The 57,404-nt window shown below is 35.9% G+C and overlaps 3 protein-coding genes across 4 annotated transcripts; 2 read left to right on the top strand and 1 right to left on the bottom strand.

Annotated features, from left to right (window-relative positions):
• The first annotated feature begins 542 nt into the window (after nucleotides 1-542).
• Nucleotides 543-6,774, top strand: ASB14 (ankyrin repeat and SOCS box containing 14). Of its 2 annotated transcripts, XM_081936984.1 has the most exons (5): nucleotides 543-742; nucleotides 911-1,082; nucleotides 1,884-2,427; nucleotides 2,748-2,901; nucleotides 5,406-6,774. In XM_081936984.1, exons 1-5 carry the CDS (start codon nucleotides 619-621, stop codon nucleotides 5,582-5,584), a joined length of 1,173 nt encoding a protein of 390 aa, XP_081793110.1. In that variant the 5' UTR covers nucleotides 543-618; the 3' UTR covers nucleotides 5,585-6,774. The 2 variants fall into 2 exon arrangements, with proteins under 2 accessions (XP_081793110.1, XP_081793111.1); XM_081936985.1 differs by lacking the exons at nucleotides 543-742; nucleotides 911-1,082 and adding an exon at nucleotides 1,283-1,439.
• A 2,537-nt stretch (nucleotides 6,775-9,311) lies between these two features.
• Nucleotides 9,312-40,886, bottom strand: APPL1 (adaptor protein, phosphotyrosine interacting with PH domain and leucine zipper 1). Its single transcript, XM_081936983.1, has 22 exons — nucleotides 40,737-40,886; nucleotides 36,963-37,061; nucleotides 35,507-35,566; nucleotides 34,625-34,696; nucleotides 33,246-33,333; nucleotides 31,294-31,335; nucleotides 30,778-30,836; nucleotides 30,104-30,250; nucleotides 29,675-29,757; nucleotides 29,415-29,573; nucleotides 27,688-27,876; nucleotides 26,877-26,919; nucleotides 25,168-25,224; nucleotides 24,236-24,327; nucleotides 19,954-20,136; nucleotides 16,992-17,041; nucleotides 15,496-15,670; nucleotides 15,363-15,399; nucleotides 14,774-14,920; nucleotides 12,398-12,448; nucleotides 10,644-10,733; nucleotides 9,312-9,869 (listed from the first exon to the last, which is right to left on the bottom strand). The coding sequence occupies exons 1-22, from the start codon at nucleotides 40,788-40,790 to the stop codon at nucleotides 9,720-9,722; spliced, it is 2,127 nt and encodes a 708-aa protein (XP_081793109.1). The 5' UTR covers nucleotides 40,791-40,886; the 3' UTR covers nucleotides 9,312-9,719.
• Nucleotides 40,887-49,894: 9,008 nt separating this feature from the next.
• HESX1 (HESX homeobox 1) lies at nucleotides 49,895-53,033 on the top strand (the record flags this gene model as incomplete). The annotated part of the gene is made up of 4 exons (XM_081951946.1): nucleotides 49,895-50,087; nucleotides 50,277-50,476; nucleotides 50,810-50,911; nucleotides 52,903-53,033. The coding sequence occupies 4 exons, from the start codon at nucleotides 49,895-49,897 to the stop codon at nucleotides 52,999-53,001; spliced, it is 594 nt and encodes a 197-aa protein (XP_081808072.1). The 3' UTR covers nucleotides 53,002-53,033.
• Nucleotides 53,034-57,404: the final 4,371 nt, after the last annotated feature.

Here is a 57,404-nt window from a genome sequence, read left to right as displayed (position 1 = left end):
AAAATGTCAATGTTCTGCTAATCAATGGGTTTGATCCTGATACTAAGAATGAAGAAGAAGATTCTGCTTTAATTATTGGTAAACCAAATTGTATTGTTTGTCTGACAATAATTAAACATCCCTAGTTATAAAATAATGATAGCTTGCATTGATTGAAAGTGGTTTTTCATGCCAAATTTAAGGATATAGTTGCCTACATGAGAAGGTATTTTCTGCCTAGTGATTCATAATCCCAAAAAACAATTTTTCTAAATGTGAATGAAGAACAGCACTATAAAATGTTTATCTCTTCTTTTTTTAAACACTGAAGAACAGATTTATTTTAAAGTTTAGCACTTCATTTTGCTATGTGATTCTTTTAATCATGCACAAGCGACATGTGAGACTGCTGAACGAAGGTTCAGTCTGAAATGCTCAGTGAAGATTGAATAGTTTAATAGCTGAGAGTTAAATGATGTTTTCAAATGCTGCTCTTTTGCATTTTAATATTTTACAGCAATTAAACATGAATCATATGAAATCGCTTCCTTATTGATACAATTTGGTGCCAATACCAATCTACAGTGCGTCAACAAAAGGACAGCTTTACATGAGGCAGCCAGATTAGGCTTGAAAGATATGGTGGAATTATTGCTTTGGTCCAAAGCAGATCCAGATCCACGAAGTGCATATGGGCTCACTCCTCTAGCATTGGCAGCACAGAATGGGCATACAGAAATTCTGGAGCTCCTACTGCGCAAAGGTGAAATGTTCTGTATAAATCCTTCAGCCTTAAATGTACTGATCTACAGAACAATTCTATGTCCTTGATATCAACAATGTAGTAATTTTATGTTGATATAAACTAAACACACAAACACCGTATTATTTTTGATTTATTATTAAACACTTATTACTGTTTTCACAATAGGTGCCAACATCCTTTCCCAAGCATCAGATTCTGCATCTGTATTATTTGAGGCTGCTGGAGGAGGAAACCCGGATTCCATCTCTCTCCTACTAGAATATGGAGCTGATGCCAATGTACCAAAGCAATCCGGTCATCTTCCCATCCATAGAGCTGCTTATAGAGGTCATTTCTTGTGAGTTAGAATATACTGACTCCATTTATGAAACTAGGGGGAGGGAGGGAAAGTAATCTATTCTACTTTGTGGTTTATCATATCTCTGATGAGAGAAAGGTTTCTTTACTGTTTGTCAAATCCTGAGTTACAAGGTTGAAAAGTCGTCTTCATCTTCAAAAACTAGGTAGAAAAAGCTTGTAGCTTTCTATGCACCGTTCAGCTGCTGACATTGTCCTTTCTACACATCTGTGAAAGGAAGTCCATTTTCTTCTGCATTTCACTGTCCTAGTCCTTTGACCCAAAAACATTGGTAGAAGTTAGACCAATTGATAGGGTTGACATCTTTACAAGTAACATATGTTCTTCATGTTTTATGTGAGTATGAATATTCTGTTGGTATTAGAACAGTCTTCCATAGCTAAGCTTGTGAATATAGAAGAATATAGACCCGAATAAACTGGGTCAACACCATTTTGTTTCTTTTGGACTGCCGTTACTGTCGCACCTTAAGGAATTTATTCTTCTTTATAAAATTACTTGAAATAATCAGTTTGCATTTGTCTTTCTCCCTTGCTTCTCCCATTTTATCATTTGCTGAGATTTTAAAAGATTTTTTTCCCCACTGAAAAAAAAATCTTGTCTTTTTATATGCATTTTACTAAATGTCCAAAATGTTGATAGTTGATGGAAACTCTTCTCTTATAGAAGCTTACAACTCTTGCCTCTTTATGGTGATCTCATTGCCTTTTCTGGTAGGAAGCTCTGAGCTATGTCTAAATGGTTTGTTTGAAAGAATGTTTATCTTTATCTTATTGCTAGGGCTTTACAGATTTTGATTCCAGTCACAGATATCAGTGCCATAAAGGAGAGTGGAATCAGCCCACTTCACTCGGCGGCAGCAGGAGGACATTCTCAGTGTCTTGAATTTCTACTCAAATCTGGGTTTGAGGCTAATTTTATGTTGCATCGAAGAATTCAGAAAAACTACGATGATGAGAGACGGTCAGCCCTGTATTTTGCAGTCTCTAATGGGAATATTGAGTCCGCTCAATTGCTCCTGGATGCCGGAGCCCTACCAAATCAAGACCCTGTTAATTGCCTCCAAGTGGCCTTGAGAATGGGTAACTATGAACTCATCAGTCTCCTGCTTCGCCATGGAGCCAATGTGAATTACTTTTGTAGAGTCAATACAACCCATTTTCCATCAGCCTTACAGTACACACTGAAAGATGAAGTCCTGTTAAGGATGTTGCTGAATTATGGATACAATGTTTCCTGCTGTTTTGATTGTCCTCATGGAGACAGCAAGCATTCCAAGTACTTATTTGAAGGGTGGACCTCAACTGTTATCAAAGACACAATGGTAAGTACTTCCTGGGGGAGATGAATCCTTCCCTGATATGTTGATTGGTACTTATAAATTGCTCAGTATTTAAGGGACGGTGGGATTTGTTTGGTTTTCAAAACGGAAAAGGATCATAACCTTTAAACATGCATCGAGCAGAGACATTCTATAGAATAAATGGCAAGTATTCAATTATTTCGTCTGCTTGGTATTTTTGTGAAATTGTATTAGATGTATGGTTATTCGTTTTGCTGCTGATTTAGCCTGGGATGCATCGGGCACTTTATAATATAAGGCATTAAATGCTGTGTTCTCTTGTTCTTGTTTCTTTTTCTTAGTTCTGTGAAGTGATTACACTGTCATGGTTAAAGCATCTGTCCGGGAAGGTAGTGCGAGTGATGCTAGACTATGTAGATCATATTAGAATATGCTCTAAACTTCAAGATACTCTTCGAGAACAAAAACTGTGGCCAGAAATCAATGCAATTTTATGTAAGTGTCAAAGTTATCAGCAGATATTATAAAATGTAAAGATAATTGACACAATGCACTCTAGTTTTCAAATTGATGGATCCATTCTTTATGTGCCATCAAGTCAATCGCATATATATTTTTTCCATGACAATAGGTTCCTGACATCTTTCAGGTCTTCCAACATTGCATTCCCTGCCAGTATAACTGTGTATCTAACTTGCATAATTTTCAAATTAGTAGCTGTATTATTTTGAAAACTATTTTTACTACTCTATGGTTAGAATAAACCAAAAGGTCTCAATTTGGTAAATATACAATACAATAGCAGAGTTGGAAGGGACCTTGGAAGTCTTTTAGTCCAACCCCCTGCCTAGGCAGGAAACCCTATACCAGTGATGGCGAACCTATGGCACGCGTGCCACAGGTGGCACAGGGAGCCATTTGTCACGGCACGCGAGGCACTGCCCTGTCAGCTGGCCAACTCGCATGTGCACGCTGGCCAGCTGAGTTAACGCTTTTTAAAAGCCATTTTTCGCCCTCCCCAGGCTCCAGAACTTTATAGGAGCCCGAGGAGGGTGAAATGAGCCTCCCCTGCCCCCCACTGAGGCCCTCTGGAGGCTTCATGAACTTCCGTGAAGCCTCCTGAGCGCAAAAAACCAGCCCTACGGGCAAACCGGAAGTTTGGGAACAGACTTTTGGTTTGCTCGGAGGGTCGTTTTGAGCACTCCGGAGGCTTCAGGGAAGCCTCCTGACGGTCCCTGAAGCCTTCAGAGCGCTTAAAACGACCCTCTGAGCAAACCGGAAGTCACTTCCAGTTTGCTCGGAGGGTCGTTTTGAGTGCTCCGAAGGCATCAGGGAAGCCTCCTGATGGTCGTTGAAGCCTCCCGAGGGCGTCCAGGGGGGCGGGGGAGGCTGTTTTTGCCCTCCCCAGGCTCCTATAAAGCCTCTGGAACCTGGGGAGGGCGAAAAAAGCATGTAAAAATGGGGGGGTCGCACCTGTGATGTGCGCATGTGCATTGTGGGGTCACGCATTGCATTATGGGTGCGGCACGCTCGCACACGACCCCCCTGTGCTCCCCCCACTTATGGCACCCGAGCCAAAAAAGGTTTGCCATCGCTGCCCTATACCATTTCAGACAAATGGTTATCTGACATCTTCTTAAAGACTTCCAGTGTATATACTAATAATTAATATAATATAATATAATATAATATAATATAATATAATATAATATAGTATAGTATAGTATAATAATATAATATAATATAATATAATATAATATAATATAATAAATATAACATAATATAATATAATAAATATAACATAACATAATATAATATAATATAATATAATAAATATAATATAATATAATATAATATAATATAATATAATATAATATAATATAATATAATATAATATAATATAATATAATATAATATAATATAATATAATATAATAATATAATATAATATAATAATATAATAATATAATATAATATAATATAATAATAATATAATATAATATAATATAATATAATATAATATAATATAATATAATATAATATAATAATATATATATAGTTTAAAACAATGGTTTAAGAAATACTTTCAACATTGTATTGTTGGAAGAAATATTATTTTGGGTTCAGTTCCAAATGGGGAAAAAGATACTGGAAACATGGAGGCTGCTTGGAAAGATGATTTAATGGGGAACAGGATCACATAGCTTGAGCTCCTGAACAGAAAAGGGGGATCACATGCTTCAAGATGTTGGGTGAAGAAGAAAAGAGGGCCAAGATGCTGAAAGCCCCTGGTTTTATGCCCTCTCTGGTCTTAGATATTGAGCTTGTATTTTGATTGGTTGTCAGACTCCCATGGGGCCATGCAAGGGCAACTCTATAGGCTGTGTTTTGAGTCCAGGTTTGGTTGACTTGCTGGCTGATATAATTTTCCCAGGTGCCTTGTGGTGAGTTTCTGTAGAAGGCTAATCCTACCTTTGTTATGTAGAATAGACTGGCCCAGGCCTTTAATGGCCCATTGACAAAGGTAGAGGCTATTAAGAGTGAGTCTGTTTTCTGCCTACTCCCCTGTGCTCACAACAATCAATCAAAGAAATTATAATAAAATCAATAAAAGATAATCACCAAAGCTTAGCAGTGCAATGAAGTAAGGAGTCTCATTCTCCCTTGCCAAAAGCCTATGTGAAGACCAGACCTTCACAGCTCTGCTAAGCAACAGTAGAGTTTGGGGGGGAAGGGCGCGTCAGAGTCCGGGTCAGAGCACAACTGAGCAACTTTATCCATCAGATTGTCTCAATAATCCTCAATGAACCAAGATATATTCTGAGGGCCCCTCCCTACCCAATAGGGACCAGGTTAATAATCCAAACAGGAAGATAATGTGATTATTCCCTTTCCATGGTTCCCATCACTTTTATCTCTTCATCAAGCTCGCTCTTATGAGTTAGAAACAGATGTAGGAGTGGAGAATTCATATTACAAAACCTATTGTTTTATTTTTAGCAAACACTCGTTCTTTACAACATCTTTGCCGTCTGAGAATCCGAAAATGCTTAGGACGTTTACGTCTGCGCTGTCCTGTCTTCCTGACATTTCTGCCATTACCAAACCGCTTGAAAGAATATATCCTCTATAAGGAGTATGACCTCTATGGACAAGGACATCTAAAAGGAATCTACTAAGTCAAATGCATAAAAGGGCAGTTGGAAGATATCCTATATATAAATGAACAAAGATATTAAAGCATGTTTAAAATAGAATTCTAGTTGGTACTAATGTCTGCCTGCTTTATACTACAGTACAAAAAGTACATTGATGAAAAAGTTAATGCAACAAAACACTATCAAATCTCAACAGTTTTGCAGATCTGATTTATGGCATTTTTATTTGCATAGATATATGAATTAACCATGTTAATTTGAAATATCTAACACCAAACAGGTGTAACATGTGACACTCAAATGATGTACTCTGGTAGCTGTCCCCAACCTTGTGATACCCTATCTTCTGATTTAAATGGAGACCTCAATTGGTCTGGGAAAAAGGGGTTCCCTATAATATATATTCTATCAGTAGAGGGGGTTCTCCTTGCAATCCTTCATATGCTCAGAAAATCCACTGCAAATATTTTTCCATCTTAGCTGTAAATATTGAAAGCAGTTTCTTAAAGATTATAAAGAGTGAAATACAACAGTGTGCCGTTTGGTCATAGGTGCCCACATTGGACTGAAATAATTGCATGCTGGTTTAGCACATAACATTTTCAAGAAGTACAAGCAGGGCATAATTAAACTGCCTAATCTTGACTTTTTCTTTAAAAATGCTGTTGAATATTCCCTTTAGAAGGAAGACAATTTGCATGTGTGTTAATTGGCACAAAAAAGTAGGTCATGTTTATACTAATGGAGGATCTTTTGGTTTGGTACTTGTATTTTAAAGCAAGACTTCTTGTGTATCTCTTAAGAATTACATTTAACTTTTAAAAATTGGCTTTCCAAGTGAAGTTTAGTCTTAGAATTTGTATGTGTGCTATTCAGAGATCCCTTAACAGCCTAGGTTTCAACTGTCCATATCCTTGATGCAATTTAAAATCCTATACTACGCCTTTTTTAATTGCAAGTGTATTTATTGCAACTTTAAAAACATTATCTTTTACAACCCCAAAAGATTTTCTTTGAAAAGCAGTATTGTAAATGAAATATGTATTTCCAAAATAACTGAGGTCTTGCCATGTACCTTTTACATTACAGGTGTAATGAAAATTGTATATCCTTGTCTTGTGCATTGCCTACACCTATTGTATATATATTTAATTTATTTGAAATAGAAAATACAAAATATTTGAAATATTGTATTATGTATTATGTTACAAGTATCACTTCATCTTGCCTAAGAAACTGCAACCACTAGTCAAAAATACATTTACAGATCTAATTTTCACAGAACATACATTCTTCTTCTATATTCTAATCAAATAAAAATAGGACACCAGCTGTTAGTTTTGCTTTATTAAGTACAATAAATGAATCTCTATTATATGGATATTCTTCCATTACTGACGGATTTAAAATGCATTTCACAAAGGTATTTTGAAATATATGTTTCTTTTAAGAACAAATGCTAAATATTTACATAAATATTGTAGAAAAGCATCCCCTAAAATTGACTGGATTTCACTGAAATTTTTCCCAAATTGTTTTATTAGTATCAAGATTTTACTTTACAATTGACAATATCAAGCAGACAATCACTAAATATTAATACAAATATTAAGAGAAATTAAGAGTTTTAATTAACTTTCAATTTAAAAATCAGTCACTGAAGCAAGACTTAATCTTTACTTTCTGATTAATTCACTGTATTTTAAAAGTCATCCCAATTTCTGGTTCAAACCTCTTGGTTCGTTTACAGATTTCATTATGGAACATTCTCAGTTACATGATAGATGATTAGTCCTACACCATGTCATGATCACTGACTGCCTGACAATATCCATGCATGAATTAGAAAAATATGTCCCTGTGTGCAATTCATTTTCTCCAGGAGTGTGAAGGACATTATGCTACAGGGGAGGAAAAAAATTTGTTCAAGCAGAAACAGAAATTTCAGTGATTTGTTTCATGAAAATAAAAGAAAAATAAATAGGGTAATAATTTTGTTGAGGTATCACAAATGGCAATCCTGATGTTTAAAATCAATCCTATAAAATTAGTTGAATGTCTCTGGCTTACAATACATGCAAAATATGTTTCTATAGTTCATCAGAGATTAATTATCTGATTCAAAGAAATAAAGCAATTTTGACTTGAATGTTGTCCTTAGAAATATGATTCAGTACAGAAGGCAACTTAGAAAATACACTTGTCCAGCAACAGAATACAACTGCCAAGTTCATTTGTGCCTTGACTGCATAACCGTATACTTCTGTATGCAAAAGCAAATTTCACTCAGTTCAGTGGAGTTTACCTTCAGAAGAACGAGAACAGAACTGCTGACTCCAAGGTCTATCTGCTGGCTCCAAGCAATAAACCAATCAGACAGCCAAATCATACTTTTTTTTCCTACCTAGAGAACTTTCCTGCTAGAAAATATGACATGGGAATTAGAGCCACTGAATACAATCCATACAAGTTGGATTTTGTAAGTAACTGCAAACGGGTACATTCGAACTCCAGAGCAGTAGCCTGTGAACTGTTTTATAATAAAGATCATTTGGTATTATTCACATTATAATACATCTTTACAGAGAATATACACACTATTGGTTTAAAATGAACTAGTGATTGATTTTATGATTTCATAGTATTATGTGGCTTAACATAGCTGTAAACTGTGGCTAAACAATTGCAACAGATATTGCCAAGTTTGAGTGAGGTTGCATAAAATAGAACTGAACATATGATTTCTATATCTGCGATTTTATAGTCAAGTTGAAACATGAAAGCTTTCAAAAACTGGCAGGAGACTTCTCAGTGAGCAATCACAGCTCCTCTTTTATTTCTTGGGTCTCCAAGCATCTTTTACTCCCTTGCAATTAGAACAAAGAACAAACATCCCTACTTGATCCCTACTTGATTTTCCAGTCCAGGTTAATTGGCCGTCAACAGTTTTTTCTTCAAAGTCTGGGATCTGCCTCCAATTTCCATACAATTTCTTCTTGCACATTTCAATATAAAAGAGGATAAACTTACAGTATCTATGGTATACTCGTACTGGAATGAAAAATCACTCCATGCTACATTTTTCACGAATCAATAAGCTGATATAGAATTATAAGTACCTGCCTGATTTTTCTCAGATTTAGCAAATATGTGCAATGTGTATGTATTTCTATCACATGTGGATTTAGGTAAATATGACAACAGGTGTTAGAAAAATTATCTGACAGATTTTCCATGCAACTGTTTCTATCACCAACATAATCTCAAACATTTGCTAATGAGAAGACACTTACAAAACTTGATTCCAATAATCATGGCAATTCTGTTAGAAGTGTATGCACTTTATTCTCATCTAGACATTTAAAAATCAATTTGTATAATGTTACAAATATACACAGTGCATTGACACTCCAAAGTACTTTCCAGTGTTTGGTTGAATGTCTTTGCCACCCTCCATAAAAGTGCTCTATGGATAAAGATGAGAAGCCAAGATCACTACCAGCCAGTAAAATTTCAAGTAAAAATGATATTCTCATATTTCACCTTAAAACAATATTGGAGTGACACTGATTTCCTTGAACTCATACACTCTAGACGCAAGCACATGCCTATCGAAAGCATTAATTAAAAGTTATCAGGCTGCTTCCATTATTGACCCAGCCATTTTTAGGAATCAAAATTGGCTTTTTGTTCAGAGGCTTAGGACTCTTTGAAGACTAATATGACTCAATTGTTATGAGATCAAATGTTAGTATTTAAAAGTAGAACAAGACTCTTTTATTTTACTGCAGGAGACTAAAACAATTAACCTCTCTGAAAACAAAGAAAAGAAACCGAAGACAAAGATTTTCTATCTACTTCTTAAGTTACACAAATTACTTTCTAAGTCACCAGAACAGCTAGGTAATTGAAACGGAATAAGTTTTGTAATATCCAAATCTGCTACAGCCATGAACATTTCACTACGTTTCTTTATGGTATGAGAACAAAAATCCATATTTACGCTGAGCCATTAAAGAAAGATCAACCTTAACGAGTGAGAATACAGATTTGGATCATGTAAAATAAATTTACATGATTTGTTTTGTAAATTGTAAGTTTACATTTCAATTTATCATTTCAGATAAGAGGTTCAAAGGCTTCTACTGAAGGTGTTTCACGCATCAGATTCTTGCTTCTTCTTTCCATCTTCACCCAAATCACTGTCTTCTGATGGGCTATTGCTAAGAACTACAAACTGTCCTTCACCAACGCTCTGGTTGGATCGACTAGAAGCAGCAATTAATCGACTTTGCTCTTCTAAATCCTGGAAAAAAATACATTTACTGATTTGTGTATAAAACTATGTGAATATTGCTTTAAATAGTAAATAATAAAGATATAATTATTGGCAACTATTTACTGTAGCCAGTAAGTCACACGCTACAAGTAGCCTTGTTTAGAGACCACAATTGGCTAGGAAAGGATTGCAAGAGAATAAATAGACACGAATTGGAAATACACATTGACAGTGATGTGTTTGTGCTGGCAGCTATGAGAGTATTATGCAAACAGCCCAATGTATTCCCCATTGTAATCCTGCTTACTCTCTTGTAATCCTTTCTTCTCCAACCTGTCCACTTTGCAAGCAGAGGAAAAAAAGAAAATCAACATGTCAGGCACAGGACAATGTATACTGTAATGGTGACTGAGGGACAGCACTGATGTTAACTTTGAACAAACATGGTAAGCAATGACTACCTGCATTAAAAATGAATTACCAAGATTCATCCACCTGAACATAAAGCTTTATATATACTTCAATCATTCGACATTGTTCAAGAATAAAATCCCGTGAAGAATATGATTCATGCTAAGTGATACAGTATTCAGTATTCTGTTTCCAACTTGTGAGTCACAAGTCTCCTGGCCACCCAAAGTAGGCTTGTCAGGTTCTAGCAACTAGTTCTAGTAATATACTATCTCCAATGTTATCCATGTAAAAATATCTGCTTTAATCTAAAACCAATCAATATGTATTGTGAGGAAAAGTAATATGTTTATTAAATAAAATGGCTATTTTGAAAGCTCAAATGCATACCTTTTCAATTTGTTTCTGTTTATTGAGCTCTTTTTGCTGTTTTTCCTTTTCTCTTTCTATTTCTTTCTGCTTTTCTGATGATTTTCGGTCCTGAAATTTTTTTTTAAAAGAACATGCCAAATACCAAAAAGTAACATTATTTTCACAGAATGGATTACTACTTTGTTTTGCCTGAAAAATTACCTGAATATAGATTTCCAAGCATTTTAAATAAAATACTTACTGCTTTTCTAAGAAAGTGTTAGAAATCTTGGCTTTCACATCATATCAGTATATCATATCAATAATACAATAGGAAAATGAACTACACAGTAATTTAATTAAAAATTAAAAGACCAGGTTGCTTACATAATTGTTTCTCCAAATAGTAATTTGTGTATTCACAAAATACTCAGTCACTGTATGATTCTGCTTCTCAATTATATCTGATTAGAACTAACCTGTATCTGCTAAAGAAATGAAGAAATGCAGAGGCACCTTCTTAAAAATATACTAGGATAGGAAAAAGACCCTTCTTCTCAAATCCAGCTAAAGAATGTTGAAGGGTAGTTAACATGGGCCCAGACCTTCCTCACAGGAATGCATAATGATCACTTCAAGAATCAGAATTACAGCTACCTATCTTCCTGCTTTAAGGTTGCACTTTATTTATACATATTTTGCAAGCTTTGGAAAACAACTCCTAGAAAACAACTCCTCCCTACCCCCCACCCACATTTGGCACATACAGACTTGTCAAGCCTCATACAAAAAAGAAGCAATATTTCCAAGAGATTTTATTTCCTGATTTGGACAATAAAGCAACATTTAAGGATTAAGAAGGATGTAGGTTGTGTGTATAATACAGATAGTCCTTGACTTACACAACTGAGCCCAAAATTTCTACTGCTATGCGAGACAGCTGTTAAATAAGTTTTGCCTCATTTTACAACCTTTCCTTGTCACAATTGTCAAGTGAATGACTGCAGCTTTTAAGTTAGTAACAAGATTGTTAAGTGAAACTGGCTTTTCCATTGATTTTGCTTGTCAGAAGGTTATCAATGGTGAGCATGTGACTGAGACACTGCGACCGTCATTAATACGAACCAGTTGCCAAGCATCTGAATTTTGATCAGGTGACCTGCGATGCTGCAACAGTTGTGAAATATGGCCATAAGTCACTTTTTTCAGTGCGACTGCAACTTCAAACAGTCACTAAATGCCTGTATATTTTTAAGATCAAGACAGATAAATATTTAAGAATAAAAAAGATATTTTTAGTGATTTTGTTTTAAGAATTAAGGCAGATGTGCCTACTCTTTGTTTTGCCTTCATTTGCAAAAAGCTTAGCCAAATTATTTGCTTGCCAATATCTATTTGGCACTCCTGGATTGGAACTGCTTGTGACTTGCAAGGCACTGGTTGATAGTTTATTTGTGAGAATAGCTATTGGTTGAGAGGGTTCTGAAGTGGAGTGTTTAGTTGTTGTTTTTCATTTCACTGATTGTCAACAAAGAGATTAGCAACATATTCAAGTAATTAATATAATCACACCATTTTTAAGAGATGGTGATGCATCAACAATAATTAAATAATTACTCTAAAAACCGATTTTTTTTTGTTTTTTTGTTATTTCAAAGTTGAACAGGACTTGAGGTTGGACACTGAAATTTCACCAATTTGGGCAGATGTCAGGAGATATTGCAAGTGATACTGAACTATATCTTCATTTGATATAAACTACCTCTACATTTTATTCCACGTTAAAGTCTTACCAATTCAGCATGCAATGCAATCTGTTTTGCAAGTCCCACAGAATCACAAATCTAAATGAAGAAACAAATAGCTACTATTAGAATCACTATAATATGTGTTCATCTTCAAGGACAGTAAATCTTCAATTTAACAGACTATTTGGGGGAGGCTTGTCTGTTAAAACCAAAGATCCGTGACAAATGAAAATTTTCAAACATTGAACTGCCATTAAAAGTGATTCTGACAATTACAGGTGCAGTGTATCCGCACACTGAAGAAGAAAAACTGTAGCTGGATTTGACAGGAAGTTCTCCAGCTGGACACACGTGGGAGATGTGGGCTCGTAAGAGTCTCACATGAACCTTGTCTGACAAACCATCTCTGAAGATTCTTTTGAATCAGAAGCCCCACGAGGTGGGGGCGGAGAAGGGCAGCATCTCATCAGATCCTGAGAGAGCAACAGATCTCTCGTGGGTTAGAGATTTGCCTATGAATCCGAGTCAGGGCGGTAGCCTTTATAGCTGATAAAATGCTGGCCTTTTTATCAAAATAAGTTTGGAACAGGCGGAGACCGGGAGAGATAAAAGACCTGGTAAGAGAATTTATCTAACCCACAACTATAAATTAAACCTGGAAAAGGCAAAGAAAATTTGAGAACATAAATAATACTGGTCAGATTGGGTTTTTTTTTTCCTAAAAGAAAAGGAACAAAGAAAGGTGGAGGGTTGTAACACCAGCCTCCCCGGAAGTTCTTTGTCTGCGCTTTCGAATAGAAGAACAGAAAGCAGAGCAGTTACAAACCGACATAATTATAAACGTTAAATTTGGTTTTGGATCTTAAATAGAAACCAATATTTTTACTTTGTTTGAATTCCTTCCAGCTAAAATAATCAAGAAAAAAGCATATCTTCTTCTGAACCCACTCAATATAAACTCTAATTTGGTCTCGGATATCAAATGAAAACCAAACAGTTTGACCTCTTTTTCCCTAATAACGGATAACCTAACCTTGACTGTGTGGGAAGTTTTAACTAACCAACTTTTAAGATGAGTAAATAAAGCGAGATGTTTACCGTTTGTTATTCTATACAATAGATTAAGGGAATTGAAATGAACAGCGAGGTTTGCCATTCATAGACAACTAAAGGTAATCTAATTCAAGACATGGAAAAATTGAAGAGGGAACATGAAATACACTTATAATGGGAAACTGTTGAGACTTAAAGGCAGAATCACAAATTGGGGGCACATAAGGATGTATAATAATATAAAGATAATGATGAGAATAGCTGGAATTGTAACCAGGTCTACATCTCGACCAAAATTAGGCTGGGGGGAGGGTGGTTAAAAGTACAATGACTATATATGTATATTTTTTTGTTCTATTTTTCTTTTTTAAAAAGGAGAATATATGTTTACAATTAAATATGTATATTGAAAAGGAACTATAAATACCATCAACATAAAATGGAACTTGCTCAGAAGCTGAAATGCACCAAGCAAATGAGATGAAGAGTGGGAAGAAAAGGAGAGAGGTAAGGGAAGGAGAGAGGTATAGGAGAGACGGTAGGAGGGGGGAAGAGGAGGAGAGAAATGAGGAGTAGAAAGGGGAGAGAGGAGTAGGAGAGAGGAAGGTGAAGTAGAGAAGGGAAAGAGGACTGAGAAGAAAGGAGGGAGGGAGGGGGATGAGAGAGGGAGAAGAAAGCGAATGCACAAATATAGTGTATGCAGAGCAGAAGAGCCAATAACTGGTTTTTTTCTTTTTCTTTTGGGGAGTTGATGGTAAGATGAATTGATGTAAACATTTAATAATACAATACGATGTTGGTTATGTAATAGTATATATGTGATTATATGTTACGAAAATGAAAAATAAAAAACTATGGGGAAAAAAAAGAAAAACTATAGCTGAGAGTCACCAGAAGCTGTGCATCAGAGCCTGGAACCATTAGAGCCTGCGTTGATCAAGGAGCCAGAAGAACTTCCAGAGACAACAAAGGTGAACTATGAACCAAGGAAATCTGATGTGTGGAATCTCAAACTAAGGGTTTAACTGAACATAATTATAAAGAATGAACAAATTGGTCAAAAGAACTGGGGAGTTCTTGCTGCTCCCTGGTTGTGAGAAGACATTTTATTAACCAACTAGGTAACTGACATTGATGATGTTATCTAGTTGGGTAATGAAATAGCTGCAAACAAATAAGAAGAGAGCACCAAGAACTCCAGAGGTTCTTTGCAAGCTGCTCCCTGCTGACTCTACCTGCATGTTTATACAAAACCATCTGTTGGGTGGGATGCGGTGTTCTCCTCAAATGGATTTTCATATCCCTGGTTTTTTCAGCTTTGGAATAATTTAAAATACAAGAACGTTAACTGAAGCATGATGCATGTACCTTTTCCCCTTCGTTATTTGATTCAAATATGTAGCAGACTGAAGTTGGTCTACCATCTGTTCTTCCTGCTGACGTATGAAGAACAAATCCAAAAAGACGCTTGTTCTCCTGGTGTGTAGCATACAAAACTATATTTGCCAAAGGAAACTGTCCAGAGAGGAAAAGAATGGTCACTGAATAACAGCAGTAAATGAAATTACAGAAATATACTTTTGTATTATTAAAGTAAAAGCCAAACAAATTCATATTTATATTTCAGAAGAAGGTCATTCTGACTCAGCCTACTGACTTCTCAGCAAAGACTTTCTAGTCACTTTGCGCCATCAGCTCTTATGCTAGTGCATTCCCAAAAGCTTTCAAATTGTTAGGCTTTTACAACTATTAGCAGGAATTCCTTACATATTTTTCTAAATTACAGGCTAGACCACCCACTTTTATAATGTGTAGTTTCAAGATAACTGAAATATTGTTTGGGGAACTGGATAACCTATAATTTTCTATCAAGAACAATAAATAGAAAATAAACTTGGATGAAACTGAACAGTAACTGGGTTTCTAATGGTTAACTACTTTGAGTTTAACAACTTACCCTGAGTCTTGTAACTTGTGTTTGTGGATCAATTAACCTATAAAGAATAATTTCAGAAATGTATGAATTTTTTAAAAAGACCAAAATGTATTAATTGCTTGACAATGTTGCTTTAGAAAAAGAATATACTTACTTTAAACAATCGCACGTAACTAACAAATGTGATTCTGTCATTCTGAAAATGTTATGTATAGCTCGAGCTGCTAGTATTTGACGCATTGTTTCATAAACAACATCAGGACTTTCATATGACTTCACTTCCATAGATCCAAGGAATCTTATAATAAATAGCTGATGAAGGATAGAATCTAGAGCAAGAGCATAATAAATATATAGTTTGAGTAACTTTTAAAGTAAAGCTTTAGCTTTGGCTTTACAAAATGTTAGTTATGTATATATCTTGCATATCAATATCCGGTAAAATAAGTTATTCATTTAATTTGTTATAGCTATCCGCTCTAGCTTACTCTGGGCAGCTTCCAAAATATAATATTAATTTAAAACAATTAAAACCTAGACAAAAGAAAACAAGGCAGAATGGCCTAATAATCATTAAAACAGAACACCACAGTCACAACCACCCAATGGCCTGGGACTAAAGCCAGGTTTTAAGGACTTTGTGAACTACAGAAAAGAGGGCAACATCCATATCTCTGGAGCAATGCTGTTCCAGAGAGTGGGGGCTACGACAGAGAAGGCACGCTTCCTAAAGTCTTTCATAATTTATTTCTTTAAAAATGCAATGTATATAAGCTCTGATAAATGTCTATGGAGATTCTCAGTCATCCAGGTCAGGTTGTCCCAAAGGTGCTTTTTTGGTCGTCCCAAAGGTGCTCTTGAAAAAAGCACCTTTGGGACATAAGATCTGCTAGCTTTGTCACAACATTTAGTTACCCTTAGCTTTGACTGAGAAGAATTATTTTGTTCAATCAAATTTAAAGATAATTAAACTGGAAGCATTTTTGTGAGATGGTGGCTTGATAAAAGTAGTCAAGGAAGGATCATGTATGATTTTACAATATAATTTAGAGACGTTTACGTTAAATAAGCGTAACAACTAAGACTTGAAAGCTCTTCTTCCATTTCTTCTTAAGCTTACTCTATAATGTAAGTTACATTTTGGTCGTATCTTTATTTTCCTTGATCATTGCAAAGTTTTTTCACTGAAGTATTTTCTTGCACTTTTAGTGTTACTTCAAATATAGCCCCAACTCCAGAGAAAATGGGAATCAAACTGATATCTACTTAGTACTATAAAATCTATTCAATGCAATATTTAAAACTGAATGAATTTTCTCAAGATAGACCAACAATTCATTAATTCAAATCAACACAGAAAGAAATGTATGAACTATCATTACAGGTAATTTAAATAGAATAGAGAAGAATATTTCCTCTTAATCTGAAGTAAGAAACCTAAAGGTTTATTTATTATACATATTCCATATGACAAGTGCCCTTGTTTTATTATACAGAAACATTTTCCTGTGTATCTTCTTTAATCATTTCATTCTGCTCGGTCTCCCAGCCAAATTATCAAAATATTATTTTAAATTATCAATCTGTTCTCAACACTATGCAATACTACTTAATGTATTTTATATTTACTTTAAAGCTTTGCTCTCTTACCTTCTGTTTCTGATTTGGTTCTACCAGACTCTCCAAAAGGATTTGTACGTCTGTCAAAAAAAAAAAAGGTATCAAATCAATGTGTAACAGAATTGCATGCTACATTAAAAGCAGCAATAAGACTGAATGGTTGCCCAGGAAGTTCACATACACCAGTGAATTTTCATAATTTCAGAATAATTTGAGATATCTTATATAAAGAACTATATTTTAACAGGAAACTGTATAAACCACCCATTACAAAATAACATGTACTGTAATATTGTTTGGAAAGTTATTTATTTTTATCTGCTTCTGAAAATATAAACATATACTACAAAGTTACTGAAACTCATTAAAACCAAATCACATTAAGAGAAATTGCATGCTCCCCTGATGTTAATATATTAAAATTATTTACGTATGAAAAGTTACCATTTCAAATATAGTTTTCTGAAAGCACTGATGAGATATTAATCATAATCAATAGAAATATAGCTATGCTTAGCTCTCAGCAGAGCCATTATTACTCTTTACATTATACTTGTGAAAATTTTCTAGGCTTCCAATATGTAAGCAAAGAAAAGCTTTATCAAAACATTTTTCAAATGAAGAACAAGATGATCCATAAAAAATAAAAGGTTGCAATAGTATTTTTAAATATATATATTTAATTTTATATTTTCACAATGTAAATCTTTCACAAAATCATGGTATGGCACTAGAAGCTGTCTAAGGGACTTTACAATTGCCTAAACTACAATGCGGGATTGAACAATACCTTTGCAGTGCCCAGCTAATCTTACATATCTCCAGCATAAAACGCTCACCTCTCACCTCTCACACAAGGCAGCCTGTCTCATTTGCAGATACTTTTTGGGATCCATGTGATCAGAATTATTATAGCTGGCAAATCTCTTGATTGCACTCTGGCATACTTGCTATTTGCTCAGCTCATGAGAAATCTGGTGAAGGCTCAACACTTTTATAGACTTCAAACTGAAGCAATCTGCATCTTTTTCAGAGTGGCATTCAGTAGATCTCCTCACAAGTCTATTTTGGATGCTGCATCTTTATACTAGCATTCACAGAAGATCCTGAAAACTCTGAGTTAGTTTTCTTCAGGCATTTTACATGCATGCAGTATCTACATGAGTAAGGCAATCTCACGTCCTCACCTTATAATTCTGGTTGCCTTTGACCCAGAGGATGATTGTACAGAACAATCCCCACTACCCACAGATGTTTTCCATGTATTTTAGAAACTGACTTTGCAGGGAGTAAGGTTATTCACTCTAATAATCTGCATTCACATACTGATAAGGTATAGCAGCCTGGCATTTGGAGAGAACATTAATTGAGATATAGAGGAAGAGAATAGGATAGGTGTACTGTGGGTGCTTAATGGCAGAAAGAGCGGTGAACCCTGGTTGGCAAGAGAGTATGGATACAACACAAGGAGAAAGTAAAAATGAAAAGAAGCATGGCTGGGGAAGTGAAGTTCAAGGAATGCAGAAGAGGAATATGATGCCTGAGGTGCAAAAGATAGACAGTTAAAATGGAATAGAAGGCTAGGAAGAGAGCTTCAAAAAACTGACCACTTAGTAAATGGCTGGGCTTTAGAGGACGTCATGGGAGCTTAATGATTGGATAGCTTTAATAGACTGAATGACTGGCAACAACCTCATCACCACCACAATTGAAAGAGGGTGTGGGTCATTGCCAGAGGCAGAAGACACAAATGGCCTATTATAGTATAAAGCCCTTTCTGACTTGGGTTTTCATGACCATCGGATCCAAGTGGATTTTTGCCTGCCCAGAAGACTTGGAAACAGGCCTTCTGGATAGACGTCTCCTAATCCTGGAATCGCTTGCCCTCCAAAATCAAAATGGCCCTTTCCCTGTTGATGTTCCAGAAAGCAGTGCAAACAGTACTTTTCCAGCAAGTCTTCAGGACAGAAGGAATTAGTATGTGAACAGGATTAATCTGTTTTGAATTAGATTTCTCCTTACATCAAACTTTCATTAGGAGTAACTGGGGTTAATTAATTGGAAAGTTTCTTGTCATTTTTTACTATACTAAAGACTTGCCTTAATATTACAATTAAGTATTTTCACTGGTCCCTAGTATCTGACTACTTTACTGAGGAACAAACACTGTGTACTCAATCACTAAATGATAATTAAAAAATATACTGATGCAAAATGGAAGCTCCAGTGAGATAGAGGAGGGACATAAAAAGAACTGTGGACAATTTATCTTCCTAAGAGATATTACTCTAGAAGCCTAGATAATTTTCACTCACCTTTTTTTTAGCTTAGGAAGAAAGCCATCAGAATGCCTTCACCACCTGGGTTGCCACATTTCTCTTGAGTTTCCAAGAGGAAATACCCAAGTTGCTGGGGCAGGCAAGCAAGCAATAGGAAAGGAAAATATACTTTTTTAAAAACAAAAAAACAAAAAACAAAAACTGAAGAATGCTCAACAGGGCGAAATAAGTCTGCTACAAGAAATAAAACATAGAATCTTAAGCAACATAAAAATTTCCCAAGTCAGCAAGATTTCATTTTTTAATGATCAGCACATGCAGGTCTAAAAATCCAAGTATCTCAAGGGATTAATCTAATAAAACACAGACAACCTGATTCCACCCAATTCCCTTGTATCCAGAAATAATTTAGCATCAGATAATGCCCATCAGCTTTCACTTTTAATTAGACATCTGAATAAGTCTGAAGTCTTTGGCTGAAATCTCTAGTTAAAAGCAAACTCTGCTTAGGCACAATCATTGTTAAAACTGGTTAAAGGGAATAAGAGCAACTTAAATTTGTGCAGGGCTTTGAGGGTCCTGAATGAAAGTGAGGGCTCTACCCATAATCAAGGTTAAAGCATGATGAATATTATTCTACATAGAGGTTAACAACAGAGGTGTAAAATATTGAGGGAGATTTATTTTTTGTATTTCATTTTTGTAATTCTCACCTGCCTGACTGGCCTGGAGTTTTTATTTGACCAGGCTGGTCTTCACTTACTGGAGAAATGATATCAAATTGTATAGGCGTATCAGGTGCAACGATCGAGTCCAAGGAAAGTGCGGACAATGACGTCGAATCAGATCCCAAAGATCCAGTGCTACTTGTACGGTTTGTGGGAGGCCGAGACTGTCTAAAAAAAGCAAGAAAAGTAGGAAACACCTCAACCATCTTGACTATCTCTTGCATTTCGGCAGAGAAATAGGGTTCCAGAATATCAACTTTATTCAGGCTTTCACACAAACCTGAAAAGAGATGTTGTTTTAAATCACATTAACTCCAATGGGTGGATTCTTTAAAACAGCAACATTTTCTATTTAAGCTTCATAGATTTTGGGGGTGGGGGTGGGGATTGCTGCTTTAATGAATGACAAAGAAGTATTATGCTTAATAAGGTCCAAATTGATATTCCAAACAATTTTTGAAGTATGAACAGCCTTAATACATATTACTAAGAGAAAGATATTGGATACAAGATGCTATTCTAGAGGCATACCACACTACGAAAGAATTAGAAAAACATTTGGAAGAATCAATATTAACAGCACATGAATGGTAAACAACTGCTTAACTTCTAAGTTAGAGCTCGTATTAAAAGGTACAGAATGTTTTGTATGATTCAAAGAGTCTTTAAATATAAAGCATGTTTAATAAATTATCAAATCACCAGTACTAAAATTTAAATTACTACTCAGATAAATTTCAGAAGATTAATTTGTAATCTGTCCATGAATCATAGTATATATTCAGATTTTTTAAATTATTAAATTTAAGAGGATATACATTCTAGTTGCAGTTTCATTACAAAATTTAAATAGTCGCATTTTGCAGTAGCCTTCAGTGAATCTCAGAACATGCTACTATTAAAATATATTTTACAAAATCTATTTTACAGGGGAACCCTATACCAGACTCTTGGAAGGATGCCTACATTTGTTTAATACCCAAAGATGAACTCCACTTAACTTCTGTGAAGAACTACAGGCCAATGTCTCTTTAATCATGACTACAAACTTTTAACATCTATTTGAGATGAAAGACTTTAAAAAGTTTTACAGGATTATATACATGAAGACCAGTGTGTGGTTTTTACCTAAAAAATAATGTAAGTAATTTTTAATATAATTGAATATTTATAATGTAGAGACAAACAGGTTGTTGCATTAATCTTTCTGGATGCAGAACAAGTTTTTGACAATTTGAACTGGGCCTTTATGTTTAAAGTGGTGGAAAAGATGGATTTTGGATTGGGCCTGGGATTTTGGAATCAGGGTCTGAAATCCATCTATACACTCCAAAAATTTTGAATCATGATGATCGGAGTCTTTACAAAACCAGCTGAAATCCAAAAGGGAACAAGATGGGAATGTTCTTTATTTTATTTATTCTAGTGTTGGAACTGTTAAACAGAGATATTAGACAGAGTAACAGAGCAAAAGGATTATAAATTAAAACGGAAATTACAAATTACGTCCATTTGCTGATGACTTGGTAATGATTGTGCAAGACCCACTAGAGATTGAACCCATTGAACATGTTATGAGGAAAATTAAAATGTTTGGAGAAATGGCAGGTTTAAGAATAAATAAATCGAAGACAACAATACTGACTTAAAGGTGGAAGATAAGAAGAAATTGGAATTTAAAACTACTTTTAAAGTTGTGAAAAAGGTACAATACTTGGGAGTGTTTCTTGCTGAGGAAAATTCTAAGCTTTACAAAAATAATTACGGTAAAATATAGAAGGAGATGGAATTGGATTTAAATAGATGGCAAAATTAGATTTGTCATTAATGGGAAGAATTTTAGTAATTAAAATGAATGTACTACCAAGAATGTTATTTTTATTTCAGACTATACCTATATTGATTAGAGATTCCACTTTCAAACAGTGTCAGAAAGATGTATCTAAATTTACTTGGCAAAGTAAAAAAGCAAGAATTAAATATACGTAAGCTGCTACAAGATTCTAAAGATAAAGGAGGTCTGGATTTGTCGGATCTTAGACTATATTAATGATGCTTGTTGCCTGGTATGGTTAAAAGATTGGATAACTTTAAAAAATTCAACGTTATTAGACCTCGAAGGTTTTGATTTGAGATTTAGGTGGCATGCCTATCTGTGGTATGACACATAGGATGCCACTCAAGATGAATCTAGAAGATGAATATGTTAAAGAGTGTATGGTAAAATGGGTCAAAATATTTGGGTGTAATACCGTGCTTCCCCGAAAATACAACCTGTCTTGAAACTAACGCCTTGCCACATTTTTCGTGTGCGTAAAAATATAAGCCCACCCCTGAAAATAAGCCCCCTGGACATCACCCCCTCCGTTCACCGACCTAGCGGTATCCCAAAGTCACCAAGTCACGGAAGCCGGGGATGGGGGCAGAAAGGCGCTCACGTTGTTTGGCGCCTTCGGGATACCGCTAGATTGGGGAGTGGCGTTCTGCCTGGCCGGAGGGGGAGTTGCCGTGTGGCTACTCCCTTGCAAGCGGGCTCCCGAAGAGCCGGGCACAGCCTCAGGGGCGAAGCAGCCATGAGGTGACCACGCTCACGAGCAACCGCCCGGCAACCCCCTCTCCAGCTGGGCAGAGTGCCATTCACTGACCTAGGGGGTATACCTAAGGCGCCAAGCCACGTGGCACTCTGCCCACTCCCGCGGCTTGACACATTAGGGATACCCCCTAGGTCAGTGCATTGAGCTATGCCCGGCTGGAGGGGGGTTGCGCGAGCGCCTGTTCCGCCCCCAGCAAGCATGCCTCCCAGCCTCACCGTGCCCTGGCCCAGCCGCCACAGCGCTCTGAGCATAACTTCTTCTCCAGCTTCCAAACTCCAAAACTCAGCTGCCAAGTCTTCCAGCAGCGGCCACTCTAGGAGTGCGCTCTATGGTTGAGGGCCGGCTGCCGGACAGAGTGTCTTCCAAACAGAGTCTTCCAGCAGCCAGCCCACAACCATAGAGCACACTCCTATAGCGGCCGCTGCTGGAAGACTTGGCAGCCAAGTTTTGGAGTTTGGAAGCCCGAGAAGAAGTTATGCTTGGAGCGCTGCGGCGGCTGGGCCAGGGCACGGTGAGGCTGGGAGGCATGCTTGCTAGGGGCGGAACAGGCGCTGGCGCAACCCCGTTCTCCAGCTGGGCAGAGCTCCAAGCACTGACCTAGGGGGTATCCCAAATATGCCAAGCTGCGGGAGATGGGGGGCGGCCAGAGCACCACATGCCTTGGCTGTGCCCAGCTCTTTGGGAGCCCACTCGCTAGGGAGCATCTGTCTGGCAACCCCAAAACAATTAGCCCTCCCCCTATAATAAGCCCAAGGCCATATTTCGTGGGGCAAAAGAAAATAAGACCCTGTCTTATTTTGGGGGAAACACGGTATAATGCTAGATAAATGGGAGAATGTATGAATGACGGGACTATAATTCACATTAAACTATAGTTTGAAAGAAAGCTTTAATAAAATGATTTATCGTTGGTATTGGCCCCCAAATAGATTAGTGAAAATGTACAAAGGGATTTCTAATAATTTCTGGAAATTTTGTCAAAGCCCAGGTTCATTTTATCAAATGTAGTGGTCTTGCAAATATTTAAAAACATACTGCATACACATATCAATGGCAATGCAAAAATATTTAAGATATAAATATTAATGAAACCTGAAGCTTTTCTTTTATAGGTATGATGGACAAGTCAATTGAGAAACAATTTGGGGTACTATTCCTTCAGATGGTGATGGCTGCGAGGATTGTACTTGCCAAACATTGGAAAGAAAAAGAGATGCTGACTGTTGAAGAATGGATTTTGAAACTGACTGAATTTGCAGAGATGGCAAAATTAATTGCTTTGATTAGAGATCATAAGAGACTGGAAACAATTTGTGGACTTTCTACATGCTAAATATAATAACAGATGGTTAACAGAGGGATTTGAAGATTAATATAATGTTTAGCTCAACCTGTTGACTGCTTTTTTTCTTTCTTCTTTTGTATGTATGTATGTATGTATGTATGTATGTATGTATGTATGTATGTATGTATGTATGTTAAATTTAATTGACCACTTTGTTCTCCTTTTTTTGTTCACTATTTTTTGTAGTTGTAGTTGTTAGGGTTGAACATATGTTTCTGTTTTGTTTCATTTTGTTTCTTTGTTTTACTGTTTTATGATAAAACAATAAATTTCAAAAAATTATTTTACAAAATATAAAATATGTCTTTTCTGCTGTTTGGTGGCTTACATATTTGGCCTCATGCTTTCATGTCTCTGCTGGAAGGAAGGTGAGGGAGTCACAGCCTCTAAAGCTGACTGATTTACACGGGCAGCAATTTCCTATATTGTTAGAAGAAAAACAAATTTTTTTTTCAATTAAATAGATCTAAAAATAAATGAATATATGAAGATTTTTAGTAAGCACTGCAACAAATTTAGCAGACATACTAAAGTGATTTTTTTTGTTAGAAATACAAATTTATGAAACACAGCAGTTAATCATTTTTATTGAGGAACACTGCTAAGCATACAGTCTGGACCAAAAATTAATTAGGGGTCTTAGAGCAATGTAACTTAAATTTTCTATATTCATCTGCCATGCAGAAGGGGCACTGCAGGTAGAAATTGACCCTCCTCTAAACAAGTCTTCATACCCAAAATCATTCTTCAAATTGGAACAAGGCCTTTAATGCCAATGGAAGTTTTCCCACCCAAAAATGTAACCATGTAAACAGTGATTTCCATCCAAGAAAGAAAGAAAGAGGAAGTAGTGGGAAAAGAGACAATGACAAGAAATTTGGGAATGAAAGAAAAATGATATAAAGTCATATGCAAGTGTACAAGAAACAAGAGAAACAACATACAATTGCATATCAGGACTGAAAAGCTATAATAAAATAATAAAATAAAATCCCATCTTCCACCGACCCAGTCTTTATTTCTTCTTTCTCTTTCTCAATCACTACATTCTCTGTAGTGCAATCTTTTTGCTCCATTAAAATGTAAATGCAGAATTAAAACCAATTTTTCTCTCAATCTGCATAAACAATGAATTTTAATATCTCTATTTATTTCAATATTCCAATGTGCTCTGGAATGAAATGTTTTCTCAAATTTAAATATAAACTTCACATCTAACAGTATTTCATCTTTTGTATTAAAGGAGTACAATCACATTACCTCTGGGTTTTCGCTGAGGTAAATCTGTTTAGAGATATTGTTTATTGTGCATATCCACTGGAAAAAAAGTTTAAACTATAGTTAGATACTTTTTTGCTCATTATATACTTTGTACTTCTAGATTATTGTTAAGAGATTAAAAACATGGTAAATGCTTTAGTCTGGTCAGAAGAATAACTTTTATCCTTGGAAATTAACAAAAATAGGTGCCAGGTTATTATTTTTTCAGATAAGTAAATCTCACCTTGCCCTTAGCCTGTAACTCTCCAATAACGAATAATAAAAAATACTTGACATGTTAACAATCTTTGCATGCACAGACTAAGTTAACAACAAGCAACACATAAGACAGTTAGTTTTCAAACTACAGAGCAGAGGAAACTTGTGACTTTCCAGATGATGTTAAATTCCATGTTTCATGCAATTAGTCATTTTTGCTGGGCCTGTTGCAAGTTGTGGTTCTACAACTTTTGGAGCAGATAGTTTCTCCAACACTACCACAGAAGCAAAAGAAAAGTTCATGCAGTTCTTTAAAAATCATCTTTAAATAAAGTTTCCATCTGTCTAGCTGAATTTTTCCTTTTGAGTTTTTTAAATGATTCCAATAATAGAAGTGAGAAACCACAGGCTTGCTAAATGTGAAATAATCCACACAATATGCAGTTTTAATGCTAAACCAGCAATGTTGCACATTTGAAATTCATTTCCCTGCATTGATTACTTAGCGCTGAGAGCAGCAGGTTTCAAACCTATGGTATTTTAAATTGCCTTGTTACAGCTAATGACAAGGTGAGAACTTTCCACTCTGCCTTTCTTTTGGCTTGAAAGCTGGCACAATTTTCCACTTTGAAGATTCTCAATTTCATGATAAATTTGATGATGACTTGAAATCTACCTAAATGTAAATTTCACCACTATATTGTAAATCATGAATTGCTTGTAATCTAAATTCTTTTTTTTTAAATGAGAAAAAACTCCACTCTTTTGTGAATGAAAGCCTTTAGGCTACAAACCATACAATGGTTTGGCAGTCTTCACCTTTTCCATGTCATCAGCATATAATTATTCTGCTCTTTAAAACTGCCCTGATAACTAGCATCACAAATTTAATTTGGAAACTATTTACAGGTAGTCTTAACTTACAACAGTTAATTTAGTGACGAAAGTTATTATGTCTCAAAAAGTGATTTATGAACATTTTTGACACTTATGACGATTGCAATATCTCTATGGTCACATGATCAAAATACGGACGGTTCCTTGAGTCATGTGACCCTTTTGCAACCTTCTGACAAGCAAAGGCAATAGGGAAGTCAGATTCAGTTAATAACCATGCTACTAACTTAACAACTGCAGTGATTCACTTAACAAATGGGGCAAAAGGGGTCTTAAAACGGGGCAAAATTCACTTAAAAACTGTCTCACTTAGCAATAGAAAATTTGGGCTCAATTGTGGTCATAAGTGAAGGATTTGTACAACCCTGTACAAGCATCATATTTTCTTAATGGCTTTCCATTATGGCAATTGCCTTATTTTATTGCAGAATAAAAGAATGGAATCTGATGGCACATTAAAAGAGTGATCTATTTATTGTAAGAAGAAAAGGCTTTCATTAATTAGACAGATTTGTCAGGTTTGGGAAATTTTACTCCTTAAGGCCTCCCAAAACATTTACTAGTTTCAATAATCATTCTGTTAAAAAGCTTACTTCTTCGTAATCTTTTCTGCTCTCAGCTTGCAAAATTGAAGACCTGTTGGACCAGGAAATAAAAGAAACAAACTGAATCATATTTCTTAAACAAACCCAGGAAAAGAAATGTTCATCAAGTTGTTGATACATGCAATTCTTTATACACTATACCATTTGTACCTTGCCAAATCTCAAACAGAAAAACCCTGGTGGACATTGCCCACCTATAATATTTGTCTTTGCATTGTGGAACTCAGCATGTTCCATTTGAGCTATGTTCTAGGGGCAATTATCCTCTGATAGAATTTATCTGAGCTTGTCTTTTGCTAACCTCTCTCAGTAACAACCAGTAAGACTGCACAGAATGAGAGGGAGATATCCGTATTGCGTTTTAGGCTGAGAGGAAAACAGGCAAGCAGAAAGAAAAAGCTGGCAGACAACTTTCCCCTCTAACCTGAAAACAAGGATTGAAAATACCATTAACATTTTAAAAAGAAATTAAGTAGACAGTAGACAGGATTACACATTAAAATCTAAATACAGAATCTCCTTCAGCGAGATGGGCGGCATATGAGTTTGAAAAAAGAATAAAATGATAAAAAAATAAACAAAATGTATTTAGATTGCCACCTAGAGAACAGGATCAAGTTCTGATTAAATAGGTTTATTTAAAGTAATAGAAACTTGACCTGCCAAGTTTTCAATCTGGGAAAGACAAGGTTTTATTCCTTCTTCTCTCCCGCCTTTCAAGCGAAACTGAAGGGTTGCAGGAAACACTTTTGTTTCTCCCTTACTAAAAACATATGTAAGAAAAGGTAAGAATACAAACTTTTTGCCATCAAAAGATGTTATTTGAAAGCAGTATCTTCGGTCTTCACAATCCACAGCCATTACTGAACAATTGTCTATATCCATTACAAGCCCTCCAGCAACTTCACCTCTTCCTTGGCTCATTAGGTTTCCACCCTGTGTGAAGTAAAACTGTCTGTCCCAACTGGAAGACACCAGTCCTGTTTTACTGAAGTAAGAAAAAATAAAATCTGACTTAGTCCAACCTAGCAGCAGAAAATCTCTAATGAAAAAATTATAAGCTTTGGACTGGGAAATAGTTTCATATAATTGAATGCAGTTATGCATAGATTATTTTGGTTCAGCAAGAAATACCAAGAGAGAATATAAAACAGTACTTAACTAAATTTCTCAACATACTGTTTTATCAGAAAAATACTACCGGTATTGCTCTCACTGTCTCCATGTTTGTGTATGTGCGCATGTACGCACACTCACACACACACAAAGACTCCTTGTTTTGGGCTTTAAAGATAGCCTTAAGGCCACTTTACATTCTTACTCCACAGCACACTTGTACTCAAAACACAGGAAACAGTGTCTACATTCATACAGCAAAGATGTAACTTTCATACAGCTCTTCTCGGATGTTCAAAGATACAAATATATTTGCCAGATGGTGCAAACACACTCATAGAAGAATATTAAAAGTATAGGTAAAAATTATATTATGTCTGCTATTTCCATCACCAATTATTTCAAAAATGAAATATTGTAATGCAAAAGTATTTTGGGCCAGGATTCAACACACAGGATTCAAAAAAGTAATTGTCAGATCCATTAACTTCGGCTTGGCGTCTTGCTGGCATCCTGCCATCAAAGGACAAGGGTGAAGAGATGGGGACAAATGGGCCATAAACCTGTGTGTATCTATTGTGGTAAATAGGGAGGGGGATATGACAGCTGAGGAAGAGTAGATCTACATAGAACCAGTTCATGCCAGACATCTTCAAGGTCGTTTACCCTGAGCGTGGAAAGTTACCAGCCCAAACACCTCAGTGTTCCCAATACATCTCAGCGACATCACATGGTGGGGAGGGACAGGGAATGAAAGAAATAGTTTTGTGTTGTTGCATGGGAAACTTAGATTCCCCCTGACTTTACTGAAACCAGCATCTCTTATTAAAAGTACCTTTCACTTTAATCAAATGGAGTCAGGGAATCAAGAGTGGGGCAGGTCTGACAATAATATTATGGGCAAACAAATTTTATTTTTTAGTGCTACTTTATTTAGTATCTCCTGCTGACCTTAAGCTCACTCGTGGAATTGTTGTGAAGATGAAATAGCGGAGATCACTAGTGCTCCTTTGAGCTTTGGGGAGGCAAGAACAAACAAATAAGTCATTGCAATCCAGAGACAGATGCAACCCACTTTTAAAGCTGCACCCTTTTTTTAAAGAGAAGCTGCTGTAACAAAAATAACAAATGAGGGAGCAGCTGTTCTCCCAGGTGTACATATCGCTTCCAAGGTTTCTAGCCAAACTACCCTGAGACAAGTTAAATTATAATATATTGTGGCATGAAACATCATAAACAAGATCATGGATTTAATGACAAATCTGTACTGTATGCTGGTTGGTACTGGACATTATTTTAAATCTTAAAACTATTAACAACTACTAATTATTCTTACATACAACACAGTAATCAAGGCCCATGTAATTTATAACCCAGGCTATATTATATGTATCAGAAATTGGTTCTTACTTTCTTGCATTTAGATAACCAGCCTTGCGAGTAAGGTTTCTTTGGACCAAAAATGTTGTAGTATCAGGATCTGGCAAATAAAGTTGATCACTGGCTATTTCCAAATCTTCTATAGTCTGTTGCATCGTCTCTACTTCATGATCCATTTCCCTGCGAACGCTAAAACCATTGGGTTTTTTTAAAAAAATATTCACAGTAGCTAAAATTAATGTTTTTAAAGAAACAGCATTACTTTATAAAAAGAAAAAAAATGAACTTACTCCTGCACACTTGTCCCGATATTTGTTAAAAATTCTTCCAGCTGTCCAGAAAGGTTTTCTGAGCCCATCTTAAAGAAGTTAATCTTTTAAAAGAAAATTCAGATACTTATTTAGTTGGAACTTATAGAATCTTAGATATTTCTTTGGAGGCTAAAAACATAATCCATAATCTTTATAGATGTAGATCATAAATCACAACATACATATAATTAGTTAGGTTTTTCTATCAACAAATTACATTTACATGCTTACTTTTCCAATAGAAGTTAACAATTTAGTCCTTCTGCTTAATTTGATTGAATTTATATAGCTGCCCATGCCACAAAAGGTTTATGTTCCAGTTTGGTATTATTTTAATACTTTGGATGCTCAAAATATTTTAATGTAGTATTCCAAAATCTCCCCTCCACCATGCATTTTGTAATTTACCTGAGCCTGCATATAACCTAGTAAGGGTTCCAAAATAGCAATTTTCTTCTTATACTGCAGTGTATTTAATGCACCGAAGTAATGCATCGTAGTCTGATGTTGTTTTTTCCGAGAAGTATATACATCTTCTGTAGCTTCATATTTGACCTTTAAACAAATGTAATTCAAAGCAAGCAGTTTACTATTAAAAGGAACAATTTCCTTGCAATGATGTGATAAAAAATCTAAATTTATAATTTTTTTCCAAAATACATTTTTCTTCTACTCATCTTCTACAGATTTGCAATTGTAAATATATCTTCATGGAAAGTTCTTTTTAAAATAGTCCTCATTATGATGTCACATGAGAAATAGGTTTTGCTTTTTTCCAGGGCACTGTGTGAATTGCTTGGCAAAATATATTAAATATTACATTACCCAGGGAAGGATAGGGAAGGGAGGGGAGGGAAGGAGAGAGAGAGAGAAATGCAGCACAGCTACTGCTGAGATATCTCACTGAATAAAGACACTGATTACACTGGACAGGAACATGTAGCTGTACTACATATATTTCATTGAAGATTAGCTACATTCACTAGAATTATCATGTAATTTTTAAGATAATCGAAAAGCAACATAGATTTTTTACATTACTATAGCATGAGTTCTAAATGCTGGATTAAAGTTTCACAAACCTTCTCATTTTCTCTTTTCTTTGACAGTCGACTATATCTGGTAATTGCAGCATCATGATCTGAAAAAAACAAGTTCTACAATATTTAAATAGTAGCTACAAACATTACAAGTGCTTAAAGCAAAAAGCAACTAACTTCAGTAAAGCAGTAATATAGGCAATTAGGCTAATCTTGCTTTTTAAAATATCAATACAGACAAAAATCTGTTTCCAATAATTTCAGAAATGTTTTTATCATTTCAAGATAAACAAAAACTATTATCCTGAAGCACTGATTATATCAATAAGATATCCTCTTTTTATAATGTCCCATTAGAACAAGAGCTTACTCATCATAATTTTCCCCAATTACCTTGTATACAGTTTCCCTTTAACTTTTAGAATGAAAAATATATTTTTTTTAAGCTAGCAAAATTAGTCTCTAAAGACAGAAATCTTTTGACTGTTTATAATATTATACTCATGCAAAATCAAATAAAAAATAAGCCATGAAAGTAATTTCTAAAACATACTTTACCATTGCTAGAGATCTGGAAAACCTCTTTTAAAGTCAGAATTTCTGAAACGAATGTAAGAAAATGCGCAGTGTTATTATAGTTCTGCTGCTTTAATGCAAGATGAACAAAATTTGATTCATTTATTATAAGTCTTCACTGGCCTACATTTCAGGGACCATATGAATTGTTTTGTAATGTAAGGTGAAAATAATTCCCTAAAGTTATGGAATTGTATCCAATGGTTGAGCTATTTCTTCCTCTGTTTTCTCCTACACTTATCTGAAAATCCTTTCCATAAAGTCAGGGGCTCTCTTTTAAATGTCATGTCATTTGAGATAGTAAACTTGCTGTGGGAGAACTCCACCTAACTACATGAGGTATTTTTGAGGGGTTCAGAAGGTTTGGGCAGAGAAATAAGAAGAATTTTCAACAACTAGATGCAGCCCATAGGTCAAAACACAATAGCTGTACAATTCTACTCAAATTTAAGCCTATTACTTTAGTAAACGTACACAGGGTTACAGTTTCATATTTCAAGAGGATTAATACACATAGATTACTAATGCATAAGTATGCAACTCCACTGAACTCAAGGGACTGGAGCACTGCATTCTGTTCAAACATGCTGTACAGGCAGAAATAGATCCCTCCCTCCCTCCTTGTTTTCTGCTCTCTACTCATCCAACTTTTACTTTTTTATTATTGTATAGATGTATTCTTATTGTGCTCTTTTTCATTGTTTATTTTATTGTTCTGTTATCTTACTTCTGTTCTGTTTGTACTTTTTATTTCTTCATTTTTATTGTTCATTTATTGTTGTAAAATAGCAGCAAATAAATTTAACAAATAAAATAAATAATAAATGGAAACAAGAGGTCCCTCAAATAACCAGGCTCATGCCATAAAGGGCTTTATAGCTGGCAACCAGCACCTTGAATTCCTCCCAGAAAGCCACTGGCAATCACTGCAGTTTGTGGTTGCAACATGAGATATATATTACTGTTTGTGCCACTGCGTTTTTTATCCATTGTAGTTTCTGGATAGTCTATATAAGGGAAACTTCATACAAAGCACACTGCAATAATCCAATCCTGAGATAACCAGGATACAAAGAGCAATCTGAAAGGCCTCCTCGTTGAGGAAGAATGCAAATCAAGAGGTGATATTTAGCAGGTTCTGACCAGTTCTGGAGAACCAGTAGCAGAAATTTTGAGTAGTTCGGAGCACCAGTAAATGTCACCTCTGACTGGCCCCGTCCCCATCTATTCTCTGCCTCCCAAGTCCCAGCTGATCAGGAGGAAATGGGGATTTTGCAATAACCTTTCCCTGGAGTGGGGAAGGAATGGAGATTTTACAGTATCCTTCCTCTGCCATGCCTGCCAAGCCACACCCACCAAGCCAAGCCACGCCCACCAAGCCACGCTTAAAGAACCGGTAGTAAAAAAATTTGAATCCCACCACTGATGCAAATGGCACACAAAATAACCTGTGTAAAGTTTCACCTGAGCACAGCAGATGAGCAGGAAGTGGGAGTTCAGTGAAGTCCCCCCCAACTGAGTATCAGTCTTGAATGAGGAAATACAATTCTTTCCAAGGACAGTGATGGAAATGTCTCCACCAAAAGGTCCATTCAGTCTATTTTATTTACCCCATTTTTCAGTCCCTAAGTGAAGGAAGGAAGGAAGGAAGGAAGGAAGGAAGGATGGATGGATGGATGGATGGATGGATAGATGGATAGATAGATAGATGCCTTGAGACTGCTGGGAATTGTAGTTCAGAAACTTTTGCAGGCAATCACTTATGCATTCCAACTTTTATCATTCCCTTTTGCCTAAAACTGTTTTCAATTAGACAAACATTCTTAGATTTGCACTAGACTTCAGGAGGCCACTATTGATAGAATATATATTAACTATTGTTATACAAAACATTGTCCAGCAATCTGTGATCTTTGTGACAACAATTATTGTACCTTTTATATCTCTTTCTTTGAACTGTGTGATAGGAAACATCATGGCATCTGCTAATTGAGTTGATAGTACCGCATGACAAGAACTGAGCTAAGAAGAAAAAAAACAAGTACACAATGTTCCCTAAAATATAAACATTTTCATATTTCACTGTTGTTACAAAATAAGAAAAAATGTTAACTGAAGGACGGGCTGAATAAACAGTGGATCCTGGCATTTTTATATCTGTTCTTTTTTTGCAGAAGTGGATAAAAAACAAAATATATATTGTTTAGCATTATTTTTTATTTATTTTTTATTATTATTCATTATTTAGCATTATTTTAGTCTCATGTAATAATTTATTACATTCAAATAAGACCCAAAGAAGGCAACATGACAAAGCATGATATAATCCTAACTTTTAGGCAGAATAAATCTGCATTTTGATATCTCCATTGAGAAAGGGTTGGTGCCTGCCATTAGGATTATGCCATTCAAAAAATGGTTTGTTGGGACCACATTTAGGAAGCAGGATTGTATTTGGAAAAGGTCCAGGCAAGCTCTTTTCAGATTCACTAGGGTATAGAAAGAAGAGAAAGTAAAATACAATCAAGCTTGCAAGGTTCCATTATTATAAACTAGCTCAATAAAGTATTAACCTTATTCTCTTGTATAGTTGATTTTCTGGCCTGGTCTACCTAACATGACTGGCAGCTTGCATGGTGTGAATGTTATGGACATCACATGTCATCTGTAGAACCTGCTTAATAATGATGCAAAAGAGGCAGCAATCACAGCCCACACTAGCAGCAGTGACATTGGAATGTATAATTAGCCAGTTCTTGTAGCCAAATTTAGACTCCTAAATAGAAGATCAAAACCAGGAACAAGAGAGCAGTCTTAGAAATGCTGACCATAATACTATTTTATATAGCATACAAATGGAAAGCTGCACTCTCTGCAAACTCTAACACTATCATGTTGACTACAAAAGAGTCAGTCCTCCTGAGCTCATGGCTCCTGTCTGAATAACTTCAAATATATTTGAAGTTACATCTTATATACTAAGTATGGACTGTTCAGAAGTAGAAGCCTTTACTCATTGTTACTCATGCCATTGTCACTTTGTGAGTGGATTATCCTAATGATCTATATATAGGATGGCAACATTTCCTGAGTGCCACAAAATAAGATCTTCTGAAAGACATTTGGGGAGTAATAAGATTATGTTACCCTAAATAGTGATGCCTCAGATTGATTGGCTATAATGGCATTATTTCTTTTTTTAAAGTCTTTGATATTAGTACTATAAACTTGTTTAAAGCCTTTAGAAATGGAGTGATATAAATGTTGCATGCATGGAAAATAGGCTGACAGGTTTGTAGAAAGGAAGGCTTACCTCATCTATCACTTTGGCAAACTGCTGAAGAGTAGAATTCATAACTTCATCATCACCACCCAAAGGAAAGCGCTACCCAAAAAAAAAAACCCCACCACTTTTTAAATTCTGTATTTATTTATTTATTTTCACTCTAAAAAATCACCGTAACATTGCAAAGGTCTAATAACTTATACAAATTTAACATTGCTAGAAAATAATAAAGAATCTTGAAGCACTGTAAGTTGCTAATGCTTGTTAAATTTATATATATTGCATTGCTATATTTAAAAGGTATAAAAAACACCTGTTGGCCAGGAGAATTGTGCACATGCAGGCATGCGCGCACACATTCACACATCTACAAGAGCTAATAAACCATGGTATTAAATTCTGACTACTTTGATAAAAAAAACATTTGTCCATTTATGGCAGTTTCAACTAATTTTTATCTGTTTTCCCCTTTCTGCGTTTCTATTTGTTATTTTCTGCTTTGTGTTGTTATGGACAAACCTTTAATGTTTTAATCAGACCATGCATGTTTTAATCTCTTATTTCTTTGTAAGCTGCCAAGAGTCATTTGATTGTTGCAGGGTAGTTACGTAATAAGATAAATAAATTCTTAATAATAATAACTGAACAAAAATAAAATTGCATAGGCCTTATAAGAATAAGTAAGTGGAAAAAATAATGAATGTAATTTCTATGTGCTAAGCTACTGTTAAAACATATAAGTGGAGTTTATAGAAGATGCTACAAACTAGGCAAAAACAGATTATGTTAGTCTGTAATTAATTTTCCATAGTGATCCAGTCACTATCGTGATATGTTGTAAAAATCAGGCTGCCATATTAACCCATTCAACTTGGATCACAACATTTTCATTTTATAAGAGGGCTCTACCTGTTTCTCATATTCTTTTAGAAGCTTTGAAGTCAAATGTGTTGCTGCACTGAGTTCATTCTGAAAAAGAGAATTTATTCAGATTTTAAAAAAGATTTTTCAAATATAAATGACAATAGAAGTACAATATAAAATAAATTAATCAGAGTTAAACAATGTTTCTTTAACTAAATGTGTATGCTTTTTGTAACAATTATAATTTCCCATTTTTAAAATGGAATGATTTATTACAAAGTCATAGACATACACACTTTTAAAACAGTAACCATAGATTTAGCTAAACAAATAAAAATTAATCAAATTCCCAGAATTCTGACTGACCCATTACTCATAATAGAAAATAATATCACTTTCTCTAAGAGCAAAAATTAAACTGCACTAAAAGATTTGGAAGTAAAGTCAACAAGCAAAACGAAGAGTGCTGCATATCTGTAGGATCCTTAATCTATGCAGACTATAGATTTAAAATTACTTGCAGAAAAGGGAAAGTTTTTTAAGAGTAAATGCAAATGTAGGTTTTCTTGCAGGAAGCTGAAGGGAGGCCACAAATTATCAACATTATCTTAAACTTGCACACAGCTTAATGATAGCTGTTCCTTTTAAATCCTTTTTATGGCATATCCTGGGAGAGATGTTCAGCATAAATCAGTTTATTAATTGGTTTACCTGTTGGGCAATCATAAAGGTTGACTGCTGAGGAGGTAAACTAGATGGTTACAGTTAGGCTTAAGGTGGGCTTTCCAATTTGATATTAAATTTATTAAGAATCTGCCCAATTAACCATATTATACAATACATGTAATAACTTAAATTGTTGCATAAAAATGCATCTAAATATATTATTGTTAAAAACTTCTGAAGAATTTATAAGTTATTTGTTAATGTTACTTGTTAAACAATTAATGTGGAAATATTAAAGGAAAACTGTATTTTTCTTTTTCTTTTCATTCTTTTTTTCACATTGACATATATTTCCACCCAGCTACTAAAATCCCTGGAGTTAAAATTTTGGTTCCAGATAGTCTTCAATTTACAACCACTCATTTAGTTACTGTTCAAAGTTACAATGGCACTGAAAAAAGTGACTTATGACCATTTTTCACACTTATAACCATTGCAGCATCCCCATGGTCACATTATCAAAATTTGGACGCTTGGCAACTGGCATATATTTATGACGGCTGCAGTGGCCGAGATCATTTTGCAATCTCTGAAAAGCAAAGGCAACGGAAAAGCCACGTTCACTTAACGGCTACAATGATTCACGTAACAACTGTGGCAAGAAACGTCATAAAATGGGATAAAACTCACTTAAAACTCACATTGCTTAGCAAATGGAACTTTTGAGTTTAATTGTGGTCATAAGTTGACAATTATCTGTATAATCGCATCAGTGATAAAAATTTGGAAATATGATTGAAGGTTAATTAATTTCTGCATTTTACAGTCAAATTACCTGTGCATCATAAATTCGATGCATAGCTTTATACAGCTGGTTGATATATCTGGAAATTGCAGCAGCATCTTCTTCAAATACACCCAGTAAAGATCGTGTCTAAAAAAAAGTATATAAATTTTATAATATTGCAACCACACTATTTCAGCTACATTTAATAAAGTTCCATTTCACGTATGGGTAAGACAGAATCAGAATTCAAAACATTTCTATCTGATCTTTGACACATAACTAAAAGTTACCTGGCAAAAAGCAATTTTTAAGTCTATATGCACTTCATTAAAACAAGTATGCTGGCATGGTAACAGAATACTTAAATTCCTTTCAGTAAAATAGTTCATTTACCACTCTTTTTATGACCAACAGTGATAGGGAATAATAATTAAATATTTGAGCTTTACGTTTTTGCCAGTTATAAAAATTTAATACTATACAGTTTAAATCTATTTTATATTGAACTTGAAATCTAGATACAAGATAAAATTTCCTTTGAGTCAAGCTTTATATTGGTTACCACAGAGAGATATCAAAGTTGTTTTCTTAGATAAAATAAATTCAAAGAATATATTCTCTAAATGATAAAGTATAACTCAAGCTAAGCTTTATAATCTTAAAATATCATTTAATGCTGGCTTTTCAAACTGCTCCTCACTAATTTATGTGGAAACTGAACAGTAAGAATAAGAGCACTGTTCTTTTATGAATGGATAACTAGCTATAAATACTATAGAAATGGGATAGCTAAAAGAAATCCTTCCAAGAATCTAACAACAGTTTAGAGAATTTATATTTGTATGGATAGAATGAATACTCAATTAATTTTCTTTTTAAATTCTCATTAACTAATTGATAATGACTCAAGATACTAAGTATATTTTGGGAATGAATATATATACTGTGTATAACTAGTTTTTTAAAGCTTAAAAATCTTACAGAGGATAGGATCCTCAGGGTTATATGAAATAAAAAAAACTAAAGTGTCTCTCTTTAAAGACAATTTACATTTCCAGTGATAAGACAGCCTTCAGGAGGCCATCCTTTTAAAATATTTGGGCTAGCTACTCTAGGACACAGAATGCTGAAATAGAGGGCATACAGATAATGTAACACAGAGAGCTTTGCTAAATAATGTTGGCTGGAATTTCCAGAGACAATGGTTGTCCCAATTATGGAAATTACAAAAGACTGATTAGATACCGTAAATGGTTTTAACTAGTTTTAATGCAATTTTAAATTAATTATATTTATAGAATTACAGGAATTTCCACTTCCTTAAAAGCAACAGACAGGGATGCAAAAATCCAACGAACAATAGATTGCATCAAAGAGATAAAAAGAACTTTACTTTTGCAGCCTAGATCTGAAAGCCCTACCTTTCTATCCATACGAGCAATCACATTTAAAGTAGGTAGGATCTAATAAGCAAGAACATCACTACCGTAACTAAACTTTTGAACAAGTGCAACAAAGGGTAACATGTATTTACTACTGCATCTATTAACTGAATGTCTGAATTTAAAAGTGATGAATATTAATATGATGAATAAGTCAAATTATCAAGAACAATCAACACAAATGTTAAGTATTTTTCTGGAATCCTTCAAATTCCACTAAAGCAAAATAAAAAATAAAAAAGCAGGGAAAGGTTCCTTTCCTGTAGAGATCCCATTGTTGAATCTGAATTGTTGTCAGCAATGTGTTAACTTTGCTCTCAAAGAGTGTTTTAAATGGGCATCTTAAAAAAAGGAGTTGTATGCACATTTATTAGAAGTAATATCTTTAAATGATCACTGTCACTTGCAGGAGAATATGCTATTAAAAACTGGATATTAAAATATTCTCAAAAGTGGGAGACTCTAAAGATTAATAGAAGAAAGATGTAAAGAGTTTAATACCATGTAAATTCAGGGCATTATACTGGTATATTTTAAAACTCAATTCCACAATAAAGATTATTTTACCAAATCTTTATCTATCTTACCCATCAATATAATTGCTATAACTAAGATCATAAAAAGACTGAAAAGTGATGCTCAGATACAGTGTACAACAGCGGATCATAGGAAGTTTTAAAAAGATTTTCCTACTTCTTGTTTTATGTAGCAATTGATGGGATTACTGGTCAATACAGATGGTCCTCAATTTACAACTGTTCAGTTAGAGATCATTCAAAGTTCCAACAGCGCTGAAAAAAGTGAGTTATGACCATTGTACTATTCCCATAGTCACACAATCAAAATTTGTCTCTTTGGCAACTGACTCAGGTTTATACCGGTTGCAATGTCCTGGGGTCACATGATCCCCTTTTGCAACCTTCTGAAGTCAGATTCACTTAACAACCACGTTACTAATTTAATAAATTGATTCACTTAGCAACTGTGGTAAAGAAAGGTAGTAAAATGGGATAAAATTCACTTAGCAAATGTTTCACTTAGCAACAGAAATGTTGGGCTCAATTGTGGAGGACTACCTGTACTCCATGGCAGTATGAAGTAGACACAGTACCAACCTTTAATGTATAAAATTATTCTGATGTGTTTCAAACTCTTCACTATTTATTGAAGAAGTATAACACAAATGAAAAATTTCAGAAGAAAATGGGAATTCATAATCGGACCATATATTCAATCCTCAATATTCAGAGACACTGTCAAACTATTCACTAAGGCTGCATTACTATCACTATTAGTCTTCTCATCATTCCTATCATCCATCTCTCCCACTTATGACTGCAGGACTGTAACTTTGTTGCTTGTATCCTTACATTTATATTGATTGTTTCCTGATTGCTTATTTGTACCCTATGACAATCATTAACTGTTGTACTTTATGATTCATGATGAAAGTATCTTGTCTTTTTATGTACATTGAGAGCAAATGCACCAAAGACAAATTCCTTGTGTGTCCAATGACACTTGGCCAATAAAGTATTCTATTCTATTCTATTCAAATATGCTAATGCCAAATAATTACAGATACTGGCAACGGCAAACTGGTTTCTTCAGTCTGAGCCTAGGTTTATTCATTCTTAAATTGGTTCTTCAAAGCTACTGACAAAAATCATCTGCTTAAATCTGGGCGAAGGGCGCCGGTGGGGAAACCGAGGCAACCACTGAAACAATTTACACACAACGCAAGGAACAAAAACAGAGACGGCCCTTTATATACCGAAGTTCAGGGAGCGATACATACATACATACATACATACATACATACATACATACATACATACATACATACATATATAACGCTCCCTGAACTTCGGTAGAAAACAACCGAAGTGCTAAGGAAGCCGCGGTGGTACCACAACTGCTGTCTTTCACAAATACACATACGAACAAACAAACAAACAAACAAACGCGCGCGCGCATGCACACACGAGCCCCGCAGAAAACAGCCGCGACTCCCTCCTCTTGCTCCGCAACCTTTTTGCAAATGAACCCCTGAGCTTTTCCACGCGAGATCACGCCACGCACCTCCCACCTGGCAACACCTGCACCGGCCCTGCCGGCTTTAAGGCGGAGCCCTGACCTCCCCCTTGGAGGGACCCCCGGGAAAGAGGCACCTTCTCCCCTCGCCGGCTGGTTTGAGCCCTTCTCGCCTCTCCCGGGGAGCGAGCACGGCGGCAACAGGCTGTTTACGGCCTCCGAGCCGCGGCGGGGCGAAGCGAGCTACCTTCCCAGGGCTGGAAAGGGGGCAGAAGGAGCCCCGTTCGGCCATCCTCTCCCTCCTCCGCCCCCTGCTGCTTCTGCTGCGCGGGGTCCCCTTCCTTACCTGTGGACTGTCTTCCAGCGCCTCTTCGATAGGCAGCTTGTCTATTCCAGGCATGTCGGCGGCTGAATCTTCCCAGGCCAGGCCAACCCCCCTCCTCGCCGCACCCAGCCCGATAGCCCTGTTCCCGCCCTCCCCCGCGTCTCCGCGCACCCCGACAGGCCCGCTCCGCTCAGGAAATCCCGCCTCGCCGCTTCCCAGCGGCCGCCCGTCCGAACAAGGAACGGCCGTCAGCGAGGCTGTGCGTTTTCCTATTGGCTGGAAGGGCGGCCAGTCTGGCTGGGCAACAAAAAAGAGGAGGGTCTTTTTGTCGGCCTCGCTGGTTACGGGGAGGCGGAGATTGAGGGGGGGGGTGTCTCTCTTGAGGGTCTTTCGCCCCGTCGGGGGACAGTTTCTGTGGGGCAAAGGCTTTCGCGCCTGCATATGCTCCAGGTGGCACTTCACCCTAATCTCCGCTTCTGTGCGGGTCCTCCCTATTGTGCCGTGTTGTCATGGTGCCATGATTCATCTAAAATTGTAGAGTGGGAATTGGATCTCATAAATATTAAGATAGCAATGAGCTCATTTAGGGCTGATTGGCAAGGGCTTAGTAACCCGATTTAGAGCAAGTGGCAATTCCAGGACTGCCGGGTGAGAATACTTAAGTGGATATTAATTTACTTCTTCAGAAAGAATCTGAATCCCAGCTTGAGTTTTCCATGCTGATTAATCCCCCCCCCCCCGGTTGAATTGGTTCTGGAAAAAAAAGCCATACCTCATTCTCAATTTGCTTACTGACCCTCTGCAGTGATATTTGGGGCTTTGTCCCAACTATAGACAGATTTTTTAAGGCAACAAAGACTTATGAAGGAACTATGGAAATGTCCACTTTACTTGTCTTAGATGTACCGTAACTTGTTGCCCTTAAAATGTCCCAGATGACTACCTCCCAATAGATCTGTTTGTCATATTCTTTGGGTATTAGGTTGTGTGAAAGGGACAGAACATAACACGTTAATAGCTGGCAGCTTTTCAGTGATCTTGGTGATGGATAGATTGCATGAAATACCAATGAAGGCAACAGCAGCAAAATCAAACTTTTTTTCTACTGTTATTACTATTTAAACTGGGGTCTACTTTCTTTGTCATATTCTTTGTCCTCTCTTTTACATTAGGATTGATTTATTTTATTTTATTTTTATTTTATCTTTATTTGTATGGCTGCCCATCTCACCAAGCAACTCTGGATGAGGAACAAAATTTAAAAAACACGAAAGTAATTACAATAATACAAACATTAAAATGCATAGCAGCCAAGACTAAATCTCTCATCAAGAAGCAGATTTTTAGTTTATGTCAGCCTTATTCCGCCTCATTGCTTCCCTGTTAATCAGGGAAGTCTCTAAAATGGTTGGTTAATGAGCACATTAATGAGAACCAGTTTGGCCCAGTGATTAAAACACCAGGCTTGAAACTCTGAGATTGAGATCTAGGCCTGCATTAAGTCATGAAAGCCAGTTGGGTGACTTTGGACCAGTTGTTGTCTCTCTGCCCAACCCACCTCACAGGGTTATTGTTATTGGAAAAATAGGAGGAATGAGCATTAGGTATGTTTGCTGTCTTGAAGAAATATAATAAAGGCAGGGGAGAATAAATAATAAAAAGATTTATCTCTCCTTCCAATTCATTATCAATTGTGCACTGTTTAATCCAAGTTTATTGCTTATTGCATTTTTCAAACCTGAAGTGGTTGACATTTTGAGTTTATGGAAATAGACTTGTAACTGATGATAAATTTTGGGTACATCTCTGTTGGAAACTGCCAGCCAGGCAAGGGAGTGGAATCAATCGAGCCTTGAGCCTGTGGGCAGCTGCAAGAGACCTATGACAACCCATTCAGCACATCCAAGTTCCATGGAACTTTATCTCTTTGTTCTCAAGGAAGGGAAAGCAGTCGGGAGATTCTTGTAGTATAAGCAGAATATAATAAAATACTTAACTTGAACTCTTTCATATGTGGATCCGGTTGCTTGTGCCTGACAATATCCTAAATTTCTGGAAACCTCAAATGGACACATCAGGGTCAGACAATGAGATAAGCCATAAACTTTGTTTGGAGAACAGCAGACAGTGGGAGAGGGATGGTAGTATGTATATGTGTGCAGTAATTGAGCTGTTCAGCTTAATATGCTGTACAGAGCTTAACATACATAGTCTATCTTTTTATAAACACCTGTTTAAAATGAAGCAGACTTCTTGATTTACTTTTATATGATTCTGTTCAAATACTAGTTTCACAAAAATGTCAAGCTTCAGAATTAGAAATGAAACCAGAGGATAAAGACATTGTACTTATCCACATAGATGGTGATTTATCTAAATTAATAACAGCCGAATGGCAATTATTACCCTTTTAAAAAATAAAATGCATCAAATACTTTTAAGAAAATATTGTTTTATAATATAAGTGAACCAAAGTCATAAGACTAAAAATGACTTCAGTATCAAATATTTATTATTTATCATATGAAGTAACTTGCAAAGATAAGCCCTTTAAAAAATAAATTATTAACTAAGATGTATTTAGTACGTCTTTATATATTTTTTTGTATTCTACTTTTTCTCTGTTTAAATATACCAAGATAGCTAGGTTGCCAATTATTTTACTATACCGCCAATGATCTAGCCTTTCTTTAAAAAAACAATATGAGGAAAAGAGAAGAAATAAAATACATTCCAAGCACAAAATCTACTATTTGCAATTATTCTTAATACATATCTATCTGGCATTTTTACAGATCAGATTTAAATTCCTAAACTACTGGTGGACCATGGAAATATGAGCAGGAGGGTGTTAAACTCTACTCAGCCACCCATTAGTTATTCTAGACCCCACTGATTTGAATATTCCAGTCTCAGAATAAAGCAAATATGCATTGCTAGTATAGCATCTTGGCTTGAATAATAAAAAGAATTGCAACCAATAAGTTTAGTTTGATTTTTGTCTGCCGTGCTAGATGCTCATGGCCCACATTTATTGTAATGGTAAGAAAATATTTGTACAGCAACAACTGAAAGAAGGCTGTGAATGTGTATGTCTAATTCCGTTCCTGTAACTATTCCTTTCCTCTCAGGCAGAGTCTTCAGAACAGAGCTCTCTCAGGATCAGCAATCATTCCTTTTCCAAGTCCACAACCTCTCTTAGATGTTCTGGAGGTGAAGGAAAATTGGCGAATGGGGAGGGAGAATGTCATGTAGTCTTCAACATTACTTCAAAACTCCTTTATAGATGTGGCTGAACTTCCAGCGAAAGTATCACTTCTCAGCGTCTGGCTTGGCAGACTGAGATATGATGGGGAATAGTAAAATAACTTGATCTCTGGCCAATATCTGGGAAATGTTGACAAAAAGAGTTTCCACTCTTGTTTTATAGAAAATTCATTTCCCCTTTTCCCCTTCTATATGTGATCCATTTGCAAGGCATGCAATTATACTAAACCATTAACTAATACAACATTGACCGTTTTACTGATTTTTTTAAACTTTCATCTTTTTGGCTAGTAACAATTAAGTCCTTTCAAGTTAATTAAGGAAGACTTTATTGTTTGCTCTAAAATAGGAGTTCATGGACGCTAGGTGGCAACATGACAGAGTTGTACTGCAGTTGAATATATTGTTTCAACAAAATATAGTATTTGTTTGTAAATAAAGACAATGAAAAATAAAACAACAATTTTATTTTTGCAATATTTATTTTTCTTCTTACAACATTTCTAACAATACATTTGAGGATTGCCTTTTGAAACAAAATGGTTTTACCAAGAATATTGCCTGCTTCCAGGTACCACTGTAGGTTTCAGATTCATCAATGCGCACATGTTCTCTCTCTCTCTCTCTCTTTCACACACACACACACACACACACACACGTGTCAAATATTCTCCACAGCACTGATAAGAACCAATGTGAATGTGGAGTAAATAAAAATTAGGCAACTCAGAAACAAAAATTGATAAAGAAGAAACAAGTGTATTTGCCAAATGCTTAGGATAAGCCTTTACAGGGAATAATCTGATAAATATATGTGCAATATTCCTCATAGATCCAACAGTGATCAGTGTTTGTAGAATTATGGTGTACTTCTGGTACACCATAACTTGCTAAGACCCAATAGCCCATGCTGCTATCAGGAAAGTAGTTAAACTACTGTTTTAAAGCTGAGTTTACTTCTCAGTTGTTTCTTGATACAAGGATAGAAAATTGACAAGCAGTATGCTTAAAAAGAATCAACATTAATTGTCTTACAAATTTTTAATGTACAGCTTTAACATACTAAACTAAAAAAAACATGGGGAAAAAACCAAAAAGGAAAAAAAAATAAACAGCTGTTTTTAAATACTGTACATTACCTTTGATTACAGAGCAAACTTTTGGTTCAGTTTTTCCATTTTGTTTCAAAAGTAAAACATTAAACATATCAAAGATGGTAAGTCTGGAATGATGCAACTGTCCGTTCATGACAGAAAAATAATTTTTGTGATGTACTTGGAAATCCATTTCTTCATACTGATGAGTTCCAAAGATTTGGTGTAATAGTTCAAAATTGCATTCGCATCTTTCAATGTTATTACTCTTCAAAAAACATATTCATAAACCTATGAATATTAAATTCCATGTCGTCGTGTCCTTTTCATATTATATTTTCAGTTTAAAGAAACTGACAGCCAACTCTTTCTAAGCATTATTTGAAATGTCCAGTAAACAGGAAAAAAGTGGTATTTGACTGTTGAATCTTCTTAAGAATGAAAAAGAATACTTAATACTGCATTCTTTAAGGCTTTGGAAAAACACTCCCAGCAAGTCTTTATTCCAGAGCTCTTGCAATACTTGATGTGTACCTCAAAATATTCAGTCATTCATGCCCTGGTCAGTTCCCATTTGAACTACTGGAATGCACTCTCCATCAGACTGCCTTTGAAGACTGTCCACAAGCTACAACTGGTCCAGAATGCAGCGGTACATGCAATGTTGAAACTGCTTCACCAGTTTCATAAGCTGCACTAGCTCTCAGTTTCCTTTTAGGTCCACTTCAAGATGCTAGTTGCCACATTTAAAGCCCTAAATGGAATGGGACCAGGGTATTTGCAAGACGGTTTTTCCCTGAGAGCATCTGCCCCCATCACACCAGATCACATAGGATAGGCATCTTCCCTGAAATCTGCCATCTAGCAGAATGTAGGAGGTATGCCTTTTCCAAGGCTGCTCCTACCTTGTGGATCTCCACCTCTTCATATAGGCCAGTGATGGCTAACCTTTTCCAGACTGAAGCACACATGCCCAAACCCCCAAAATGCAATGCGCACCTTCCTCCTGTGCATGCGCCCTGTGCATTAACATGTTCCCCCTGCATGCACCCTACCACCGCACAAGCATTGTTTGTTGTCTGCTGAAGGACAAAACCTGACCTTATTCTCCTAAATTAGCTTGCTGCCTTATCACTGTCACAAAACTGTTACACATCAGCTTGGGATTCAGAAAATTGTTATGGGGAAGTCAGGGTGCTGCATCATAGACTGTGACTTGTAAAGCACAATGGCTAAATTCAGCTTTCATCTTAAATCTAGACCGTACCTTTTCCAGCAAAAATGGAAAAGAATGGAAAATTAAAATAGCCCAGGGCTCTTATCTTTCTAAGCTGCCCTGAAGTCATAGAGTTATTTTGGTGGCCATGTAGGAAGTTATCACCTAGCCCTCTCCCTATTGTGATCTTTTATCTGCATATAAAATTATGCAGTTACATTTCTTTGCTCTGAATACAATTTTGATTTTTTTTTCTTCTGGAAATTTTTGAGGTTTAAAATGCTTAATTAAACCTATAAAAAGGAATGATTTTGAGATATTTTGCTTACATTTGTAAATGTTTTAACATACTTAATGAGAATTTGCTTCCATCTGAATGGAATTTGATATTTTGGAGTGTTGACTCAAAGTACCTTTTTTTTAATTGCAATTTTTTAAAGCTGTTCTTACCTCCCTCTTTTACACCTGAGTGCATTTTTAAACGCTTATGAGTCAAGGTGCTCTACCCTATGAGATTTTATTTGTTTGTTTGTTTGCAACACAAGTTGTTGTCCCTCTTGGAAATTTACTCATCTTACTGCAAAAGTGTTTCAATCATACAGGCAGTGGGAATGTCATGTTCCATGAAATTTACCTCGTCTGCCTCCTGAAATAATGTTTGGATTTCCACACTTGGACAGAATGGGTGAGATTCCACAACATAAGACTAAAGATATGTCTGTAAAGAACTGTATTCTTGGCCTCTCTTTTTTTTTACCTCAGAAACAAAGGACTGCTAGCTCAAACCATAACTCTCCAATTTGCTGCTGGTGATTGCCTCCTGATAAAACCTGACAGGAGGAAAAAAACTTAGCCAAGCCTGGGACAGACTGCCAAGACTGACTGACCACTCTTACCAGCAAGCCAAGCCTAGTACCATCCAGCAGACATGAAAGAACCCTGAAGGAGATGAAGAAGTAAAGACCAAAAGACACTTTTCAATTCCCAGAAGACAGCTGAAAAGATTATGGGGAGGGTGGAATTTGATAAGGTTTTCTTTCTCTGTTTCATTCACAGAAATTTATTATGCTTTCTTCCTTGCCTCATTTATATTGTAATCAGTTTAATGTATTCATGTAAGAATTGTATTTGAGAATGGCTAGCACAGCAAGTTCTGAACACCTTAGATTTCTGGCTGGTGGGAGGGAAATTTTGTCCAAAATGTCTGTATTTTCTGTATTGTAGAAGCAGCTACACACACACACACACACACACACACACAAAGAGAGAGGGAGAGAGAGAGTCCCCATTCAGAACTAGATTGAAACTATCTCCTTGACCCAACTCCACAAAGCATTTCCTAGGTTGATTTTTGCCTTTGCACAAAAGCAGATATCTCCCTTTTAATCCCATGGGGGAGGGTCAGTTCCCCTCAGGCAATCCCCCCACTTGAAGAGCTAGCAGAAAGGATCTTCAAAACTCAAACCCTGACAGTGACTCCCCCCCCCCAAAAAAATGATGTTGCCCAGTAAAGCAGGACATGTTGCACTGGTGATCTCTGATAGGAGTCCCTGGGCTCATTGTGTGTAACTTTAAAAAAAAATACTAAATAGCTTGTATTGCACACTAGCTAAACTCAATTTGGCCTCACTAAAATAGGAGCCAGGGCAAGTTAAAGAAATCCCTTGGAAATGGGCAGCCTGTACTTCTTTAAAAGGCAGAACCATGGCTGTGAAGGTTTTTTTTGGGACTTCTGCTTGCTTGTAACCTGGAAGCTCACAGAAAGTGATATCAAACATCTGAAAATAATTGGCATGGTAAATTGGATATTGTAAATTTCTTTCCAGAAATTGTGCCCTGGTTGCTAAGACCTTCATGGTTGAAAGCTCTCTGGGAGCCACTGAAGGGATCCTTCTGCTGTCTCTTTCAATGCTTTTCCATCAGAAAAATTAAGTTTCCCTGATCTGACCAATTTTATCTTTTGTCAAAAACATGTGCGTTCCACTCACATTTTTTTGAAAAAAAAAAGGAGGGATTGTAGGAAGTTATCACCTAGCCCTCTCCCAGAAAAATGAAATATCCTAGGAAATATTGATAAGGCAGAATATTATATTTTCCTGAATGTGAAAAAGGGAGAAACACATTTTAAACACTAAATTCCTACAGCTTCCTGCCCGTCCCCACTTTGTCAATGGGCCATTAAGAAGGCCAAGCTAGTCCACTTTACATAATAAAGAGTTCTCCTCTTCAGCTGTGATGGGATTAAGGCAGGATAATAAGCCTTTACTCAACTGACCACATGGCATCTGAACTCAATCAAACCTGAATTCAAAACAGCCTAGAGGGTTGCCCCTGCATGGGCCCATGTGAGTCTGGCAACCAATCAGAATACATTTCTTACACAGGAACAGGAAACAGATAGGTGGGGCAGAACAGATTATAAAAATCCCTGCAAGCCCTTCTTCAGTCCTTCTCTTCCCTTCTCTTCTCTTCTCCACCAACATTGAAGCATGTGATCACTTTTCTGTTCAGGGCTCAAGCCATGTGGTCCTGTCCACCATTAAAACCATCTTTCCAAGCAGCCTCCATGTCTCCAGTGTCTTTTTCCCCACTTGGAGCCGAACCCAGAAGGACATTTCTTCCAACAGCCATATACATTTTCATAAATAAATAAAGTTATTGGTGAAATTCACTAGCTCTGCTTTTAACTGGCCTTTTATAAATTTCATTAGCCATAACAATATATTGCAAATTAGGATGAAAATAACCATCTTTCATCTCACTGAGCATCAATAAAACAGGTTATGATCTGGCTTTTTAAAAACTGCATACTGTATTTGATGAATTCCTCTGAGAATGCCAACATAACACTACCTTTGGCAAGTTGGGTGGCATGCAAGGAAATGGCATCAAATTAAATTCTAAGTTAAGGAAATAGAGGAGCAGACCTTTTAATAGTATTTCATTCAAGTGTTCTATAATCTAACCACTTGGAAGACAATTACTGAATTCTGACAGCCCATTGCAGTGTGCCTTATGCCAAAGACTGACTATTGTCATCTTAGTGACCATGTTCATCATTACATATGCATATGAAAAAGCAAACACTTTTTCTTCAGGATTACTCTAATAGCATTAAGAGATTATTTTTAAATTTTCATTGGAAGAAAATGCACTTAAATGAGATTACTTATTACTTGACTGGTTTCCTATCATGCTGTTTTGTTTAGGTAAATGAAGTCCACAGGAGTATTATTTAAAAAACAAAACCACCACCAACCAAGCCCTGATTTTATACATTAATGATTTCAAATAAAAGAGAAGTGTTATACTTGTGCATTGGTGCTTTTGAAAAAGTTAAGTCTGATACTCTGGTTACAGGAGATAACACTTTTTGTTCTTCTTGGTGCACTCCCTCCTCCATTAGTTGCTAATTACTTGGAAACAAATAAACAATTAACTCCTCTTGCCTCTTGGTGGGGGAATCTTCATTGACATGCTAAAACTTTCTAATAAAAGATTTTAATTAATGACGTGGCAAATCCAACCCCCTTGTTGCCAAAGCTATAAGAAAAGACCTGTAAGTAAAAGCTGAATTATGGTGTGGGGAGGCTGGCAAAAGAATGGCAGGCAGGTCCTTGTATGCTCATAATGCGGCTTCGTTTTATAATAATCAGAATAAATCCAGTCTTGGGGAAGGCAAAAACACTTCCTTTTCATTTTCCATTGAAAATATTTTGGGATTAGAGCCGGAAAAAGATGGCACTCCAGCTGCAAAACCCCATAGGCCATGGGTGGAAAAATGCAGTGATTTAGGTAAGATGGAAATTCATTTCAATTTTTTCTTCACCTTTTCACTATGTTCCTTTGCTTTAAATTATGAACTACGTTTAAGAGTCAAATTGAAAATCAGATTGTTGTGTTTCAGCTCTGCCTCTGAGTTTAAACTACTCTATAACTAACATTTTGCTAGTAATCATGTTTGAAATGCTTGTGACTTTTCAGGAGAAGATTGTTTGCCCTGCCTACATCTCTCTTCAATATGCTGTGCACTCCCTTTGTATAATACAAGCAACTGCCGAAAAGCTGAAGAAAGAGTTTTGAAATGTGAAAACTATTTCGCAGTCAATGAAAGATTTTCTTACAAAAGGGACTTGAGTTGGTACAGAGGTAGGAGGCCAAGGACTGCATTCACTCAAATCCAGGTAGGGATTTAGCCCACTTAACCTATTCATGCAGCTAAGAATGGCTATTGTGCTCCCTGCATTCTTTAATAAGGGGCATTGATTAGAAAGAATCCAGAAATGCCTGTTTCACAAGAATCTATACAATCATACATTTACTGAAGAAAAAGATCTCCAAATGTTATATCTAATCAGCATTCTGAGCTCAAAAGAGTTTAATTGATTTTTATTGACTTGAAATATTTTAGAATCTTACCCAGATTTTTATTAAAAGCTTTGGCTCTATCATGAATGCTTAAAATATCCTGGCAGTGAAAACAAGCAGATAATAGAGTGTTTGTCTATTCTCTTTAGATAGAAATACTGGAAAATGTTTTTAGAGTGAACTCTTATCCTGGCATTGATGTTAGAGAAGAGCTGGCTCAAAAATTAGATTTAGATGAAGACAGGATCCAGGTAACTTTACATGTGTGTATTTATGTATTTATGCTTATATTATTGGAATCTCAAATGTTATGTTTGCTTAGCAAGAGTCATAATGGATGGGAATAATAATAATAACTGCCAATATTATGGCCCTGACTGAAGAAGATAACAGTATTAGTTCACTTTGAAATGTTGTGTGAAAGAAAAAAATGGGGGAATGTTTTTTTTCCAATTTTACCTTCTAATTCTACTTATGTTTGCAGTACAGTAATACCTGGATAATAAGGTAACACATTTTAATATATGCCAGAAAAAATGTCTGTTGCTAAGACCATTCATATCCAATTTAATTCAAACGGAATAGGTTGAATAAATTATGTATTTTTCTGAAAGATTTGGTTCATATATCACAATAGTAGATGTGCTAAACAAACCACAATGATTTCTTCTAACTAACACATTAAACCACAAATAAGCTAAGTACACTATGGCTTCATGCAATATATGAAGCCTAGAACACTGAGTGGGATTTATACTTAAATAACTATATTTGCCACTACAGCAGATGGCAGCATTTACCAGACCCAAGAGGCTAAGTGTCGGTTGGTATGTGGCTAGAAAGCCCTAAGGGCTCGAGGTTAAGGATGGGTGGTTTAAAGAAAGATCCTAGAAAAAGGGCAGGTCAAACTGCTTTCTTGTTGATTGATGGTATCCCATCAAGTGGTTTTTTTTACTCCTAGGGACCACACAGATAGCAAGAAAATTGTAGGGATGTGCTCATGAAGTCACTAGCAGTCAAGTTTGATTCAAAGGTATATTTTTAAATGTGTTTAGAACTAAAGCCTAAAGCAGGGGGTCCAACCTTGGCAACTTTTAAGATCTGTGGACTTCAGCTGCCAGAATTCCCCAGATAGTCATACTGACTGGGGAATTCTGAAAGTTGAAGTCTACAAGGCTTCAAGTTGCCAAGGTAGGATGCCCCTGACCTAAAGGACATCACTTCATCTGGTTTTTAGATTCACACAATTTCTCTTTTCTAACATGGTTAGATTTACCGGTAAGTAAGCTTTAGTGACTTACACTTTTGAAAAAAATCACTTCTGAAAAATCTTGCCAAGAAAATTGCAGGGACTTGTCCAGGCAGCATCCAAGAACTGGACACAATTGAATGGAAGAAGAATGGGACTTATATCTGAGTAAATATGCAAAGATTGCTTTCCTAAGTGCAAACTTTTAAAATGCATGGATGTCCATGTAACCTCTGGGAATACATTTTGACCGGAAGGTGGTAATAATAACAGCAACAAGAATAATTAAGTAGACACTTACCTATTTAGAATGCTAGCCAGCGTATTAATTTAAAACAGATTATATAATCTTAACCCAATTACAGATTACCTTTTTGTTTTGTCTGCATTCAAAGTTAACTGATTTTATGTTTCATTTAACTTAGTGAACATAAGGGATTGTTTTTATACATCAATACAACATGGTTGGCAATAGAGAGAGAGAGTAATTCCTGCACTGGTGGTTCTTAGATGTCTGGATAGAATTTCACCTGCAAGCTTTGCACTTCATTGAAAACAATGTTTGATCTCTTGAAGCCTAGATAGCAGTAACTGTCTTGTGTTGTTTGTTTATCAATCATCTTTTGAAACCACCCGTCTCCCTCACTGAGTTTTCCTGAAGAAGTGTTGCTTCTCATGTTTTACTGCAAAAATTCACTTTAATTTGAAATGAGAGGGAGTTATAACTCTGATGGAACGTGCTGCTACTGATATACAGAAGTTGGTTCCCTTCTGGTGTGTTAGATTATAGAAAGGCTGGGAAAGCTCTTCTATATGAGTTAATAGGATCACGTCTCACTCAAGCAGAAAAGTTCTTTATTCTTTATAAGCAGCTTCTTATATTTTTACCTGCTGGAATTTTATTAATATTATAGTTTTAACTTTATTTACCAAAAACTTCTTTTTACAGTACTGTATTATTATTAAACATGTACTTTTTTCTCTCAATTTTAGATCTGGTTCCAGAACCGCAGGGCAAAACTGAAAAGATCCCACAGAGAATCACAGTTTCTAATGGTGAAAAATACTTTTTCTCAAACAATTATAAAATGAAAAGAAATATCTAGAATGCATTATTTTACTGTAGTAGATGAATTCCTCGTAAATCACAATGTGTTATCAGAGATTTATCTTGTTAAGATAGGTTTCGATGTTATTTTTTACATGAGTGTAATGATTTTATTGTAAAAGTAAACAATAAATATTATTGTTTCATGACTGGGGTGATGAAAGCAGATTTCTGTAACTAATAGGTATTTCAGAAGGAAAGAAGACAAAACACTGCAGTTTTTGTAATTCACTGTCTTAAGTATTGCTGACGTATCATTGAAAAATCATAAAAAATTCACATATCTCATATACTGATTTTCTCCATATCTGTGCTAGTGACTCCAAAATGCAATGTATGGGAATGTGGAATGCAATCCAAAAATTTCATATGGAAAACTCATTACCCAAATTTCAGTACCTGTAGGGAGTCCTGCCAAGGCAGAATAATTCCTCCGCAACGGCCTTTCAGCTTCCACAAAATTTGAGCTGGAATTAAGGATCATTTCCTGCAGAATGCTTTCTATAACCGAGGAAAGTTGTCTTAATTGCAGTACATTTTACACACACACAAATATAAATGTATATGCTGTTGATATAGTTTACTTGGACTTCAGTAAGGCTTTTGATAAGGTAGACCATAACCTACTACTAGATAAAGTAGAAGAATGTGGGTTAGACAGCATCACCACCAGATGGATTCGTAACTGGCTGACCAACCGCAATCAACGTGTAGTCCTCAATGGAACTGCATCTACATGGAGGGAAGTATGCAGTGGAGTACCCCAGAGCTCTGTTTTAGGCCCAGTACTCTTCAACATCTTCATCAATGATTTGGATGAGGGAATAAATGGGGAACTCATCAAATTTGCAGATGACACCAAGCTGGCAGGAATAGCCAACGCTCTAGAAGACAGGCTTAAGATACAGAAGGATCTTGAGAAACTTGAACATTGGGCACTATCTAATAAAATGAAATTCAATGGGGAAAAGAGTAAGGTTCTACATTTAGGCAACAAAAATGGAATGCACAGGTACAGTATAGATGATACCTTGCTCAGTAGTAGTAACTGTGAAAAGGATCTTGGAGTCCTAGTGGACAACCATTTAAATATGAGCCAGCAGTGTGCAGCAGCTGCCAAAAAAGTCAACACAGTTCTAGGCTGCATCAACAGAGGGATAGAATCAAGGTCACGTGAAGTGTTAATACCACTTTATAATGCCTTGGTAAGGCCACACTTGGAATACTGCATTCAGTTCTGGTCGCCACAATGTAAAAAAGATGTGGAGACTCTAGAAAGAGTGCAGAGAAGAGCAACAAAGATGATTGGGGAATGGAGGATAAAACATATGAAGAACGGTTGCAGGAACTGGGTATGTCTAGCTTAAGAGAAAGAAGGACTAGGGGATACATGATAGCATTGTTCCAATATCTCAGGGGCTGCCACAAAGAAGAGGGAGTCAAACTATTCTCCAAGGCACCTGAGGGTAGAACAAGAAGCAATGGGTGGAAACTAATCAAGGAGAGAAGCAATTTAGAACTGAGGAGAAATTTCCTGACAGTTAGAACAATTAATCAGTGGAACGGCTTGCCTCCAGAAGTTGTGAATGCTCCAACACTGGAAGTCTTTAAGAAGATGTTGGATAGCCATCTGTCTGAAACGGCATAGGGTTTCCTGCCTAGGCAGGGGTTGGACTAGAAGGCCTCCAAGGTCCCTTCCAACTCTACTATTGTATTGTATTGTATTATTGTATATGTATGTGTGTCTGTGTCTGTGTGTATAAAATATCCCATCTGGCATATACATTTTGGAAGTTAGTAAAGAAAATTATGTACACAAGTGATACAGGTGATTAAGTCAATAGCAAAATACTACAAAAATAATTGTTAAATCTTAATTGATTTATTATAAATTTATAATCTTGCTAAAAAGCTGGTTTCTACTTTCATAGATAGTTTGAGCAAACCATAAGATGGTTTGTTTCTTTTTGGTAGCATGTGCTAGAACAGTTAATTTAATAATTTAATAAGCCACAATTAAAATGGCTTATTGCAAGGAATAAACACAGTTTGCTCAGAAATTTGAGTAAAAATTGTGGTTATTGTGGGGAAAATGGTAGGAAGGAACATTATGTGCACTACATTCAATTGTACAAAGTGCAGTAAAAGTGGGAGATTAATAATTATAAATATCTGAAGGAATCATTTCAGAGCATTTTGCTCTCCTGTGATTCCCTTTTAACCAATTCTTGAATTTTCTTGCCCAATTAGAGTACTAGCTAATATCTGAAGTCGCATACCTTAAAGTGGAGACCTATTGCTTTCATGGGTTTGTTTCCATATCAAGTATATACTCAATATCTCCAACCTGGTGTCATAAAGATCTGGCCATAACAACAACTCCAAGAATTTCACGAGGCTGTAGACTCTAGGTGTCATAATTGAGAAAGGTGCTATAAATATTTGGAGCTGCTATAAATACTTATCAAAAATCATCTTTAGATACACTGGAATGGGCAAGTTAATAATAGAATAAGAAATTATTGGATCAAGGACATTTATAAGTTCAGCATTTACCAGGCCTTACATTCATATAAAGTTTTAATATTTTTAAAATCAGAAATGAACTTTATTAGCCAATCAGAAGCATTTTAAAACCAGACAGCAGAAGTATTTGCCTTCATTCAAGATTTACCTAACCAAGAAACTTATTTAATTCAAAAAACTGATTCATAAACTTCAGGTGAAAATTTCCTGATTTGGGCTGTTCATTCAAAGCTAACCTGTTTTTTATGAGTTATGGCTTATGGCACCCTAGAGTCATTCAGTGCATTTATTTGTTTGTTCTACTAGGCTTATATGCCTAGATGATATACGTTTATTTACAACGCCACAAATTCATCCTAATTACTTTCCTTCAGGAAAAGAATTTTGCTCAGTTTACTAATTTTAACATGTTTCCTACTTTATTTTTAACTTCATAATGATAGACTGTACCGCGTGAAGATATTTATGTATTTTAGGTATTTGCTTTAGGTGTATTTTTCTGTAGATTTACTGGATTTCCACAAGGATGCCATTGTTTATGATCTAGGAAGAATCGGGCCGTTTTGACAAGTTGATTATTTTGAGGTGTATATTTTCTTTTTCTTTTCTTCAGTTTATTTTATTTCATTGAGGATTTGTTTTCCCTCAGCAGCAACATTACATTTTATAAATATCTACTAAAAATAGATTCAAGTAACTTCAGTGATGCTTATTCCTGAATATGAATACTGTACAAGCTAGCACTGGTTTTAATTGTCCTGATAATGATGAAATCAAGGCTGTACCTAAAGCAATTTTTCCACCTTTCCTCTTTATGAGTTGCTTTGCCATTTCCACGCATGAATCATCCAGCACTTTCCTCACTAGATATGTGTCTATCATAAGTGTTGAAATGCAGCACCATGAAATTCAGATGTTTGTTTCAGGTGATAAAAATAGTATTCTGGGGATTTGGTAGGGCACATACCGTATGTTCATTATCCAACATGTTGAAATACAAACTAGATAAAAGTAGAGAAAATTAGAACAATCAGATAAAAATAGTTTTACTGGTAAATTATTATGTAACCACTTCAACTGAACTAGTGATATAAGTTTAGCTGAGACCTAAGCTGGCCTGATAAGATTTTGTCATAATATGGAATGTAATTGTAATTATTTTCCGTACTTCCATGGAAAATAATTACATACATGGATAATATGGATTTTTTTATTTTAGTCTGAAACTTTCATTTTATATTGTACTAGCTGAATACCTGTGGTCCACTATGAAACTATGTTTTCGGGTTTGATAAATGGACACTTACAGCTTGAAAATTAATGAGTAGTTACATTCAGCCTCTCCTCTCCCCTTCTCTCCCTCAGTCTTGCCCCACAGAATCCTCCCCTAGCCTATCCCCTTCTCTCCCTCAGGCTTGACTCACAGAAGACTCTCCTGTCCTAGCCCCTTCTCTCCCTCAGGCTTGCCCCACAGAGGCCTCTACTATCTTATCCCCTTCTCTCCCTCAGGCTCCTCCCCAAACTTCCAGCCCACAGGCTGGATGAGTCACATGCTGGCCATGCCCAAGTGGCAGTTGGAACAGAGTTATTTTCAGGTTGGGAGGGGAGTAGAATATCTAACTCCTTAGCATCAGAGCGTTTTAATAATAATATAAGAAATACTAATGATCTGATGGCCACTTCGAAAAATCCTTTCTTAGTGAGCACCTAGAAGCCAAAAAGAACATACATGCCAAATTTCAAGTTTGTAGGCTTTATGGTTCTGGAGATTTCGTGATCACGGTATGAGTGGTTTTCGCTTTTATAAATATAGATTATGTGGTTGTCATGTTTATTATTTTCATATTCTATTTGATGGTAT

This window comes from Natrix helvetica (genome assembly GCF_964273705.1).
Source record: "Natrix helvetica genome assembly, chromosome: 1".
In the NCBI taxonomy this organism is placed as follows: Eukaryota; Metazoa; Chordata; class Lepidosauria; order Squamata; family Natricidae; genus Natrix; species Natrix helvetica.
Note: the sequence above shows the minus strand (reverse complement) of the source record. Positions and strands in the feature narration are given on the sequence as shown.

What these genes read in the sequence shown, in the direction of transcription:
- ASB14 (XM_081936984.1), top strand. Translation starts at nt 619, where the DNA reads ATGGTGGAATTATTGCTTTGGTCCAAAGCAGATCCAGATCCACGAAGT. An exon ending in CTGTTATCAAAGACACAATG is followed by an intron (nt 2,428 to 2,747) that starts GTAAGTACTTCC and finishes TCTTTTTCTTAG; the next exon opens with TTCTGTGAAGTGATTACACT. An exon ending in AGAAATCAATGCAATTTTAT is followed by an intron (nt 2,902 to 5,405) that starts GTAAGTGTCAAA and finishes TTTTATTTTTAG; the next exon opens with CAAACACTCGTTCTTTACAA.
- APPL1 (XM_081936983.1), bottom strand. Translation starts at nt 40,790, where the DNA reads ATGCCTGGAATAGACAAGCTGCCTATCGAAGAGGCGCTGGAAGACAGT. An exon ending in TTGCCAAAGTGATAGATGAG is followed by an intron (nt 33,334 to 34,624) that starts GTAAGCCTTCCT and finishes TTTTCTTCTTAG; the next exon opens with CTCAGTTCTTGTCATGCGGT. An exon ending in GGTTATCTAAATGCAAGAAA is followed by an intron (nt 27,877 to 29,414) that starts GTAAGAACCAAT and finishes TTCTTACTTCAG; the next exon opens with TAAAACAGGACTGGTGTCTT.